Consider the following 72089-nt stretch of genomic DNA (forward strand, 5'->3'; position numbering starts at 1 on the left):
GAAACATTTTGCATAATAAACTTTGATAGTTTTTTCACATTTATTAAAATTTTTCTGAATAAAAACACATGATAAATGTTATGAAGTTTTTTTATGCGTTTTTATTCATCTATGGCTATATTTTCTTTTTAATGCACAAGAATTGATATAAAGTAATGATTATGAGTTATTTTAATGTATTTAGATTGATCTACAACTTGTGTTTATGTGTATTTTAATGTTTGAACTTGTGGACATGAACTTCTTGATTTGTGTATGTATGTATGTATGTCAATGAAAATACGAAAAAATATGAAAATTATAGAAACCGGTTTACTAAGCGGTCGAACCGGTTAAACCAGTTGAACCGGAAACCGGTAACCATACCGGTTCAACTAAAAAACCGGTTTTTAAAACATTGAGTAAGGGGAGGAAAATATTTAAAAAAAAACATAGAACCGATCATTTGGCCTACAAATATGGGTAAAGGAATTTTATCTATTTCGGGAATACATGAAATATAACTATTTGGCACTTTAACACTCCCCCCCCCCCCCCCCCCCCCCCCCCCCAAAATAAAATATAAACAAATAAAAAAAAATCTAATTTTGCCATTTTAGTAATTTTCTTCTTCCAACAAGAGCAACGATAACAAACACTTTGTAATCCCATTGAGATGAAATATGCGTGGTAGATGTCGACAGTCATGCCTTACAATGGATAGAACAACCGTGTCATATAGATGAACCCTTAATTTGGTATTTTAGTAATTATGTTCTTCAAGCTCCAACAACATTAACATGCTCTTGTTTTTTGGCTCATGTCGGAGATCATCTATGTAAAGATGTCGTTCTATACCTTGTGATACATGATTGTTGACATCTATCCCATCTCAATGGGATTACATGGATCTATTGTTGTTGTCGTTGTTGAGACTTAAAAGAAGATAATTATTAAAATATAAAATTAGGGGGGGGGGGATAATTATACCAAATAAATTATATTTTTGTATTTATAAATGAAATATCGGACCCGGCAAAAAAACAATTCTACAAGATAATCTAATTTATTAAAATTGGTGTATTGGTGGTGCCACTAAAGAGTTATTGTTATTTTGCAAAAGAATTTCCTAAAATATAAAGAATTTTGCAATTTTTTTTTAACGAAGTTATTCATATTTCATAAAATAATGGTTAGAAAAGTAATTTGTACATTGAATTAATTTTGTATATTAAATCAATTTTAAAATCACTTATTTTTACAAAAACGAAATCATTTTGTAGTAAGTATGTAAAAATATGATGATTGACCACACGTTAGACTTCAAGAGAAAATAAACAAGAATTTCCATGATTGCTTTTGCAGTGTATTTTAATTAACTGATTAATAGTTTTAACCTTTAGGCTTATATAATCATAATCATGTCTGTTACATAATTTTAATTAAATAATCTGATATAAATCATCAATAGCATCTGGAATGATTATTCTTCCAATCAAATTTTGTTGTTCATTAGCTTGTGATCATCTTTGTTGTAATCTGATATAAATTAGAGATGGAGTGATATCAATTCATTACGAAAGACAATAATTCACAGAATACAAAATACACACGCATCAACAATTTTATTAAACATTTATGACTCCATTACATTATTGTACAAGTTAGAAACCAGTAAAGGAATAATACCTTCGAATATAAACAAGGAAGAACATTATGATGAAGTGATGACCCCAGTTTTGATCATATAAATTGGATCACTGCTGAATATCTCCAACCAAATACCATCCATCATCTCCATTCTCATCTGCATCTCCTTCTCCCCAACACAATCCTACATCACAATAACTCATACAATCATCTTTATCTTCACCCCCAATTTGCTCCACTGTTACAATCGACGCAAGTCCAATCCCAATTTCGACGTTACAATTAGTATCCTCATGGTAATCATAGTCACAATCCTCAATTGCGCCATCATATTCATCGCCATCATCATAACTTGCGTCGCTAGATAAGTCAGCTAAAACGCCGGTAGCCGACGTACCAGTAGGATAACCAATTAATCCGGGATCAGATCCGATTGATCTCAACTTCATGGTGCCCTTGGCCTTGTCTTTCGACTTAGTAGCCGGATGGATATGACAACCGACGCATCGTGCCTTACCACATTTCCCGGTGAACTTGGACTGATTTGTTGGCTTCCTTGATACCTTGGTGAACATACCGGCGACGGAGGCGGAGTCTACCGTCTTTACGTATTTCCGTTGAGACAAGGTAGTCGGCAGGATCATGTAGCTCCGAACAACACCGTGTTGACGACCCTCTCTCTTCATCGGTACGGTCGTTAAGAGAGCTAGAAGTTGTTAGGTACAGAATTGCTTTGCGTGATTTTATAGAAGAATGAAACAGGAGATTAGATTGTTGAAGAAGGCAATTAACTTGGGGAAGAAGGTGGTTTGGCAGGTCAACTGTGCTTGCTCCACAAGATTAACTTGTACCTTGTGTTGCAAAATTTGTACATTTTTTTAATAAAAAAAGATTCCGAAAAATACGAAATTTTAATAAAAAAGCTACTTACACATATTTTTATTACTATAATTATTAGCCTGTGTGGAATACACATAAGTATCAAATCAAGTTATACCTATCGTAGTGGTTGCTATGGTATAATAAGTACAAAATATCAAATTATGTGATTTATATGTCCCAACAAAAGTTAGTAACATAAGAGTAAATTAACCGAATGGTCCTTATGGTTTAGGGTAATTTGCACGTTCGGTCTCTTACTTAATTTTTTAACTCGGAAGGTCCCTATTATTTGTTTTTGTTACGTTTTTGGTCTATATCTTACCTAAAAATATTATTTTGTCCATGATTTTTTAATTTATTTAAACAATACACCCCCAACCCCACCCCTCCATCTTACCTTACCCATCTCATCATTTTTTCCTAATTAAATAATAGTCTTTTTAAGTAAAATAGGGACCAAACACGTAACAAAAACAAACTGTAGGGACCAAGTGTGTAACAAAAACAAATAGTAGGGACCTTTCGAATTAAAAAAATAAATTAGGGACCAAACGTGCAAATTACCCCAAATCATAGAGACCATTCGTGTAATTTACTTCTAACATAACATTTGTGAAATGTGAAGCAAATGGCAACCCACTGTATAATCTAATTTTTTATTGTTATTTTACATTTTTATATGAACCATTATAGTATATCAAAATTCACTCGAGTGCATATTTTTGACGAATAATTTGCACAAAGAAAATGAAATGATAGCATCACAAGTATTTAACATGTTGTATAAATTCTCACAAATGATATCAAAATGCACCTTGTATAACACATTTTTACGAGATAGGTGTATACATTGTTTTACATGATTAATCAATATATATATATATATATATATATATATATATATATATATATATATATATATATATATATATATATATATATATATATATATATATATAGATCCGGTAAGAATTTTTTTTTCGTAAGAAGGTAAGAAATTTTTATTCGAATTATTTTTTTGGCGAAAGAAAACAAATGAATCATAAATGAATCAATAATAAGGTGATTCACCAAAAAAAATCCCACAAAAATATTTCGATGATTCATTTTTATGATATTTTTTTTTTATATTCACTAAAATTGTCATAAAAGTGAAAATTTTTCTTGATTTACCTAAAAATGAATCATGAATGTGTTTTTTTCGGAATTTTTTTTTGTGAATCATCTTACTTTTGAATCATCTAATGATTCATTTTATTTTTTGCTAAGAAAATATGCATATAAAAAAATTTCTTACTTTCCTACCAAAAATTTTCTTCTTATTTGATCTTGACTCTCTCTCTCTCTCTCTCTCTCTCTCTCTATATATATATATATATATATATATATATATATATATATATATATATATATATATATATATATATATATATATATATACAAACAGGTAGTTTATTATACTTTGATCAAGTTCCTTATTAAGTAGCATTTTCATGAGACCCTGAACTCATTTTGCTAAATGGTCTTTTCACGTTTTTGGAAGTCATGAATAGATTATTTAACATATGTTTTATATTGTCGTATTATACCTACTTATTCAAAATCATAGCCTTTTATTTTAATGGAATAGTTTTTTTCATGCTTTTAAAAATTATGATAGATCATTTAATATGTTCCGTCATTGTGCGAGGTAAGAACATTTCCAGAACGGATAATATCATTATAAGATAACAATCTATTGCTTTTGGTTTTAAATGATCCCTCATTTATTTTTTGTACGTTACAAGGGTGTAATTTTTCAAAATTGTGTCAATATTGTCACTTTGACAAAACTAAAAATTGGACATTCGGTCATATGGATGAAGTAGGCAATACACATGTGCAAAGATTTTCCTTTCCAGATCACTAAAAGTAGATGTGCAATCCTTCATTAAAACGTTGTATATTTCATTTATTTAGAGGGACAATCCCAATGTTACTGGTATTCGAGATACAATGCACAAGAACATCATCAAATGTATAAGGTTTTTGTGGACCGTCTAGAGTAGTAAGCACACGAAGCTTTGCTACATGATCTCCTTAAATACTTAATACAATCGGAAAACTAATAGGTAGTTTTAACTTTTAAACTGGAATGTTAATGATCCAAAATAATGAGAATGTGGATCATGTATATTTTAAAGTTGAAAACAACTTTTAAAGGATTTTTGTAAGGCGTCTATTATTGTATTCTGATTGTAGGAAGTTTATATCCATTGACGTTGACTTTGTTGGGATGGATTTGCCCGAGTGTCTAACTTTCCTGAGAAAGTGCATGCAAGAGGAATGTGAGAAACTAATGTGTTGTAACATCTGATTTCCTGGTATGTACTTTAATTGTTTAAGTTTTGGGAATTTCTCTAGGCGCAATGTGTTGTCATTGCTGACGAGGTGTGCTCGAGTTGCGATGTGACATTAATGAGTTGCACAACGTGCTCGGCCTGATAGGCTAAGCCCTAGAAGCCTCAAGATTTGGGCCTATTTAATGGCACAAACTCATAGGGTTCGTTATATCTCAACCTCCATCTTCAGAGAGCATTCTCTCATCAAACCCTAGTCTATTTAATGGCCATTGAACTCTTGAATGGGAAAATGAAACCTTTTAATTATTAAATATATATTCCATTGAACTATATTGAGTTCAATGCATTGTAGGAAAATTAATGTAGAGTTGTATAGCAAGTAAAATGATGATGTGTCAATCCATTAAACTCTAACAAGTTAAGTGCTTACAAGGAAGGTTGTTAAGCTAGTATGCTCGACACACATGGTTAAGGGTCATGGTACCTCTTCTGAAGTTTTCCTGACAAATTGTCATGTTGTGATGTGCAACACGTCAAGTCAAGGGTCATGGTGTGCCTGACCTTTAACCATTGACTTTGACTTAGAGTTTGACCGATGAATTTTGACCGGTTTGACTTTTGTGTCAAACTTGATAGGTTTGAGCTATATACTGAGGTTGGATATCTATTGGATTATAGGTGGTTCATGTTAGCTGTTTATTCCTCTGAGTTTGTGAGTCTGCAGTTGTTAGCATCAAATAAGTTTTATCACTGCACTATGTTTCATGGTATGATAAATTGTCTTTGTGACCTTTTGTATGAAAGACTATGGTGGGGCCATAACACTTATATGAAAGATTATGGTAGGTCCATAACATTTGTATGAAAGACTATAGTGTAGCCATAAGACTTGTATGTAACACTATGAAGGGGTCATAGCATTTGCATGAAAGACTATAATGAGATCATAACATGAAAGACTGAGTGTGACTGTAGCAATGGATGTGAGTGTAAAACAATGGTGAAATCATAACATACACATGGGTATGTGATATATTGAAGAATTCACTAAGCTTTGTGAATACTTGTTTAAGTTTAAATGTTTTCAGGTTGTTCTGGAAACAAAAGGAAGAACATGGTTTGATTGCATCAAAAGGAAGAGCATGGTTTGATTGCATCGCATCCATGGACATTTTCAAAACTTCCACCTATTTGATTTCAATATCTTATTATTACTCTGGTTTTCGATTATGAATCGTCAAACTTAAACAAATGGTTGTTTATTACACTTTTTAAGAATAAGATTTGCATGTTTATCTTTATTTGAAAATATAATTTTTGGTTTGAAATTTGGAACATCATATATGTGTCCGTACTCTCTAATAAACCTTTTCATTCAGGTTAAAATGATTTGGACCATGCAATCTTCTTGGAAAATACATACACTAAGGGAGCCAAGATTCCCATAAGGTACGATATGTAGTTTCCACTTCCCGAAAGATTGGTTTGACAAGAACAAATCTAACGTAGAGAGTGTAAGAAAAGAATTAAGGGATATATGAAGAAGGGGATGAAAATATGCTATCCATCACTTTCTTAGATTGTGTTTTTTTGAATAATCTAAAAAAAGCTCAATGGTAAATCAAACACAAAATATATGTTTCATGAAACTTGCGCATTATAGTTCTTGTATTTAACTTGTGTACTTCATTCGTTTCATGGAAATTGCACATTTTCATTTACAAGTTATCGAAACAAAAAGCCCGACAATATACGCTACTAAATCTTCTTAAGTTCTTATAAATAGTAAAATAGTAATAATCGAATTGAGCATCAAAGACAATGATATATAAAAATACAACTACACCGTAGATCAAACAGGTTTTGATGAATATTTGACTCCATTATTTTATAAATTAGAAACGAGTACACGAATCATACCTTTTAAGATAAACATGATATATGATATGATGATCCCATTTTTGATCAATTGGACTGAAAATTATCATTATATGATATGATTATCCCATTTTTGTCAAATGGACTGAAGAATTGAACTACTGTTGAATATCTTCAACCAGATATCAATCATCATCCCCATACTCTTCCACATCTCCTTCTCCCCAAGGCAATCCTAAGTCACAATAACTCATACAATGATCATCTGTAATCATAGTCACAGTCCTCAATTGCACCATCATATTCATCGTCATCACCATCATAACATGCATTGCTAGCTAAATAAGCTAATACGACGGTAGCTGAAGTACCAGAAGGATAACCAATTATTCCGTGATCAGATCCGATTGATCTCAACTTCATGGTGCCCTTGGTCTTGTCTTTTGACTTAGTAGCTGGATGGATATGACAACCGATGCATCGTGCCTTACCACATTTCCCGGTGAACTTGGACTGATTTGTTGGCTTCCTTGACACCTTCGTGAACAAACCGGCAACGGAGGCAGAATCTACCGTCTTTACGCGTCTCTGTTGAGATAAGGGAGTCGGGAAGATGATGTAGCTCCGAACAAAGCCGTGTTGACGACCCTCCCTCTTCATTGGTACGGTGGTTATGGCGTATGTGAGGTAGTGAGTTTTGGTCCAGAACTGCATTGCGTGGTTTTATAGAAGAATAAAAGAGAACGAGGAGGTTAGATTGGTGAAGAAGGCGATTAACTTGGGGAAGAAGGTGGTTTGGTTGGTCAACTGTCGTGTTCCACAAGATTTGACTAGTACTTTGTGTTGCAAATCTTGTACATTAATTTCTCTATTTTCTTTCGTAGTTGAAACAAAGCAATAGGAAAATAAAAGTTGGAACTTAGAAGTAGAAAAGATCGTATTATCTTTAGTAAAGATCGTCTTATCTTTACTTTTTAAGTTTTTATTTATGCAGAAAGATTTTAAATATATAAATTTACATAATCTTCAAAATCTAAAAGTTATTTTAAATTTTGAACTTGCTTTTGGATTATATACGTTTTTGTTTAAAACAAGGATAAAAATTTGTATTATCAAACAAAACATTACGTTAAATCTGAATTTTTTTTATACAATTAAAAGCTAAAAGTTCTCAAAAATTTTGAATTTTTTTATAAAATTAAAATGCTTGCACGCATCATTTATATTTACAAATTAACTTTTGTTTATTTGTATTGTAAATTGTAGCCACATATATTCAATCCAGTTCTACTTCATTAAATGACTTTATAATATGGGAGAACTGTATCAAAGTCCCTATATATTAACCTTATAATTAATTTAGTCTTTATATTTTTTTATTCAATTAAATCCTAAATACCGGTAATCGTATTCAATTTAACCTTTTAACACGGTCAACAAGTCACCCAAGTTTCAAAAATTACATTTTTGACTCAGATTTCAAAATTTATTACAAATTTGGTCTAAAATTTACACTTTTGGCCCAGATTTTAAATTTTGTTACAAATTTGGTCCAAACTTTACCTTTTTTGCCCAAATTTTAGAATTTTATTATGAATTCATCCTAACTTTAGTTTTTTTTACAACTTTTTTTTCTCAAAGAATTGTTTCTAATATGTCTTTTCTTTATAAAATCATACTTATAGAAAAAAAAAACGTATTTTCACTTAAAAATTTTATATTTTCTATATAAAAACTTTTTTTTATATGAATATCTAGTTATAAAACTAAATATTTAATAAGTATATAAATATATACAAATCCGTTTTTATAAAAAAATGTACACAAACACCTATTTTATCTATATATTTTTTTTATAAAATCGTGTTTGTTTACATTTTTTTTATAAAAACTTATTTTAATACTTTTTTATATAATACTTGTTCGTATATATTCTATCAAATGTATACAAACACGATTTTATAAAATATATACAAACACGTATTATATAAAAAATTTATTTAAACACGTTTTTATAAAAAAAAAACAAACACGATTTTGTAAAAAAAAATATAGATACCCACCTATATATATATATATATATATATATATATATATATATATATATATATATATATATATATATATATATATATATATATATAAAGGTGATACGTGTTTGTATACATTTTTTTTGTAAAATAAGTTTTTGTATACATTTTTTTATAAAAACGAATCTGTATATATTTATATACTTAATAAATATATATTTTTATAACTAGATATTTCATATACAAAAAAAAATTTTAAAAGTTTTTATGTAGAAAATATAAGATTTTTATGTGAAAATACGTTTTTTTTGTATTAATATGATTTTATAAAGAAAAAACATATTAGAAAATTTTTTTGAGAAAAAAGGTTGTAAAAAAAACTAAAGTTAGGATGAGTTCATAATAAAATTCTAAAATTTGGGCAAAAAGGGTAATGTTTGGACCGAATTTGTAACAAAATTTATAATTCAGGTCAAAAGTGTAAATTTTGGACCAAATTTGTAAAAAAATTTAAAATATGGGCCAAAAATGTAATTTTTGAAAGTTGGATGACCTGTTGACCGGGTCAAAGGGTTAAATTGAATACGATTACCGATATTTGAGACTTAATTGAATAAAAAATAAATATATGGACTAAATCAATTATAAGACCAATATGTAAGGACTTTATTGCAGTTTTCCCTTTACAGTATTATCCCAAATTCTAAAAAAAAAATATTAATCTCGTCAATGCCATCTGACCCGTATCAAACCACATGAGTTTAGTGTATGAATGTAAATCATGACATCGGTCGTTAGAATAAGAGAAACATGGTTAGAATGAAGTAATTAGATAATAAAAATAAAATCTCCCTCTCTAATAAACAAAACTAGTCTTCCATGCGTCCCTTCAAAACCACTCAATTCTGCCAAAGTTAAATACCAATTTTGCTCCTCTTTTGTTTCACCTTTATATTCAATAATCACGCTTTGTTTTTGTAACATCCCGAGTTCAGGAGTGCAAGTTCAGGGTTCAAAGTGAAAATGTATAAGGGCAACTCGGCGAGTCCATGGATGGACTCGGCGAGTAGAGTTGCGACTTTGGTCGCGTGTTAAGTGGCCAACTCGGCGAGTCGGCGGCTGGACTCATCAAGTTGGTGCTGGGCGAGGAAAACCCTAATCTTCGGGGTTTGCCCCCTATTTAAAGGATGTTATGCCTTCTCTTCATCCTCTATTTACCCTGAGAGTTCCAAAGAAAACCCTAATTGTGAGAAACTCCATTATTGAGAGGATTGAAGCTTGGAAGAGGGAATTTGTGAAGAGAAATTGGAGGAATTCGAGGATAGCACCAAGAGGGCTTGTGGATCTGAAGTCTACATCAGTTTAGGCTCATCTTTGGGGTAAGAATCCTCTGTCTTGAACCCTTTATCCCTTATTGTCATCCATGGTGGTTGTTTTGGGGTTTTTGGAGGATTTCATGAGTCATTTCGGGATTGGAAGATGGATCTGAGGATGCTACCTCAGATCTGGAGTAGTGGTGATCCAAAATTGCATAAAGTCCCTGTTGATAAGTGATTGGTGAAGCTATCTTGTCCCAAACCCAAACCCTAAAGTGTAAAATGCCTAGATCTCTTTGGATTCACGTAAAGTTCGCCACTTTACGTGATGGATGGGTTGTAGGAGGCTAGATCTACGTTTTGGATCAATTGCATGGCCTGGAAGGTTCTGTTTGGAATGAGATCTAGAGGCACTCGGCGAGTCACAAAGGTGTACTCTACGAGTTGCTTGAAGATGGACTGGAACTCGGTGAGTTAGAAGAACAACTCGACGAGTAGGTTGAAGATAGCCTTAGACTCGACGAGTCTGTTCTTGGACTCGGCGAGTCTGGTCGTGAGGTTTAAGTTTCTTCTGGTTAAGCTGTGAATCGGTGAGTCAAGGTATGACTCGGTGAGTCGAGTGAGGAAGGACTCAGAGTTGTTGGACTTGGCGAGTCTCGGGGTGACTTGGCGAGTTGAGTCGCGGATTGAGGAAAGTTCTGGGCATGGGGACTCGGCGAGTCATCGGGTTGACTCGGCGAGTAGAGTCGGTCAGGGGTTGACTTTGACTTTGACCAAGGGTTGACCAGTTGACGTCCAGGGGCATTTTGGTAATTGTTGGATATTGTTTTAAGTTCAGTATTTTGGTGGTTGGCTAGTGGTGGAGATCATATCAGTGATCGGGCAGCTTGGGTTATCTGTTCAGTCGGCAGTTTCGAGGTGAGTTATCCTCACTATATCAACCGGGTCTACGGCACCAAGGCCGGCCCTTTATCGGATTGAGATTCGGGTATTTGTTGTTATGTTATTACTTGATATGTTGTATCCTGGTAGCTAGGATGGTATATGTTAGAGACATGTTGAGGTCGGTATCCTGAGATGTAGGGTGATGCTATGCTAGTGACCGGTTAGGTCGGTATCATGGTTAGGATGATGATATGTTATGTGATCTGTTTGATCAGTTTGTTGACTGTGAATTGTTATATGATTGTATGTTTATGTGCACATGATTGTTTGGACTGGGGTTGGGTTGAGGCGGGTCCTGCTTTGTGCTGTAGGCCAAGATACCCAGGGCGGACCGGTTGTCCCGAAGGCCCAGCGAGCTGTCCGGATAGGCTGTAGGCCCCAAGAGGGCGAACCAGACGTGCCGAGGCTCAGAGAGTGGACCAGGCCGACTGAAGGCCCGGTGCGGGCGGACCAGTCATACTGTAGACTCAGAGAGTGGAACGGGTGGATTGAAGGCCCGGTGCGGGCGGACCAATCACTCTGCAGACTCGATGTATATGGCTAGACTCGGAGGGTGGACCAGGTGGACTGTTGGCCGATGCAGCGGACCAGTCACACAGTAGACCCGAAGTGCATGGCTGTTCTGTGAACGGATATGATATGGCATGTTATGCGTGTATGGTATATGTGGTTGGTATTTTGGGGATATCTCACTAAGCTTTCGGGTTTACAGTTGTGGTTTTATGTTTTTCAGGTTCTTCAGGTGACCGTGGCAAGGCGAAGGCGTGATCGTACCGCTCCTCGTGTTTATGATGTGACGTGATTTTGGGAATACTTTAATTTAATTGTATTGAAAACCTTTTTGTGATAATTTAATGAAATCGGGTTGTTTTTGAAAAGTTTAAATTGGTTGAAATTTTTCGGTCGTTACAGTTTTTTTTCACCTTCTATTCAATAAATCAATTCATTATATTCAAAGAATACAATTGTACATGTTTAAGTTACATACCCGATTAATAGCAGTTTATTATGGTATCCGATTTTCTTATATATGGTATGATATCAATTGTAATTAATTTGATTTTATTACTCATTTAAATTATATTCTATTCTATATAAACTTCATACATATTGAATAATCGTTCCTTTACGAAATACGGCCCTCCGCAGGAAAGAAGACCAACAACCTGTACGCCTGAAGATACTCCGACTTTTGCATAATCTGTTTGGTACACTCAACGTTCTTGAATGTTGTTGTTTTTAATCATGGATTAGTATAAAGACTTGTAATACAATATAATAGTTGTATGTAACTGTAAGAATTAGCTCTACAATTTGCAAATTGCAGAGCATATTTATACATCAGTCTCTTAGGGCTATAGGTCGTTGGCTATCCTTTTGGTTCCTTCCGAAAAGCATTGAATAAATCAATTAAATGGGTAACTATGTTGTCGTTTGCAATAGTACATAAGGGTCTTACTTGCCAAGTGCGATTATACAGTGTTTTGTTTTGAATTATACAATGGTTTCTTTTGAAATATAATTCATATATTCCAGTTTTTTTATTTTCTGTACAGGGACATAATCGTAATTTTCGTTCCCATTAAGTGTTGAATGAACTATCTGAAGTGTATATATATATATATATATATATATATATATATATATATATATATATAAATGACTATTGTACCCTTCTTCCAGAACTGATTCTGAGTAACAAATGATGGTTGCTAGAGATTATAAAAGAAAGCATACAAATGATGGTTGAAATACTGATTATGTTTCTTTCTTTTCATTCCCAACGTGAAACATTTCTCCCTGATACCCTTTTTCACCAGCTCCTTCATAAGTCACTTGAATATAAACAAACTCTTCATGAACATGAGGGATTTTTAATTTTATATGTTAGCTTAAACATTTTTGACTAATTTCAGATTCCAACAAAGACAATAAATAAATACTGAGAAATACCCTATTCATTTACTTATCAAGATCTTCAATATTTTATATTGTTTTCCTTGGAATATTTTGATTCATACATGTGAGTTATAAAATCGAGATATGTCCTTACTAAAATCTTATTTGAAACCTAAATTTCATTAATTTTATTTGTTTGAATATGCTTTATTTTGATAGTCCAGGGACACAATGATAATTTTTTGTACATGGATATAGAGTTTGTCTTTATATGTGTGTTTGTGTTTTATTTTCTTTGTTTGAAATTGGCAGCCCAAGTGGTTATTTGGTTCGAGGGTTGTGCGAGTTTGGAGTCCGGTAAGACTCCCCGTCATGTGAACCGCGTCTTCTTGGGGGCTTGATAACAGAATTTGGGGAGACAGGTTGGGGCTCCAGTCATGAATGGAGTTCAGCTCGAGTGTTCGGTGGAGTGCGTGCTTGACTCTGTATGCCTTTCGAATCAATAGGTCATGGGTAAGGTTTTAGGCTATGTTTGTGTTAGGATGAAAGTGTTGTAAGACTACGGGGGAGTCGTAGCATTCACTAATGGTTAGTCAGGACTTAAGTGTTGTAAGACTACGGGGGAGCCGTAACATTCACTAATGGTCAGTTGGTATGGAAGTGTTGTAAGACTACGGGGGAGCCGTAGCATTCACTAGCCGCCAGTTAGTGCTAGAGTGTTGTAAGTCTGCGGGTGTAGTTGTAGCATTCACTAGCAACCAGATAGTGTTAGAGTGTTGTAAGTCTACGGGTGTAGCCGTAGCATTCACTAGCAACCAGATAGTGATAGAGTGTTGTAAGTCAGCGAGTGTAGCCATAGCATTCACTAGGTTGGTAGATAGCAATAGTGCGTTGTTAGGACGCGAAAGGAACAGTCGTACCCACCAGTTCGGGGGCAGCAGTGAGGATATGGAAATCCACAGATTGGATTTCTCAATTTCCCAGATGGCTTAGATCTGGTTGAGCCAGTGATAAGCCTGTAGGAACGCCACTGTAGTTTTGAGATCGAGGAAGCAATGAATTGCTTAAGGTTGCTTGTTATATACGGCTACCATTAGTTAGGTGGCAATCACTTTTAGCCTTGGATTTGGTCACGTCAGGATTCGACGCATGTACCTGACCGGCTGGATCAGGAGGTTGTTAGAGCCTTAGTGACATGATAACTAGTGGCAACTAGTCCAGAGAAGGATTTTGTTCAGAAGTCGTGTGAAATGACTAAGTGGGAGTACTTTTAGCTCAGCGATCAGGTCGGGACCCGGAAATTCAGATGAATTGCGAATGAATAGAGACCAAGGAGGTCTTGATAGATTTTGGGAAGCAACTATGTAGCAGCATATTGCTTCAGGCAGTTCAATGTTCGAGTAGTTTCAACGTTTGGGCAGTGTTAGCATTTGTGCTTTAGGTTGCGAGTAAGGATGGAATAGCTAGATGATTTGAGGAGTGACAAGTCACTCACAACAGGAGTATCTGAGCCTTGGCCAGGTACAAGTGATCTGTAGAGATAATTAGGTCTGTGATCCTGTTTTATAGTGGGAACCTCGAGTTATCAGAAGTTAAGTCGTTAGTTGAGGGGTAAACAGACTAGATTCAACAATAATGATTCAGTATGAGTGGTCTATCAGGGATTAGACCATCTCAAGACAGCAGATTTCAAACGGAGTAAATGTGAGCTTGTTGCGAGGAATTCGTTCACCTGCGGATTTTAGGGCCTTACGTAGATTGGACACGGCTACCCTGGGAAGGCTAGGGTGTACCCAGGATGGTGACCATATTACTCGATTGGTATGGGGCGTAAGAAATGGTAAGGAATGATTTTGAGGACAAAAAGTAATTTAAGCGGGGAAGAGTTGGGACACCCCGTTTATTTATTTAATAAATAAATAAATTAATTAATGATTATATAATAGCCCTAAAATTAATAATTATATAGCACGGTGTTGGTTTTCGGAAGCCAAAGGTTGAAATTTTAGAATTCGGGAGTTAAAATGTATGTTCCGAATTGGCTGGGTAAATATTTATGAAGAGAGGGACCACTCGGTAAATTATTGGGACTTAAAATGGATAGATTATTGAAGCAAGGGTTAAAATGGTAAATTTCGGACTCAATTTATAAGAGTTTTGAAGGTTGGGGGTTAAAAGGGTAGCATATGGACTTTATTTGAGAATAAATTGTAAAGGAAGGGCTGAATGGTAACTGTGGGACTAAATGTAACGTCCATAGATCCGGGCTAGTCAATTTAGAGATAATAGGGGTCGAAAATGACTTTTCGACAAAAGATTATTTAGAATAAATAATCTTAACCAAGTTTTAGAATATGTCTCAAGGGTTCTGTACATATAAAGAACGCCGAAATCCGAGTTATAACGAAGAAGTTATGGCTCGTCAAAGTTTTACGGCAAAACTGGCACGGCACCGGGAGACGTAAATAGTGAATTTACGATAGAGGACTTTTTAGCCTTAGTTATCTAAACAAAATTTGTAGTATATGTTAAACCGAGAACATACAAAAAAAGAACGCCTAAATCTGACTTCGTATGAGGAAGTTATGATTTTTCTAAGATTTGGCATAGCAGTGCACGGCCCGAAACTCAAATTTTAGTTCGAGCGGTTTTTGGATTACGCAACCTTAATGAGAGTTGAGGATCTCATTAATAGGAACTCAATGGTAAAAAGACAGACGAAAACGGAGTCCATATGAAGGAGTTACGAATTTTTCGTGGTCATTTAATAATCTAATCTCCTCTTAATGTTAAATTTAAGACCGGTCGATAATTAGCCAATAGAGTCTAAATGAAAGTTGTAGATCTTGTTTTTACCTACGCGTGGAAAGAAAGAACGTCGAAAACAGAGCTCATATACAAAATTTACGGGGTTTAGAAGTCGGCAGGGTGCTGCTGCAAAAGGGGTGACGTGGCTGAATATGGACCAAGGCTTTCTCCCCAAGAAAAGCCATCAGGTGATGACACGTGGCAACGACTCGGCGAGTTAGTGAACTGACTCGGTGATTCCATCAAGAATTCAACCTATAAATAAAGGTGTCGGGTTCCATTCATTCTTACACCTTTCCTCTTCCACTTTCTCTCTCTACTTTCTCTTTCTAGCCTCCCCACCCCCCCCCCCTCTAAAGTCTAGGTAAATCCCCTAGCACCCAAAGGAAGTCCTGAGGCTCCCGAAGCCCCGAGAAAAGAGCCTTTCGGCTTGGGAACGTTGCTCCAGCGAAGCCCGGTTTTCGAGAAAACCCGCTGTAAGTGAGCTACGCCTACGCTATTTTTAATATAGCTTTTATTTAATCATAGTAACGTTATTAGAAACTTATAATAAGTACTTTGGCTATTATTATGGGTTATATAATTATTGTTTAACGCTTATATAATAATAATAATAATAGCTAGACTATATCTAGTCTCGGTGAATATTAGACTAAACTCTAGTGGTAATGATACTAGGTTTTGTCCGATGAAAACTGTGTTGAGAGTAACGAAGTGCTGTTCGAGTGCCGAGTCACCACCTTCTCATGTGAGTGCATAGTCCCTTTCATGAACATGATTTTGATACAAGTATTTAATAAAGTATTAATTATATGTTTATGTACGGGTTAATTGATGTTGCCTGAAATACGTGTTAAAGAACATACCTGATTATATATGATGATTTAGGATAAAGAGTAAACCTAAATTAATTATGAGGAATATTGGGTAGTATTTTCTTACGAGTACAAGTGATTTATACTTAGAGAATAGAACTTTAGTATATGTCATTGATCCGGGAGCATGGATTAGACACAATCATTGTCCCTAGTCCGAAAGTATGGATTAGACATAGTGAACTGTCATTAATCCGGGAGTACGGATTAAGACATAGTCAGTTGTCCTTAGTCCGGAAGTATGGATTAAGACATAGTCAGTCGTCCTCAATCCGATAGTATGGATAGGACATAGTTATTCGTCGTTAATCAGGGAGTATGGATTTACACATAGACACTTGTCCCTGATCTGAGAATATGGAATGGGTACAATTATTGATCCGAGAGCATGAATTAGATCCGAGAGTATGGGGTAAAATTTAAGGTCTGAGAGTATGGATAGTCTTGTTGTAAGGATTAATAGGGTAGGGTAAGAGTTTCTTATATATATATATATATATATATATATATATATATATATATATATATATATATATATATATATATATATATATATATATATGGTGAAATTGTATATTTTGTGAGTTCTAAATTATATATATGATATAACATTGTGGGATTGAAATCCCTATGTACTCACTAGGTTTCCCAACCTGACCCACTCAGTTTATTTATATCACAGGTGTTGATATGAAGTCAGATTACATTGAGAGATTAAGGAAATATAAATCACTAGTGATAATGAATGTAAGTTCTGTTTATGCTTATGTTTCGGTATTGACGATGACATCCCAAGTGTTTTAAAACGATTAAAAATACTTTTCTTCGGAAATGCTTTGATAACGTATTTATCATGTTTTACTGGGAACAAATTCCACAACATTTTTATTAAAAGAGGTACTCTGATTTTTATAAAGCATAAACAAAAATCGGTCTTTTCTGGCCATAAAAATGGGAATGTCACACTAAATTTGAAAGGAATTATGTGAGCAGGGGTGGGAAGAGTAAATTATGGCCTTAGTTTGAAAGAAAAGAGAAATGGAGGGTTAATCCTGGCATTTTGGGATAAATTGTATAGGGTTCAGGGTATAAAACCCGTCGCATGGTAAAACCTAACTCTAAAAGAAGTGGCAGCTGCAATTTATCCCCTACCTCTCCGTCTCCGACGTTGTTGCCACCCATATGCCTTCACCACCGGCATCGTCTGCTGCCTTTGAAGATGTTAAGCCGCCACCCGTGACCAATCTAGTTGCCAACATGGAGTCGCTCAGCCACCAAAGTCAACCACGAACCTGCTGCTGGCACAACCACGATCAATCGCCACCTTCACTTCTTCGTCGTCGATAGACGTTGTTGCTGCCCGCCATCCGTCGTCATGAGTGCAACTAGTTGCCGCCGCTATCGCCTGTTCAACCATCGAGGAGGCTGTTTCATTGCCTTTCCCTCCGATTGGCATGAGCCACCGTGAAGTGGCTGTGTTTGGGAGTGTTTCCTTTGTTCAGCTTGTGTTCGTGGGCACGTTCATGCTCTCTAATTGACCGGAAAAGCATGGAAACCACCATGGCAGCATGGTGGCCATTACCTTTCCGCCGCCGTGTAACCTTCCTTCTGCCGGATCTTGACACCACCAGCCACCTCTACGAGTTTGTGTATGGGTGTGTATCATAGTATACCAACTGTGCTCGATTTTCATAAGGTTGTGGTGGTTTGTTTGGTTGGAAAAGCCACCACCGCCACCACCGTGAGGTGGTAGCTACCACCACATGCCACCACTGGCCACCACAAGGGTGGTTACGTGTATGTGTTTATTTTAGTGTAGTGTGTGTGCATTTATTTTGGTATTTTCATTGTAAATTGTAAAAATGGAATAATGAAAAGAAATTAAAAACCACCACCGTAGGGTGGTGGCTGCCGCCACCGGCCACCGTGTCGGGTGGCGGTGTGCCTTGTTGGATAGTGACTAGTTTGGGATGTTTGGACAAGGGACTAAAACCCTAATGGGCCTTGTAAGCCCTAATGGTCCCAATGAAGCTTCATGGACCTAAAAGCCCAAGCATGTGACTAATGGGCTTAGCGAAACCCTAATGGCCTAGTGGAATCGTAATAGGCCTAATGAACCCTAATTGGTCAAAGAACCTTACTATTAGGCCTATTGGGCTAATGTGGGTTGGAAACCCTAATGCCATGAAACCCTAATTTGGGATTTATCGGGATCGCATCGGGATTAATTAATGAACTTAGAATATTAATTAATAATCATTTGCAATCAACCTAAGTCAACATTTGACTTAATGGATTAAGTCCTTAATGGGTTAAGTAGGAAAACTCAACCCTAATCATCATTTTATTTGAAACCCTAAATTCACTTGGGCCTTAAGTTGGGCCTTTCTATTGGGCTTTGATGATTAGGTTATTAATGGGCCATCCAAGATCAAGCAAATGGACTAGAATAATTAATGGGCTTTGTGTAACGACCCAATTTTCACGTCCAAAAATTTTATTTTTGATTAAGTGATTTGCAAAACAATTGTAACAAAATATCAACCGATCATATCATTTCATAAAACATGTCTCGTATCTAAAAACCGAATCGTAAAAACATAATAATGTCAGAGTACAAATTCCAGAATAACTCATAGTGCGGAAAACGATGTGTGTGTCTGATGTGCCACTACCGCGCCAACTCCTTCCCCTTTGTTGAAGAGGTATCTGAAACCAAAATTGTAACTGTAAGCACAAAGATTAGTGAGTTCCCCAATCGTACCACATACCATACAATCACATAGCATACATACTGCCGGACAATTCTAGGGTGCCCGACCTACCCGGTTCGACCATTCTGGGGCGCCGACCTACCCGTACGACCATTCTGGGGTGCCGACCTACCCGTGTCAAGCCATTCCGGGGTGCTGACCTACCCATCAGTCCTAACAACCAACCCTCGGGACTATTCCACCCCCTACTGCTACTATCACATATATCATAACATAAACATACTATCATACATATCTGGGGTGTCCGAACTACCCTTCGGTCCTAACAACCGAACTTGGGGACTATTCCCCTCCTACTACCGCTATCACGTATAACATATCATGCCAACATATAAACATATAATTACATACTGTTAGACATATCTAGGGTGCCTGACCTACCCTTCAGTCCTAACAACCGAACTCTACTACTATCACATATAACATATCATGCCAGCATATAACATATCAGGTAGTAGCAAACCTAGATGATATCACAAAGACAATCATCTAACATACAACTCCTATTGGTGGGCCGGCATTGTGGTCGTAGACCCACCGCTACTGTAAGGTAACTCACCTCGTTGTAGTTGCTGATCTGTGCGGGAATCCTCTGACTGCTGCCGCTGCTGCTCCGCAAATCCTCCGGCTATAATTCCCACAAAACACTTAGTCATAAACTGCTAATTGTTCTTAGGGTAAAATGAACATTTTACCCCTGACCAAGTCAAATTCAAAGTCAAAGTCAACTTCTAGTTGACCTGACTCGCCGAGTTGGTTCGCCAACTCGCCGAGTCCCTATCCTTCCATTTGTCCCTATACCCGTCTCTACTCGTCGAGTTAGGCGATGACTCGACGAGTTTTCCTTCTAATTGAACATCGACTGAATCTTTACCTGACTCGCCGAGTTGTATGAAGAACTTGTCGAGTTCATCTTCAACTGATACACATGTCCTGTCCTTGACTCGCCGAGTTGTATGAATAACTCGTTGAGCTCATCTTCATCCTTAAGTAGATTTCCATGGACTCGCCGAGTCTGTTCATGCACTCGCTGAGTCCCATGAATTTCCAGAACAATAGCTTGGTCCAGAACATTGGGTCACTCCCCGAGACTCCCTAAAACCTTTCCACACTCAACTGGGTCTTTATGACCCTCAACTGATATAGGACAGAAACCTTGGACTCGTCGAGTCCAAGGATGGACTCGTCGAGTCGGCCACATCTTCTCACTAAATCTTCGATTTTTGATGTACAACCCTTGATCAAAAGATAGATCTATGCTTTTACAATCGATCTAGCACGTAAAGTTTGTAACATCCCGGAATATCAAGAGTAAAGTTGAAGGGCTAAAAGTGTAATTGGGAAAGGGCAACTCGGCGAGTCCACGAGTGGACTCAGTGAGTAGGGTCGCGACTTTGGTCGCGTGTTAAGTGGCTAACTCGGCGAGTCGGCGGCTGGACTCAGCGAGTTGGTGCTGAGTGGAGAAAACCCTAATTTCGGAGGATGAGCCCTATATAAAAGACATTATACCCTCTCCCCAGCCTCCTTACCCTCCCTTGAAGTCCAGAAAACCCTAGAAACGCGATTGTGAAGGATTTGAGTGCATTTGAGCCTTGGAGAAGAGATTTTGGAGGAGATCTTGGAAAGTTAGGAGGCTTAGAGCAAGGGGCTTTGCTAAGATTCGGATTTCCTTGCTGTTGGGGCTTCATTTTGAGGTATTATCTCGTTCTTGGGCAGTATTCATCTAGATTCATCATTTTTGGGATGTGTGGGAGGTTTAGCTTGTGGTATTTTGAGTTTGAAGGATGGATCTGAGGTTGCTACCTCAGATCTGGAATGGAGAAGGTCTAGAGTGCATTAAAGTCCCTGTTCTTGAGTGTTTGGTGAAGCCATCTTTTTCCAAACCCTAGCCCTAGAGTGTAAAATGCCTAGATCTCTTTGGATTCACGTAAAGTTTGCCACTTTACGTGATGGATGGGTTGTAGGAGGGTAGATCTACATTTTGGATCAATTGCATGGCCTGGATGGCTTCTGTATGGGATGGGATCTAGAGGCACTCGGCGAGTTACAAAGGTGTACTCGGCGAGTTGCTTGAAGATGGACTGGAACTCGGCGAGTTGGAAGAACAACTCGGCGAGTAGGTTGAAGATAGCCTTAGACTCAGCGAGTCTGTTCTTGGACTCGGCAAGTCTGGTCGTGAGGTCTTAATCCTTCTTCAGGGTGAGCTGTGTATCAGTGAGTCAAGGGATGACTCAGTGAGTCGAGTGAGGAAGGACTCAGAGTCATGGGACTCGGCGAGTCTCGGGGTGACTCGGTGAGTCGAGTCGTGGATTGGGAAAGTTCTGAGCATGAGGACTCGGCGAGTCATTGGGTTGACTCGGCGAGTAGAGTTAGTCAGGAGGTTGACTTTGACCAAGGGTTGACCAGTTGACTTCCAGGGGCATTTAGGTAATTGTTGGCTTTTTTGAGTTCAGTGTTGGTGTTGGCTAGTGGTGGAGATCATATCAGTGGTCGGAGCATCTTTGTCTTACCTTTCAGTCGGCAGTTGCGAGGTGAGTTATCCTCACTATATCAACAGGGTCTAAGGCACTAAGGCCGGCCCTTTATCGGATTGAGATCCGGGTATTTGTTGTTATGTTATTGCTTTGATATGTTTGCATCCAGGTAGCTAAGATGGTATATGTTAGAGACCTGGTTAAGGTCGGTATCCTGTTATGTAGGGTGATGCTATGCTAGTGACCGGTTAGGTCGATGTCCTGGTTAGGATGATGATATGTTATGTGATTTGTTAGATCGGCTTGTTGACTGTGAATTGTTATATGATTGTATGTTTATGTGCACATGGTTGTTGGACTTGGGTTGGGTTGAGGCGGGTCCTGCTTTGTGTTGTATGCCAAGATACCCAGGGCGGACTGGTTGTCCCGAAGGCCCAGCGAGCGGTCCGGATAGGCTGTAGGCCCCAAGAGGGCAGACCAGACGTGCCGAGGCTCGGAGAGTGGACCAGGCCGACTGAAGGCCCGGTGCGGGCGGACCAGTCATATTGTAGACCCAGAGAGTGGACCAGGTGGATTGAAGTCCCGGTGTGGGCGGACCAATCACACTGCAAACTCGATGTATATGGCTAGACTCGGAGGGTGGACCAGGTGGACTGTTGGCCGGTGCGGCGGACCAGTCACACAGTAGACCCAAAGTGCATGACTGTTCTGTGATTGGATATGATATGGCATGTTATGCGTGTATGGTATATGTGGTTGGTATTCTGGGGTATCTCACTAAGCTTTCGGGCTTACAGTTGTGGTTTAATGTTTTTCAGGTTCTTCAGGAGACCGTGGCAAGGCAAAGGCGTGATCATACCGCTCCTCACGATTATGTTTTATGATGTGATTCTGGGAAGACTCTGATAATAATTGTATTGAAAACCTTTTTGTAATAACACTAAGAAAATGGGTTGTTTTTGAAAAGTTAAAATTTGTTGAATTTCTATGGTTGTTACAAAGTTACACCCTTTACGTGCTTGTATGGGACTTTGAGCTCAAAAGGTCCTAAAACAAGCTCTTACAATGCATGTGGCCTTCTATGAGTGCAAAAGCCACTCCTTTCTGTCTTGTAACCCCTCTACGAACCTAGATCTGAAACATCAACCCCTAACCATGCTTGCAATCATGGTTGGTGACCAAAATGGCTTAGAAAAGCCCTAAAACTCCACAAAATGGGATCTATCAAAAGAACAAACAAGGTATAGACTTTATACCTTTTGTAGACTGCAAATGATGTTCAAAATCGAATCCCTCTAGCCTCCTCTTGACCCTTCAAGCTTTTCCTTCCTTCCTTGGATCATAAAAGCACCAAAATCACTCCAAATGCCTTAGATTGCTTCAATAACGGCTAGGGTTTGCTATGGGGGTCTTATGGGAGCAAATGGGACAAAGGAGGCCGAGTTAAGGTGTTTAAATAGGGTGCAAACCCTCGGATTAGGGTTATTGTCCAGACAGGGCCTATTCGTCGAGTCCGGGACCCGACTCGTCGAGTCCACTGCTTAAACCCCGCGTCTCATCCCGCTTCTACTCGGCAAGTTGGTCCTTCAACTCGCCGAGTCCAAGGCCAAAATGCAAAATATTTAAAAGAATTAATAAAAGAATACGTACCAAGAACCAGGTGCTACCCTTTGTGGTAAGACCCATATGAGGAGTTGGGCTCAATTTAGAAAATTGGGCCATAGTTGGGCCTTTAGGATTATATGATATTGGGCCATTAGAGTTTCAAATGCTGGACCGGAATAAATGGTTGGGCCTTGAATAGGACCCTGTAAAAGCTTGGGCGCAATTTGGAAAATTGGTCCATATGTTGGGCTTTGATTCCTAGTTTGACTTTTGGACCTTGGGATGGAATAAAGCCAAGCTTGGGTTAATGTAGTAATTATCCAAAGTATGTATTTATGGTTATGTAGTGGAACCCAATTGATAATTGGGTGATGTTTTGATGTTGACAGTTCGGGAACCTATCAACCAGCACTGAAGTTTTATTTGTGGGACTTCAGCAGTTCCAGGTGAGTCTTCTCACCATACCCATGGGTCTAAGGCACCAAGGCATTATGTGATTATGTTATATGTGTTAGTTATTATGTGATTTGATATGATATTTGATTGTGTGTTTTGCATGAAGACCCCGGAGGGAACCCGTGGCATTGGGTGTAAGACCATGTGGAGTAGCCTATGGCAGTCCTAGGTAAAGACCACGTGGGGTAGCCCATGGCATTGGATGTAAGACCATGTGGGGTAGCCCATGGCAGTCCTAGGTAAAGACCATGTGAGGTAGCCCATGGCACTATTATAGGTTTTATGTATGCATGGCTTATATGATATGTGTGTGGCTTTTATAGCTAACAGGATATGTAATATGTGGATTGTGTGTGTGGTATGCTCAGGGAAACTCACTAAGATTTGTGCTTACGGTTTTCAGTGTTGGTTTCAGGTACTTCATTTGCAAAGGAAAGGAGCCGGCTCGATCATAGCACATCACACTATGTTTTCCGTACAAGAGGTCTTTGGGATTATACTCTGATATTATTTTATGATGACATGCTTGATTATTGACACACTGGTTTTGACATGAGATTATTATGAATGTTTTATATTGATGGTTTTATGTAATAACTTAATTAAAACGAAATTTTTTTGGTCTGAAATTTTGGGACGTTATATTTTTACCCCTCACTCATCTGACGAGGAAGGGGGTGGATTTCCAGTGGGGCCCTGAGCAGCAGACTGCATTCGAGACTCTGAGATAACGACTCTGTGAGGTGCCAATGTTGACACTCCCTGAGGGAGTTGAGGATTTTGTAGCGTTTTGTGATGCATCGATCATCGGGTTGGGAGCAATCCTTATGCAGAGGGGACGGGTTATAGCCTACGCATCACGACAGTTGAAGTCGCACGAGACGAGATATCCCACGTACGATCTTGAGTTAGGATCGGTAGTATTTGCTCTCAAGATCTGGAGACATTACCTCTATGGGGTCCGTTGTACCATATACACGGATCACAAGAGTCTGAGACACATAATGGATCATCTAAACCTGAACATGAGATAGCGCAGGTGGCTGGACGAAGTCAAGGATTATGATTGCGAGATCCTTTACCATCCTGGTAAAGTGAATGTGGTTGTCGACGCCCTAAGCTGCAAGTCGGATGGATCTTCTGTTCCAGCTGCATGTATGAGGATATCAGTGGATTCTCCACTTATGAGCTTGATTATGGAAGTTCAGGCTGAGGGTATTCGACAGGAGAATTGGAAGCTTGAGAGGATCAACGGCGAGAATACCCGATTTGTGCAGGATAGTCGCAGGTTGTTGAATCGTTGTGGTCGGGTCCGGGTTCCGATGTCTGGTGGGGTCAGACAGATTGTACTGGAGGAGGCTCATAAGTCTCGCTTCTTTATTAACCCGGGGGCCACCAAGATGTACCAGGATCTGTGACTGAGTTACTGGTGATCATGAATGAAGAGGGAAATCGCATGGTACGTTGAGAGATGTTTGACCTGCCAGATGATCAAGGCCGAGCATCAGAGGTTGCATGGCCAACTGCAGCCTCTGTAGATTCCCATTTGGAAATGGGAGCAAATCACGATGGATTTTATCACCAAGCTACCAAGGACGGAAAGGGGCTTCGATGCTATTGTTGGAATAGTGTCTAAGGCTGCAACTATATTAGGCAAGTATTTGACCCGGTTGTGCATGGTCCTTTTGGGTTGCCTTCACCATAGCAACTTGATAAGATGATTTATTACGAGAGAGTAAATATTATTAATATATTATGAGAATAATATAATGAATAATATATTTGTTATTTGATTAATATAAGTCATAGAATTAATTAGAATTAATTTGGTGACTTAAAGAGATTAATTAAATAAAGGGGTATAAACTGTCAATTGTTTGATAGTTAAACTTTAGACTGTAAATCCATATGGATATGGTATGGACGAATTCTAAGAGTTTTACGATAGCTAAAATCATCCATATAGATATCTAAGGAATGGATTTGGATAGCCTTAAGAGAAGATTATCCAATTAGGGTTTAGGTTGTAACCCTTAAGGAGTCTACAAGTATAAATAGACCCCATGGCATAAGGAAATCGGGACCTCTTCTAAAGCAAGAGAACCCTGGCCGATTTCCTCCCCTCTCCTCTCTCCTAAATCATCTTCCTTGCTATTGGTGTTTGTAAGCCATTAGAGGAGTGACATTTGTGACTCTAGAAGCTCCAAGACCTCAAGATCAACAAGGAACTCAAAGGTATGATTCTAGATCTGTTTCAATGTTGTTATTTAACCTAATTAGTCATTAGAAGTCTTGGATTCAAAGCATGTTTAATTAGAAAGCCTAGATCCAAGCATTAGGGTTTTGCATGCGCACATAGGAAAGTTCTTATGGCTAAAACCCATCAGTGGTATCAGAGCCTAGCTTGGTTTTCTTTAAATTGTTGCTTGATTAACTAAAACAAATCTGCAAAATTCGATTTTTTGGTTTCTGAGTCATGGACTCGGCGAGTTCCAAGGTGGACTCGGTGAGTAGGCCTGACTCGGCGAGTCCCCTTGTGCACTCGGCGAGTCCAGGCGTCAGGAATGGCCAGATTCGGGATTTTTTCATAATTATCTTATGGAAACTTACCTTAATCATAATAGATCAATCTAAATCCGATTTTTTGATATATATGACTATTATCTTGATCTAGTTAAAGGTATTTATCAACTAATAAAATATTTAATTTCCTTATATGATAATTAATTAATTATTTTAATTATTTTGGTAATTATCTTGAATAAAATCAAATATAGATAATTAGGATATTAATTGTGAATTGGAATTATTTGTTATTTGATCCTCCATGTTTTAAATGTTTAAAACTTGCCCTCAAGTTTTGAAATTTATATTTGTGATTAAAAGTTTTAATTTAGACAACTTAAATTTCAAACCCTAGATTTTAAAAGTTTTAAAATACAACCCTATACTAATATGATATTACTAGAATAATATATATATATGTATAACTAAATGCTAGTCTTACCGTTAGTAGACCTCATTCACGAAGCCGATCTATAAGGTGGGTATAAGGTTGCGGCCTATAAAATGGCGCTTAATGGGTGTACACTCACACCCACCGCTTGCTTGATTGGTGGAGGGTCGTTAGCCGAACGGGTAGGATAGGGCAACCTCATCCTCTCATTAAAAGTATAATAAGAAATATAAAGTAACTACACATATTTTAAAATTTCCCAATCTTAGTTACTTTAGGAAAAGTGAATTGATGCAATCCCATGAAATTACACTTTGCACCTTGCTAAGAAGTTAGTGGAGCGTGTGTGGTTTACCGGCACACTAATTGTTTCTAAGCGAAGGTGGCAAAGGGTGATTCATTGTTTATCATAGTTCGATGGAGCGTGTGTGGTTTACCGACACATCGAATAGGTGATCGTTACAATGAAGGCACCATGTGAATTTGCATGGTAATTCACACCCGCTTTGTGATCCTCGGTATCCCAGTCACAAACAAGAGGGGCATATCGAGATTTAAACATGCCATTGAATAGTTTCAATGAATCTCATCCGAACCTAGGAATTCTCAAAAACACTTAGGTCTAATAGTTTAGGTTTTTGTGATGGAGAATTAGTGAATCGTCATTCACTTACCTTCAATTTACTTGCATGTTAGATTACGGCATCCCTTTTTTAATATGTAAATGTTATTGTTGGATCCTAGCCCTAATTTTCTTATTGGGTGATAATTAGGGATTCTTATTCTAATCTATCTTTGTCCTTTCTAATTGTAGATGTCAAACGCAAACAACGCTGCTGCTAGTTCTTTCACGTTGATGAGCCTTTGCCAAAAGGTCACCTTCGATGGAACGAACTTTAGCGAATGGATAAGATACATTCGCACCATTGCTCGCTATGAGGATAAGGAGTATGTCCTCGATGAGAAGCTCGAGAAAACCAACCCCGAAGTTGCTACTCCCGCTGAAATCACCGCTTTTGAGACTCATGAGCGAGATGCAACGAAGGTACATTGCATCATGATCGCTACCATGAACTTCGAATTCCAAAAGTCCTACGAGGACATGTACCCGTATGAGATGCACCAAGACTTATTGGAGAAATACCACCAAAACGCGAGACAAGAGCGTTATGAGATTTTCACCAACATGATTTCCGCTAAGATGGGTCATGGAGAATCTCTTACCGTGCACCTGCAAAAAATGCAAAGGTATGTCGACCGCCTTCGCAAGTTAAATGTTGACTTCGGTGAAGAATTGGCGATCGATATGGTGCTTCACTCTTTGCCTCCGATGTACAACCAATTTAGGATGACCTACCACATGAACAAAGAAGAGGTCACCCTAAGCAAACTCCAAGGTCTCTTGAGGGTCGCTGAGAGCAACTTCAAGGACAAGTCTGTTGCACCTACTCCCAATCCGCATGTTGCTCCTGTCTTGGCTATTGGTCAAGGAAAGGGAAAGAAGAGGAAAGCTTCATCGAAGAACTATCGCAAGGTGAAAGCCCGAGATGGTGCCTCTTCTAGTGGGACCAAAGTTGATCCCGCTAAACCCTGCTCTAACCCAAAGGAGGCATAGTGCCACCACTGCCACAAGATAGGACATTGGAAGAGAAGCTGTCCGGATTACCTGCAAGCAATCAAAGAAGGAAAGATCAAGCTATCTTTCGCAGGTATATACACAATCAAATCTAACGATTCTAATCATGCTATTTCTTGGGTTCTTGATACCGGTTGTGGTTATCACATTTGTTCTAATGTGCAGGGACTAAGAAGAAGTAGGGATGTGGAGCAAGGAAGGATCAATCTAATCATGGGGAACAGAAGATCGTCGCCTGTGACCAAGATTGGAGTGTATTCTTTAGTGCTTAGGAATAGTTTGGTTTTAGATTTGAACAATTGTTGCTATTCGCCAGAAATGGCTAGAAACATCATTTCATTTCATGGTTTATATAGACAAGGATTTAGATTTTCTTTTAATAATGAGAATGGTTCTATTTTGGCTTATCTAAATGGTGTCTTTTACTTTGAAGCTATACCATGTAATGGAATATATGAAACCGTTATGATTGTTGATAACTTAGGAAATGATGTTTTAAATATTGATTCATCCACTAGTATGGATAAAGCATCCTTGTGGCATTGTCGTCTTGGACATGTCAACAAGAAACGCATAGCCCAACTCCAAAAGGATGGAGTGTTGGAGTCATTCGACCTTAGGGAAGATGACACATGCGAGTCTTGTTTTCTTGGAAAGATGAATAAGTCACCCTTCACGAGTACATGTGAAAGGGGCGAGGGTCTATTGGACCTAATACATACCGATGTATGTGGACCGTTTAGATCAACCACGAAGGATGGGAACCGCTTCTATGTGACTTTTACCGATGACTATAGTAGATATGGGTATATCTACTTAATCAAGCAAAAGTCAGACACCTTTGAAAAGTTCAAAGAGTTCAAGAATGAAGTGGAGAATCAATTGGGCAGGAAAATCAAGATGCTTCGATCCGATCGAGGAGGATAGTACCTAAGTCTTGAATTCCACGATTATCTCAAGGAGTGTGGAATAGTTTCACAATTGACGCCTCCTAGGACACCGCAGTTAAATGGTGTGGCAGAAAGGCGTAATCGAACCTTATTGGATATGGTTTGCTCTATGATGAGTTGTGCTTCACTACCTATCTCTTTTTGGGGGTATGCCTTAGAGACTGCCGCCCATATCCTTAACCGAGTCCCTACTAAGAAGGTTGCCAAAACACCTCACGAGATGTGGACAGGGAAAGCTCCCTCGTTGGCACATATCAAGGTTTGGGGTTGCGAGGCTTTCGTAAGACGAGATACTCACGACAAGCTTGAACCTCGAAGTGAGCGATGTATTTTCATCGGCTACCCGCAGACATCCTTTGGATATCTCTTCTATAGACCGAAGGACAATGTTGTCTTCGTTGCGAGGAGAGGAGTTTTCCGAGAGCGAGAACTCTTGAGCCAAGGAGACAGTGAGAGGCAAATCGAACTTGAAGAGATTCAAGAGTCGATAGATGAAGGAACCTCTACCGTTGGCATTCAACCCGAGGAGGGAACTCCGGTTGAACCGATTGACGAATCCTTACCTCTTAGACGTTCCGATAGAGTTAGAGTTCATCCCCAGTTTTATGGCTTTCATATTACTACCGAAGGGGACACGTATATTAGTGATGGTACACTAGTAAACCTTGATGAACCTAATAGCTATAAGGAAGCCATGGCAGGCCCGGAGTCTGCAAAGTGGAAAGAGGCAATGGATAGCGAGATCCAATCCATGTATGATAACCGAGTTTGGAATTTGGTTGATTACGTGCCCGGACGTAAGACCGTTGGGTGCAAATGGATCTTCAAGAAGAAGACCGACGTGGATGGGAACGTACACACATATAAAGCGCGATTGGTTGCGAAGGGCTTTACTCAAACTCCCGGAGTTGACTATGATGAGACCTTCTCACCAGTTGCGAAGATTAAATCTATTAGAGTGATGCTAGCAATTGTCGCATTTCATGATTACGAGATTTGGCAAATGGATGTCAAGACCGCTTTCCTTAACGGAAAGTTGGCTGAGGATGTTTACATGGCTCAGCCAGAGGGGTTTGTGGATCCGAAGCATCCGAATAGAGTGTGTAAGCTTGAGAAGTCCATTTATGGACTTAAGTAAGCGTCTCGCAGATGAAATCTTTGCTTCGATGAGAAAGTCAAAGAGTTTGGATTTGTACGAAGCGAAGACGAATCTTGTGTATATGTCAAAGCCAGTGGGAGTAGAGTAAGCTTCCTCGTTCTATATGTCGATGACATATTACTCATAGGAAACGACATCCCGACTCTGCAGGAGGTTAAGTCCTGGCTCGGGAAGTGCTTCGCTATGAAGGACCTCGGAGAGGCTTCTTACATTTTGGGAATAAGGGTAGTAAGAGAAAGAAGTAAGAGACTAATTGGACTTAGTCAGAATACTTACTTAGAGAAGGTACTAAAACGTTTTAGTATGGAAAACTCAAAGAAGGGAGAACTACCGATACAAAGTAATGCCAAATTGAGTAAGACTCAAAGTCCGAGTACCGAAGCTGAGATAGCAGAAATGAGCCGAGTACCATACGCTTCCGCAGTTGGCTCAATCATGTACGCTATGACTTGTACTCGCCCTGATGTAGCCTTCGCTTTGAGCATGGTTAGCAGATATCAAGGGAATCCTGGCAAAGCACATTGGATTGCGGTGAAAAACATCCTTAAGTACCTTCGGAGGACGAAGGAATGGTTCTTAGTCTTCGGAGGGAGTGATGACTTGAAGGTGCAAGGGTATAGTGACACCAGTTTTCAGACCGACAGGGACAACTACCATTCGCAGTCGGGCTGGGTCTTTACCCTAAATGGAGGAGCAGTGACATGGAAGAGTTCCAAGCAGGAAACCGTAGCTGATTCAACGTGCGAATCAGAGTACATTGCAGCGAGCGAAGCGTCGAAGGAGGCAATATGGCTAAAGAACTTCATCGGTGATCTTGGAGTTGTACCTGCCATAAAGGAGCCAATGGAGATTTTCTGTGATAACGAAGGCGCGGTTGCCTTGACCAAGGAACCGAGGGATCATGGTAGATCAAGACATATCGACAGAAAGTATCACTTCATTAGACATCGTGTAGAAGAAGGAAACTCGTAGTGAAGAGGATATCATCAGAAGATAACCCAGCAGATCCGCTTACGAAGGGACTGAGCAGGGTTAAGCACTTGCAGCATGCTAGGAGTATTGGGCTGAAGGATGATATTAGCATAGATTAGATAGTATTAGAAACGTGTAATAGATAAATGTAATTGACATTTGATGATTAAATAAAGGAGTTTTATTTATGAGTAATGTTACTATCTTATGTTAATTGTTTAGCTATTGTTTCATTTTGCATGTTTTGACTTCCAGAATAATTAAGATTATTAAGAATAATAGAAATTGTTCAAATGGTCCACAATCGTTCATATGTTGGGAGTAGATATGAATGAAGATTGTCATGAATTGGTGTGTAGAATGTCTAAATGGTGTTAGACATTGTAAAGGATTGCTACAACGTTCATGAGTGCTTATGAACTAGTTTTGAGCATTGGAACAAACCCACGCTTGCTGGAATCACCTTATGGAATACGAAATAAAAGGTGATCGCAAGACGATAATATCATATGGTATTAAAACCTAGATATATGATTTGTTATTTGTTAATTGATTGTACATTGATAATACGAAAACACATCAGTAACTCGGTGTTATAAAACGTATTGTTGTGTATAGTTGGTTAATGAATAAGTAAATGCATATAAGTCGAAGTTTATCTGTAACTTTTATCTAAGAAGGTAAAAGCGATATCTCGGCCGCTCGATGATTTGATTTGACTTATGTGCCGGGCCCGGTCAGAACTGAATTGATGTGTTCGATTAAGTTCTATGTCGAATAAATCAGAGATTGAGAAACCTAAATGCTTGACCAACCATTCCATAGGATTGTCAGCATGATATCTAACAGAGGACTGTACGTTCCCTTATCTAAAGGACAAGATTGATTAGATCAGAGTTGACAGCGTCTTTGAGAGCTACGATTGCAAACCGAATTATACTTGTGAATATAGTTACTAGACTTATCCAAGTGGGAGACTGTTGGAATAGTGTCTAAGGCTGCAACTATATTAGGCAAGTATTTGACCCGGTTGTGCATGGTCCTTTTGGGTTGCCTTCACCATAGCAACTTGATAAGATGATTTATTACGAGAGAGTAAATATTATTAATATATTATGAGAATAATATAATGAATAATATATTTTTTATTTGATTAATATAAGTCATAGAATTAATTAGAATTAATTTGGTGACTTAAAGAGATTAATTAAATAAAGGGGTATAAACTGTCAATTGTTTGATAGTTAAACTTTAGACTGTAAATCCATATGGATATGGTATGGACGAATTCTAAGAGTTTTAGGATAGCTAAAATCGTCCATATAGATATCTAAGGAATGGATTTGGATAGCCTTAAGAGAAGATTATCCAATTAGGGTTTAGGTTGTAACCCTTAAGGAGTCTACAAGTATAAATAGACCCCATGGCATAAGGAAATCGGGACCTCTTCTAAAGCAAGAGAACCCTGGCCGATTTCCTCCCCTCTCCTCTCTCCTAAATCATCTTCCTTGCTATTGGTGTTTGTAAGCCATTAGAGGAGTGACATTTGTGACTCTAGAAGCTCCAAGACCTCAAGATCAACAAGGAACTCAAAGGTATGATTCTAGATCTGTTTCAATGTTGTTATTTAACCTAATTAGTCATTAGAAGTCTTGGATTCAAAGCATGTTTAATTAGAAAGCCTAGATCCAAGCATTAGGGTTTTGCATGCGCACATAGGAAAGTTCTTATGGCTAAAACCCATCAGCTATTTGGGTCATTGTGAATCGATTGACCAAGAGTTCCCATTTTCTAGCGATACAGGAGAGCTCGTCGGTCGAGAAGATGACCGACATATATATATCCACAAGATCGTTGCTCGCTACGGGGTACCGGTCTCTATTATCTCAGACCGTGATGTTCGATTCACCTCCCGTTTCTGGCAGAAGTTCCACAAGGAACTGGGCACGCGACTGCATTTCAGTACAGCCTATAATCCGCAGACAAATGGCCAGAGTGAGCGGACCATACAGACTCTCGAGGATATGCTGAGAGCCTGCATCATTAACTTTGGTGGGAGTTAGGACTCCTACATACCCCTTGCAGAGTTCTCCTACAACAATAACTTTTATTCCAGTATTGGTGCTCCACCATTTGAGCTGTTGTATGGACAGAGATGTCACACCTCAATCTGTTGGGGTGAGGTTGGTCACAGGGTGATGGGTCGAACAGAGGTAGTTTTTTAGACTACCAAGAGGATTCAGCATATCAGAAAGCAGCTGCAGGCTGCTCAGAGTCGGCAGAAGAGTTACGCCGACCGACGCCGATTTTTTTTTTGAAACGGCAAACTAATTAATCTACTCCTAAATAACCACCTATGTCTCCGCCGAGACTTGAGTTGGAGTTTCAGGTTAGCGACATGGTACTACTGATGGTCTCACCCTGGAAAGGAGTGATTCACTTCAGAAAGAGGGGGAAGTTGACTCCCCGATACATTGGAACCTTTAGGGTTATTGCCAGGGTTGGTAATGTGGCATATAAACTGGACCTCCCAGAGGAGCTCAGTAAGATTCACAACACTTTTCACATCTCACAATTGCGGAAGTGCATACTAGATGAGGAGACGGTGGTGTCATTAAATGACATTCAGGTCGATGAGCGTCTGGATTACGTGGAGAGGCCAATGGCCATTCTGGAGAGGAAAGTAAAAGTTCTACGGAACAAGGAGATACCTTTGGTAAAGGTACAATGGGAGCACCGAAGGGGTTCTGAGTCAGTGTTGTAAAACTCGTCGAGTTAGCCGATTACTCCTCCGAGTACTCGCTACTCCCCCCCCCCCTTGCTGAGGCGAGTTACATAATCCCGAGTACTCCCCGATCGGCCTCTTACGAACTGAGTAGTGTTGTGAAATTCGGTCAACTCGGTGATTGATTAATATGTATAATATACTTAATGATTTATTATTTAACACACACACACATGTGATTATTACTACATATATATCTTAAATTTTTAGTAATTATTCACGAAGTGAGACCATTATGTGTTTTTCATTTTTTGTGTATTCATATGTATCCAATTTTGTTATATATTTCAATCAAAATATGATTTTATCTTACGATTTTGACATATATAATTTCCCTAAAATATTTCTACATAAATTTTCCAAATCCGAGTACTCCCCGAGTACTCCCAAATACTCGCTACTCGGTAGTCGGCCGAACAAGTACCGAGTAACGAGTTCTACAACCTTGGTCTGAGTGGACGTGGAAGCCGGAGGCCGAGATGCAGGAGCATTACCCAGACCTGTTTGTAGCAGCAGACTTCGAGGACGAAGTCTAGTTACCCCACAACCTATCTGTTCGCCCCCCCCCCCCCACACACACACACACGCACACTCTTTCTCAGACACAACACACACAAAACCCTAAAGATTAAAATATATTTTTTTAAACCGACAAATACAATACACTCCCTACACGACTCCTAAAAAAATTAAATATTAACCTACTAAATTCATACCATAAGCTAAACCTTACTGTTAATGTCATATGATCTCAATCTACATCCACCACTCCAAGATACTTTTTTTCCTCACACCCAATGTGAGTCAATTTGTTAACCACCCGATGTCATTAATCCAAAACTTATCAAAGAACTATAATCGTCGAGAACTCCTATATTCTTTCTTCTCTCTCTCCACCTCTCTCTTAATAGGCAACTATGAAATCAATCATGTTGGGTCAAAAATGGTTTATACTTTGCTTTTGTGGGCAATTATATTTTTCTGTAATATTTTTGGAGTTTACGGTCATGTTTACGGTTGAGTTTACGGTCGTAAACACCTTACAGCCGTAAACCCATTTACGACCCATGTCCACCAAGCCCATATTGTCCAAGTATAAATATAGGTGTTAGGGTGAGGAGTAGAGATTGATGAACAGAAGAGAGTACACGGTCTAGAGAGAAGAGTGTGTGTTAGTGTGTGTGAATCTCTTGTATCCGGATCATAATTCATATCAATACATACAAGATTCATATTATTTTTCTTCTCCTTCTCTTCTATTTGATCTGACATCATCCGTTTGATTGGGATTCCGCACCATCAAACGGATCTGATTGATACACAGGCAAATTAGGGACTTACAATCCACCTAAAAAGATGAAATCCACACAAACACATGTAGTTATAAATTCAAATTAAGACAAAAAATTTGTCCAAGATGATGAAATCCACACATATACACAAACACAATCAGATACATATATACCTAAATGTTGGGTTATACAATAAGAATAGAAGGAAAAGTTGGATGGTACAATATAATATTAGAAGAAGTGACGGGTGGTACATCAGAGCATTGTAAGAAGAGGATTTGGACATTGCATATGAAAGGTAAGGGAAGAAGTTGGTTCGATGATGGGTGTAGGTCAAAACTCAACGTCTTTCTCCGATGAACCTCTTTTGAGTTCTTCGACATAGAGAGAGGCAAAATGGTTGGATGTTTAGGGGTACCTGATGTATTTTACAAGAGAGAGAGAGAGAGAGAGAGAGAGAGAGTATCGGATGTTTGGAGGTCCATCATCTATTTCTTTATTAATTAAGGGTTAACACCGTTTTTTGAAAAACTATTTTCATTCTTTGGCACCAAAGAGCTTCTAATCTAACGGTATCCGGTGTTGCCCTACCTCCTTGAGGTTAAGGGTTCAAGTCTCATAATGGACATAGATGAAATAATTTAGAAGTGTTTAATATATTCGTCGTTAAAAAAAAGGTAACGGCCTTTATTATTATTTTTTTTATTTCCACTTATTATATCAGATATAATATGTCATTTTCAATTTCTTTTTACATGGTCCAAATTTTTTTTTTTAAATGGCACATTGGACCTTGGCTACAAAAAAGCACAAAACATGGACCATTTTTGTATTTTTAATTCTCTAAAAATTTCAACTATAACCACTATGATATGCTATTTTCAGTTTACCAAGTGTTAATACTCACATTGTTTTTCATTATTCTACATGACATCATGTATGAACTAACAACTTGTTTTTCGAAATGGTTTTTCTTCTGAAAATTTAGCAAGTTATACATATACCATGTAAGCAGTCATTTCATAAAATTAGATGGTATTTTAGAAATACATATAATATGATATAGGTTAATGAAAAACCATGTAAATAAGTGAGAAGCCATTTCATAATGTGATGTCTTGTAGGTTAATAAAAAATCATACCAACTTTAAAACATGATAAACCGAAAATAAAATGTCATATTGGCCGAAGTGAATTTCTTCTTTTTCGTATTAAAAAAATCATAATAACAAGCAAAATATAGTGGTTTTTACGTGGTAATAGTATTAGTTTTTATAAAATTTGAATATTGAATATCGTAATTCTATTAATATTAATAGTTATTAGTTCTTATAATATTTGATTTTATATATTACAGTTTTATTTTATTTGACACTAATATTATAAGTTAATCAGTATTACATTGGTTTTTTTAAGTTTAAATATATAACTAACAATTACATACCAAGTGGATAAAAAAAATTGAATGATTCAATTTTATTTATTTTTGCTTAACAACTTTCACCATCTATTTTGACTAAAAAAATGAAAACCGATTATAAACGATTTAATTTCGATTTTGATCGAACTCAAACCCAAACCCAAGCCTTGATGGGCAGATTAACGTTCCCTGTAACTGTAACGCCTGTCCCTGAAGCCGCGGGGAACTCCTCCCTCCCTCATGCTTCTTTCTCTCCATCTCTTCCTCCCTCATCAACTTAGATCACCATCTCATGGCGTCGTCTGTAAGTTCCTCTATTTCAATCTTAAATTCATTCCATTATTCCATGAATACAATCATCATATCTTAATCTACCCGGCTTTTCTCAAAATCAAAATTTGAATTAGGGGGTTTTTATTGTTTTCTAAATGTAGCAACCCCGGCCATTACCGAAATTCGGCGAATGGGATGAGAAGAATTCATCTGCGGATTCATACACGGTGATATTCGCAAAGGCAGGGGATGAGAAGAGAGCCAACTCAACCGGCACCGGTGCACAACAGAAGAATAACAAAGGTCCTCCTCCCTCTCAACCGCCGCCGCCTAAACATGAAATGGAGCCAACGGTAGACGACAATACGCGATTTCCTCTTTTTCCATTTCTGGTTTCCGTCGAAATTGTTGGCTAATTTCTTTGGATACTGTTTGTTGCAGCCGTCTAGATTTTGCTGTTTCTGAAGATTATTAAGGTGCCATTGTCAACAAAAATTTCAGGCGATGATGTGTGGTTCTTTATGGATTCATGAAAGCTTCAAAAGAATGATGGCTGGTTTGATTGATGGTGAGACCAAGGTTAGGGTTTGTCAATTCGCTTTTTCCATTCACCGTGAACCCGAGAACTACAAGACTATCTTGTTTATGATTAGTGAGTTTATAGGGCTTATTAGATTGTTCGATAAACGTTTGTATGGCATTAGAATATTTTCATAGGTCATGTATAGTTAATCAATTATAATTTCATTCATTTTACTTGGAAAAGATCACCATTAAAGCTTTGAAAATGCAGCGAATCAAGCAACACAAACGCTTTTTGCGTGAATTATGAGCTCTAAATCTACTGCTTATGAATTCTACTTTTTCATTCTTTGATACCTAACGACTAATGTACGTATGAATTTCTTGCAACTTGTGGATATGGCAAATTTGTTTGGTAACACAAACTAGTGAGGTTACTAGTAGTTTTAGGCTTTTCCGTTGAAAAAATGATGACCGGGTAAAATCATTAAAAACTTGTACACTTTGAGGCTGTTATGTTATTTTCCCTTTGTGATATTACGTTACATATGTCTGTTTGATCATTTTTGTCATCGTCTCATGTTTTAAATTGCATGGGTCTCACCACCTTATTATTTTTCTCTTTTCCTCGCATTATTTTTTTCCTTTCCTCATTTCCGTCAAAGATTTTATGTGGATTTAACATTTTATGGCCATTTTATCATAACAAACATTCACCACAAACTTAAATTTTTTGGGTTGACAATCACGTTACAGAACGTATTAATTGGAAAATAAACCTTGAGGATAGAAGATAAACTCTAAAGTATATTAAAGTGGATAAAGACCATGTCTAGCCAATCTAAGACTTCAACACACCCCGTGATATGGAGGCTTTATGAGATAAGAGTAGATGTATTGAGCGTGTTTAGCCAATATTGGTTGAACTGATACCATATGTCCATATTAATATTGGTTGAATATGTGGAGTCCTTGAGTTTCTCTCTAGAAAAACTCTTGAGGAAGATAGACTAGCATATATGGAAGTGGATGACAGCGTGTTTAACCAATATGAGACTCCATGATTTGGTATGGTCAACTTTAGGGAGCCTAAAAATGGTGGAGGGGATCATTGGTGATGATGTTCTTGTCAGTTGTCACAAAGGACAATAAGACTACCATTAATGTGGTGGTCTCATTTACGTGTTGAAGGGACTCAAATGAGCCTTGAATGAACACCATAGAATTTTTACTAAATTAATATATTAGAGGTTTTGGTATTGAGTTTTATAAATCTAGTGAAGTCAATTTGAGATATTTTGAAATCGTGCCTTGGATCTTTATATGTGTAAAGAAAATGTTGAAATGTCATTTAATGATATGTCATGAAGACTGGATCTCAAAACCCCTTAGAACATCATTAATGATGAGTTTAACGGGAGAGCTAAATAATTTAGCAAGTCTATTTTTTATTTAATGAATTAAATTCTACCATATTGAGATGTTACATTAATATTTAATGGATTTAGAGTTTAATAACCATTGAATTTCTCAAAGGAAGAAAGAAAAATTTTAATTCTTAAATATATACTATAAATTAGTTTTTATCATTTTTTTATTAAACTTTATGGAGTTCAATGCATATTTAAAAAAATAGATAGAGTTATATGAAATATAAAAAAAATACAGCAATCCATTCAACTCTATCAATATATTGTAGATGTCCTTACTTGTTATATCAGTCAACAATAAACCGCTAAACATTGGTGTTTTTTTTTCCTTACAATCACTTAATACATATAAAAAGAAGTTCGTCAAAATTAAATGTGACATAAGAAAAATAAATTAGTATTTTGTAATCTTAATCCAAATAAACTCAATCGGGTTTTGACATATGTCGACGAAAATGTCTAAGACATTATAAATAACATTATGATAATGACAAGTTGACAACAACTTAAAATGTATCAATTTGTTTATCACGCGATAAAGTTTAACTTGTAGCTGATTTTCACTTGAAAAAGGGACTACATCATTTCAACATCTCTAATTAATAGCAACAGTTAAACAATACTATTTTGTTTTGTTTTGTATTTTTTTATAACTAAATTATTTGATAGATAATAATTTGTTTGATTAATAGTGAGAGTTCAACCACATATAAATATGGACAAAGTGACATAACCTAGACCCTAATCATTAATATCCCATGCAGTTTGATTGGAAGGAGACGATTAAATTAGAAAAACAAAAACATAAAACATAAAACATAGATGAAGATAAAAAGCAGAAGAGGAAGTCGTAGAGATCAAGAACTGGACGCATTGGTAACGACCAGGGATAGAGCCAATATTTTATATTAAGGGGGCATACATCGTAATAAGATCGAAAACCTTTCTCCACGATCACAAACTATAGAATCAAAATTTACCTCTTAAATTTAACATATCATATTTTTAGGTTTAAATTAATAGTTCTTCAACATTACTCTTCTTTTAGGTTGTAGGCGTATATGTCTTTCCTATTATTATCATTAACAAGATGCTATGTGGATGAAAAAAGTTATCTTTTTATTTGAAAAAAAAAAACTAATGGCTCTTTAGTTGCTCCTGATTTATCATTTAATTATACAAGACCAAATTAAAAAAAGTTAAAACTATCTTCTTCTGTGTTATTGATAAATAAACTTTGGAATCTTGCATAAACCGAAAAGATAAAAATTGGAGTTGCTTTTAAATGGCCCCTGTCACCGACTTTTAACAATTTAAATGGTACCATAATTAAAAGAAATTGAAAGTGTGGGGTTTTAAACTTTCAATGTCTTTATCCTTTATACGACTCATTAGTTTTGGAGGAAATCGGCTTACAATTAGACTTAGGCGGGATGAACTAAGTTTATTTTACATTAAAGGAGATGAGATTAGGGGGGTTGAGACATCGACAACCCCGGTACCGTCTCCACCCATGGTGAAGACTGAATATGCAAGCATCGGGTGCATGGAAGAACTTATGTCCAATAAGGTCGACGCTAAAAGACGTTAGAGAAGTCAACAAATGCTACGGATATTGTTTATATGGTAAATGTTTTCTTTCGGAGGAGAAAAAGGAGAGGAGATTGGAGAAACGAAAAAATTGGACAGAGACAGCACCTCTGACGACTATTAGAGAAGGTCGCCGGAGGTAGAGGGCATCGATTGTGGGTTGTGGTCAGCAATAGGGTTTTAACTTAGAACTATGATATCATGATAGATAATAATTTGCTTGATTAATGGTGATGTTAAACCTCATATAAATAGGGATACAAAAGTGGTCTAACCTAAACCTTAAATATCTTTGGCATAAACCCAAGTCACTAACATTATTCTATTATTTAATAAAAAGACCAAATTTTACACTTTAAACAATTTGAGTCCAACCATAACACACAACTACAAAAGTACCATTAAAAATAATCCAAGTATGAGTTAGTGAATATCATACAAAGTATTCTCTAATGAATGCTTTAGAACAAGAGCATGTTTTTTCCTAATGTCCTGGATCTCTTATAGATAATCATAAAAAAATGGTAAATTGTATTATCTAAATGATTCATATCAACCCATCTTAAGATCTATGTGGTTGGTTAATTGTGACAAATTAACAATATTTTTGATATATCAGGATTTAAATAAAGAACATCATGTTGAAATTTCATACTCCAATCATTAGACTTGCATCACAATGTTGTATAAATATTATATTTAAGGGGTTGTGAACGCGATGTAATATCAATCTTATGTTGGTTGTTTAACTCTTAAACAATTACATGATAAGATATTTCTATTTGAGATATCAAATATCATCATATATTTTTTCCTATTTATCTTTCTATTTAGTAGATCAAAGACAAATATCAAAATCAAGTGAATAAATTAATAGAGAGAATTAGTGGTATCTATATATCATAATCTTATATGAATAGGAAGATAAATAACAAGAAAAAATTAGAATGATATTTTAATTTTCTATTATTAATTAACAAGTGTGTTTAAACTATCCATCAGTATTAAAACATTTTCAACCTCATCTCATTTTTTGCATCATTTTGTGTAAAAGAAATAAATTACACCAAAATGGTGTCAAAATTTTCAATTGACAATTTTGGACTTTTAAAATTTAGGTTTATATATTTTTAGTTAATTTTTATTGCTCGTTTACAATTTAAATTTAATGATAATTACAAAAATGATCATTTGAAATTTAGGAATATTGGGAAATAACCCAACTTTTTCGGCTTAACCAAAATGTCAACCATTTTAAATTAACTTTATGTCACGTTAAAAGTACATATTTTAATTTAAAAAAAAATGATTCAAATTTTGGATTTCAAAAGAAAAAAACATAACTTGAAATTTCAAAACATGTCTGAAATCCCGAAGAACTAATCTGAAATGTATAACAAATAGTACTTTTCTTTTATTGAAATCTAAAAAAAATCGAACTCTTAGCAATGCGAAGTATATTACGATACAAGTCAATAAATTAAATATATCAATTTCAACTGTAATAAATGAAGATTCATTTTGCCACATGTTAATCTCTCATGAATTTTGACACTTGTCATATTTTAATATTTTTTTAAATAAATAATATCCACACGTCAATTTTAGGATTTTCAAATTTTAAAATTAAAAAGTCACATAATATTTATATATTTATATATGTAAAGTATTAAATGTCATACATATGATAGTAAAGTGCAATTAATACGTTTCTTTATTTCTTATTTCAAAATTTTATTTTAAAAAATATTTATTGTTTACACTTTAATATTTAATCTCTTTTTTAAGCAAACCGTATAATATATAGATTTTACATCTAGTTATTTAATATATAAATGATTATAATAAAATTTTCGTATTTGAAAAGCTAATGACTTTTCTACAAAAAATTTAATGCAAATGAGAAAAAAATTCACATTAAATATTTTTGAATTCAAAAACATCCGTTTCTTAATTGATGGTCATTTTGTCATATACCAAAAAGTTAGGTCATTTATCAATATTCAATAATAATATTTGGCCATTTTTTTGTGAATATTTAATAATTATTACTTTGTAATAGCATGTTAAACATTTATTAATATTAGTTAGTCATAAATAAAAATTCAATTTTTTGTTTCGAATTTATTAAAAAAAATAGAATACATTTAAAAAAAAAGTTAATATACGATTTAATATTTGTAATAATATAATTTATAAAGTTATAAGGTTTATATAATATAGTTTATAAAGTTAAAACTAATTGATGAAATGATGTTTTTAGTCAATCTACACAAGTCACAGAAAATGAATATATTTTTGGGATATAAAAATAATGTATTGTTGTAGATGATCATTGTTTGTACCATTTTTTTTATGATGTTGAAAGATGATGTTATGGGTTAGAAAGATCTTACAAATTAAAAGATTATAAAGGATATTTATAGAAAATAATTTATCACTCTAATTTCAATCCCTTTACATTGATTGAATAAAAATATCAACATGGAAAAGATTGACGTTTGAATTTGTGGCACACTAAGCCACAAATACATAAAGAACATGTCACATAAGATCGAGTGTGGTTTTATAAAGACTTGTCGGTTGTGTTTGCTATGTCTTGTAGCACAGATATCATTTTGTGAGCATGTTCTAACGTATGTAGTTTGTTCGTACTTCTTTTCACAGCCCTAAAAAGTTTATAAGTCATATCCATCAAATTATTTATTTGCGCTTCTGTTTATCCATATACGGCACATGTAACAAGCTATAGGATGAATGAACATCGTGTCGATGACATTTAGCAAAGTGAACACTCTAATGCTTTAAGTTATTAACAATACCTAAAGATATATCTTACGTGATAAGTGTTTGTCCCACATTTGCTTTTTGTTCGACTCTCCTCCCAATCCCCCGCATGGTCATTCCGATGGGTCATCTTTGGTTCACTTTACATTTAATGCTAACAAAACGTCAAAACGTGATATGGACCGGAGCAATTACCCTTTAATTACAATCTATATATCGGGTCAAGGCAATATATTATATACATGTCGACAATAAACGACCAAATCGTTTAAATTAACATCGCAAAAGCAATTGTTCTAGAATATCAATACTTCAAGAAATTGGCAATTTTATCAACACTCCACATTTCAAGTTATTAGTAATTAATTATGAGGCACGTGTATTATATGAGTTTATTAAAATATATATATATATATATATATATATATATATATATATATATATATATATATATATTAAGGTCTAAATATTTAGGAATTTTAATTTATAAGGAAAATAAGAAAAATATTGAATTTCTCTTTTAAATTTAAAACAATAATTTAAATAAATAAAGAAATGAAATAATTGGGATTTAATTTAAGAATTTTGAAATTAGAAGAGAAATTGCATTAATGAAATTGATATATATTTATTACAATTATTACATTAAAAATACTATGTCGAAATTAATAAAATAGAAAAAATATATATATAATGACATGTGGAAAAAATTTAATTTAAAATAACCACAATAACATGTAGCAAAATAAGTGACAATATGACATGTGACAAAAATATTTTTATTTATCAGAGTAGATTTATATAATGTGTTTATGTGATTTTTTTCATCACTATAACAAAATTTTAATATATGTTTAAATTTAGTTATTTCTTTTTGAAAAAATAATAATATTCGGTTATTGATGTTTCTTTGACGATGCATGAAGATAAATTATGAAAAAAAAATGTGGGTTGTAATATTATATGGGAAAATGACACTGTAGCATAACAAAGTTTTGGTTTTGTCCATAATTGGTTACTAAAGTTAACTTTTTATGCAATAGGTCATTATAGTTAGTTTTTACATGTCAATTAAGACGTTATCCTCAATTTTAAAGGTTTAGTCGATTACGAGGCTGAATTGACAATGATGACCTGGAAGGTTTATCCCACATGTATGACATGCTACCAAACCCTTATTAATTGTAGCCCTTATTCGAGACACTACCTCAATCCTTGTTCCCTTATTCGATACCCAAAAACCCTAACACCTCTCAACCATTAGATGCATACGGTTTGTGGTTTAAACATTTTTTCAGGTACTTCCAGTTCCAGAGGGAATGACCCGACTTGACTGCACAACATCCTCCGATGGCTTTTTCTGCATTGGTTACTTTTGATATACTTTCATGTTTGAAAATACAATTGGTATTGATTGGATTTGCAACTAATGTTTGTATGACTCAATGTTTTAAAATGAAAATTTTTATTGATATTTTTGGGACGTTACAAGTTGATATCAGAGCTTTGGTTTGAGGGATCCGGGCACACTCTCGAGTGTGTCTGAACTCAAACTGAAGAATTCGTAATCTTTTTAAATAAAAATAAATTTTCTAAAAAGATTTTTATAAAGAAAGGGGTGTGATGCGTGCAATCAGCCAAGCTTAAGTAAGTGATTCCCATAATACCTATACATGATGATATGTAATATGTTATGGAATATTTGCATGCCCGGATAGGGCTAAGGATACCTTCAAGAATTGCATTATAGAATGGCCTAATTCGTGATACCTTGTAGCCTAGGAGGAATTAGATGCTATGTCAGATTTGGAATCTATGCTGGTGGAATTGATTACTAAGTATATTTTTCAAATTGTATACAATTAGGATCATAGAGCCCTAGAATGATTGATTTAGCCTTATTTCCTATTCCTCATATGGTTGTCGTATTATGGTAGAAACATTTATTCGACAGTATATATGATCATGTATTGTGTATAATTTGCATGCATAAGGCAACCGACAGTATTAGTGGAAGTTCCTAGCATCATAGTAGCAAGTGAGCTAGGGACGTCCTTTGATTGTTTTGTGGATTTTGGAGTGTTACTGCACGGATGTTTCTTGCTTTGTGCTTTGTTGGACTCTTATCGATGTGAGTTAACTATTAAATTAATATGTTAAGTTACATGCTACGAACGTTAAATAATCTTAGAGTGATTGATTTGGCCAAATTGTGCAGCTCTTGTCTGAGCCCAATTGTTATAGGGTTAGGTCTTTTAGTTGAAAGATTATTGAAGTTTTGTTGCATGTAATTGTATTCATGTAGTAGTTAGCTAACATTAGAAGGAGTTCTTCAGCAACTGATGGTAACGTGAGGCGGGGATCCTAAGAGAGCCTATAAAGTGCTTTAGTGGGAATGGTACGCTATTTAGCTAGTTTTGAGAATACCAAGGTAACTTAGTGTAACACCCAGATTTCCAAAAATAAAATTTTCATTTAATTAATCAATTTAATATTAAAAACACTTGTTTAAAATCTTATTCACATTCAGATTACAAAACGTAGTTTCATTTTCGTTATAAAAGAAGACCAGGATCCTCCAAAACTCAACTCTTTCTTCGGTGTGTACAATCGAACCGTTGCCATCCTGCGTTACTGTGAGAACCTGAAACAACGTAACATAAACAACGTAAGCACGAAGCTTAGTGAGTTCCCCAATATACCTTACGCACATACGCCATCCGGCCCGGACCGTTCGGTCCACATAACATTGCCTTCCGGCCCGGATCTTTCGATCCACATAATATCGCCTTCCGGCCCGGATCTTTCGATCCACATAATATCGCCTTCCGGCCCGGATCTTTCGATCCACATGACATCGCCTTCCGGCCTGGACCTCTCGGTCCACAAGATAATTGCCTTCCGGCCCATACACATATATAACACATAATACAAATACTCTAACACATAAAGCACATATATCACATATCATACCTGACCTTTCTGTCACATAATACCTTGCCTTCCGGCCCATATATAAGCATGTATAACACGCGTAGCAGCTAACTTTCCATTCATAGCATATAAACATAACACATAACATACTTGACCTTCTGTCACATAATACCTTGCCTTCCGGCCCATATATAAGCATGTATAACACGCGTAGCAGCTAACTTTCCATTCATAGCATATAAACATAACACATAACATACTTGACCTTCCGGTCACACAATCAAACCCTTCCGGGTGAGGTATAGTGAGAAGACTCACCTCGTTGTACGCAGACTATAACCTCTTCGAGCTACTCGCACACAATCCGCTAGTCCGCAGGTTCCCTATAATACCACAGCCTTAGTTAATGATCTATCAAACAAGGCAACTGACCCCCTCTGAGATATTTACAGGTCAACGGTCAATCTTGACTGGACTCGTCGAGTGCAAAGGGTAACTCGACGAGTATAAGCATCCTGACACCACTCGCCGAGTCTGAAGAACGACTCGACGAGTCCCAGTAGATCTTCAAGCTACTCGCCGAGTCTGAAGAACAACTCGGCGAGTCCTAGTGAATCTTCAAGCTACTCGCCGAGTCTGATCATTGGACTCGGCGATTCCACGCCATGCAGTCAATCAACTGCCTCCTGTAATTCGCATGATTCCGTAATATATAGCTATGGGTCTTCCTGGACCTTTACACATACCGTTACTGGGATTTAAACACCTGTAACAGCTCTATAATCTAACAAATCCTTAAATGGGTTTCCTAAACCCTAGATTCGTGTACAACACCAAAACTACAGAAATGATCCGAGGATTACCTGGAAAACGTGATCCCTGCGTCCCCAACCTTCAGAGCTCAACCCCTTGATCCTCCTTTGATCACCACCTTGGCTAACAACCTCTTTAAGCTTCCACTAGCCTTCACCCTTGCTCCAAATGCCCACAGCCGTTTAGGTTATCTTCAATCGGCCAAAAGACGAGACATGACGGCCCTCAAGACATTATATACGATCCAGAATCAAAACGGCTAGGGTTTCAGCTGAACAGCGTCGACTCGCCGAGTCCCTAATGGACTCGTCGAGTCCAGTCGCGAACCCGCGACCAACTCTGCGACCCTACTCGGCGAGTCTGGCTCCAACTCGCCGAGTCTCTCCTTTAAAACACCCCAAATTGCAATTTAACAATACTTGAGATTTTGGGCTGTTACAACTCTCCCCCACTAGAATTAGACTTCGCCCTCGAAGTCTCACCCTGAAAATAGTTCTGGATGCTGCTCCCGCATCACACGTTTCGGCTTCCCTAAACACTTCCGATATCTTCCAAGGTCGCTACTGAATCAATACCAGAGGTACCTCCTTGTTCCTCAGAACCTTGATCTTCCGATCTCCGACGGCCACTGGCCTCTCGACGTAACACAGGCTCGCATCCACCTAATCGTTTTCTAGTAGAACCACTGCTGACTCACCCGCTATACACCTCTTCAACTGCGACACATACCAGTGTCAAGGATCCGTCCCAATTCCGTTGACAGCTCCAAACGATAGACCACCCTTCCTACCTTCGCACCTTCACGAAAAGACCCAACATACCGGGGCCCCCCATTTACCCTTCTTCCTAAATCGAAGCACCCGTCAGAAATACGAAGTCGCTGACTTGAATCACATACTCGTAACGGCGTCTGCCTGCATAACTTTCCTGTTAACTCTAACGATCACTAACTCTCCTTAACCTGCTGAGTCTGCTCTGTCGACTGAAGCCCAAACTCTGTACTGTCCATCTCTCTCTGTAACCGAGAACCACCCAAGATGCAACTCTGCTCTTAAACCCCAACAATCACTCAAACAATGAGGGTTAGGAAGCCCTGAACCACCGGATCCCCGATCCAAAGCCCACTTTGTCCATCCCAGACCAACTGAGAGATCCATTTTCACTCCCAGAGTAACTCTCACAAATTCTCCTCTTGCCATCATATACACATGCTGAACTAGCCCCAACGCTCGCAGGTGGAAAGACCCGATACACTGATGATATCCTCGAACATCTCCCAAGATGAATCACTACGTCCACCCTACACTCCGATCAGATTCACACTGAGAATTTAAAATTTCCTCTCTCCATGCATCCCTTCTGAGCCTCAACAGACATCCCAATCGGATGGATTCCTACTCCACTGCCGCGAACACGACGCTCAAAACCGTACTCGAAATACTCTAACCATAACTCTGCTCTGCAGCTTTCACTTTCGTGAACTTGCACCCCTTCGGAGTTACACCTTCCTCTTTTCCTTTTTCCAAGGAACCCTCTTGACCATAATGCCACTCCACCCGGTGCCACGGTGCTCGCCCCAAGCGACACCACCCTTTCCGCGTAACCGCTATCCACATACTCTGGTTCCCATTGCAGGGCTCTCAACCTCATGCACTCTCTTCACTCATCAAAATCACTGCCTCAGCTAAGCAAGATCACTAACCCGGGGCCAGACCTTCCAATGCAATCACACTGCAACATACGCGACCTGCAAATCTCAGGCTAATCCAGCAATACCAACAGAGTCTCTAGTATGACTGGACCGACTCTCATAACACATACTAGCCACTCGAGGCTATATCTCTGTGGGTCCGTACACCCAACTCTGCGAACCTTCAGGTTCTAACTCTGGGAACCTTCCGGTTCCAGCTCTAGAAACATGCACAGCATAATCCCGCGGGATTAATGCAGTACAACCAGCACGTACCTCAAACGTACCAATACTCTGATCGCAAAATTCCGTTTACTTACTCAAGCTCGATCCCGACCTCCTCTCAGGCCTCCACAATCAAATGCCCTAGGTCTGTATCTTGCCCCGCATACCCAACACTCGCTTTCGTCGGCCTATACTTTGCGCTGACAAACACTGCTGAATCCCAACAGCTAAGCACCCTCACATACTCGTCGATCTCCCGGAGAATTTTACAATTCTCCCCCACTAAAGCACTGACTAACTGCCACCGATTGTCGTTAACGACCCTTCAGAACCATCCTGCACGAAGAGAACATTTACCCTCTGACTGCTTCCCACAAGCATAAGCAACCCTCAGCAAAACACCTCTCCTCCCTGATCAATCCGTTCAAAAGAATCCGATCTTTCAATTATCCACTCCACAACTGCAGATGCTACCCATCATTCAACCCAGTGCCGCATCCCCACTATCAACCCTCACGAACGATGACCAACGGAACTCCCAAGCAATATTCCATAACCAAACCCACAACCTGCCAAAGGTTGAATATCGCATCGAAAACCGCACAAAGCTACCGGCACTAAAACACCAGACTATAACCATACCAAACCATCAGGGAACAACGAATGCCAAAACGAAACCTGAAGCACCAATCCATAACCATGCCAATCCCGCGAAACAACGACTACCGCATCGAAATCCACACTACCAACACAAACAATACGCCACAATCAACGCAAGCTAATCAAGACATCAAGACAGCATCATACCCGCAGCTGCCCCCCGGCACTGCTCCGTCTCCCTCTGCTGCAAGCCGATAAGCACAACCCTGAGCCCTTGGGCTCTACTCCATCCTGTCCTCCTCCTGAACTCCTCAAGGTGGCCGGTGCTAGAGCCTGCACCGTTCCTGCAAAAGCTGTGGACATTTGACCCTCAAATGTCCAACCTGCCGACACTGATAACGAATCCCGAAATCCCGAATTGGCACTGACTGCCGACAACCCCGTGCACCATGCCCCTCCTTTCCGCACTCGCGGCATGCACCATTGGCCCACAAGCTCCGGTGCCATCTCTCTCACACTTCCCACAAGTGTGACCGCTCCGATCCCCCATTTCAACGTCTACGGTTCTGAACCGTTTCGGCGCCGACTGCGACTGCATCGGGGCCTGTCCCAGCTCACGCAACTGCAACTTAACCTCTAACTCACGCCACATGGCGGCCTCCTGCGATACCAACACGGTCTCGCGTCTCTGCGCAGACACGAACTGTCTGATACTCCCCCTCTTGAGCATACTCGGATTTCGGGACATCTGAGCCTGCTCCGAAGCGAACTCAGGGCAAAACATCGCCCTCTCAATAAACACCTCGGTGCTCTCAGTCACCGACTCCAAATCCTGCCTCAGCTTAAAGAACTTCCGAGCCACTTTCTCCTTTACATCCCGCGGAACATAGCGAGTACTGAACATCCCTCAGAATTGATCCCATGAAACCGCAGCCCTCCGCGCATCGGAAAACAACCTCGTGGTCACTCTCCACCAATCCTTCGCCCCGAGCCTCAACCGGTTCAGAGCACACCCCACCCTCTGATCAGCAGGGCGTAAGCTCGTGGAGGAACACCCCTCCATGTCTGATAACCATCTCATAGCAACAATCGAGTCCTGAACTCCATCGAATGTGGGAGGCTTCGCATAATAGAAGTCCCGATACTGAAAACCCCGACTAGTCCCTTTCTTTGCCGTTGCTACAGCCGCTGTAACCGCCGCGGTAGCCGTCTCTGCGAAAGCCGCATATCGCTCATCAAACTACTTCAATCATAGTGGTCCTGATCGACCCAAACAATTCTGGCGACTCAACCCGCAACAATGCAGCAACCTCATCACGCCGGATCTCGCGAATCCTCGCATCCCGCTCGCTCGTGCTCGTCCGATCGATAACTGGATAACAAGATAGCCACAAGCATCATCCACTACGAACCATGGTACTCATCCCATGACATCCTTCCTCAGCATGCTTCGGTGTATGGTACCTGAACCATAGCACCACTCCTCAATCTGCTCCAATGTGTAGCACTCGAGCCACAACATCTATCTCAAACTGTTCCGATGTATGGTGCCCTGACCATAACATCACTCTGTATCCGATCCGATGTATGGTATCCGAACCATAACATCACCCCTCAATCTGTTCCTTAGGACCTTTAGAATGCCCCCTGTATCAAGTATGGGTCCTCTGCTTTCAGTAGTACGGGCCCATACTACCTGCCACATCTACCCATACTTTCCACACGGACCATTCCAGAGTTCCTAAGTAGTTGATAAACCTGCTCTTTCACCAATCTCATCGCGCGTGCTCGCTTTCCAGCGAAATCCTCTACTCTACTAGCGCACTCATTTGGCTAGGTTTACTCCCTAGTCCCTTCCGCCGTCCTCCCACTTCTTTGCTATCAGCTGCTGAAGAGTTCCTAATGATGCCAGCCCTCTACCTCCTGAGTATCGTCATACTCACTTAGTAGCTGACTCCCATCATCGACAACTCCACAAAGCACAAAGCAAGCAGCATTCGAGCATTGAAGCATACATAGGACTCCCCATCTGTGGTAGCTCCACCTTCTCGGCTCATCCTCGGAAGTACCTCTGTACTCCGTAGCTTTACCCCTTGTGCATCCTAGCTAGATGCTCTCACTCATCACATATACACAGAAGCATAACACACATATAACAGCAAACCCTAGACTAAGGCATCACAAATCAGGCCACTCTAGTCCTAAGATGTGAAATACCTAGCCTGTCTCTAGCATGCAATAATATCTCATAAAGTGCATAATAGATATTTCATAATACAAAAGTAAGAGTATTTTGGGAAATCACCGTTTGGCTCTGGCTGATTGTACACACTGCTCTTTCTTGCTTTCTCTTTGAACTCTTATTCACTTTTAGAAAACCATTTATTTTAAAAAACTTTTTCTTACTTCCTCAGTTTGAGTCCAGATTTACCCGTAGGCGCGTCCGAATCCCTCAAACCAAGGCTCTGATACCAATTTGTAACACCCAGATTTCCAAAAATAACATTTTCATTTAATTAATCAATTTAATATTAAAAACACTTGTTTAAAATCTTATTCACATTCAGATTACAAAACGTAGTTTCATTTTCGTTATAAAAGAAGACCAGGATCCTCCAAAACTCAACTCTTTCTTCGGTGTGTACAATCGAACCGTTGCCATCCTGCGTTACTGTGAGAACCTGAAACAACGTAACATAAACAACGTAAGCACGAAGCTTAGTGAGTTCCCCAATATACCTTACGCACATACGCCATCCGGCCCGGACCGTTCGGTCCACATAACATTGCCTTCCGGCCCGGATCTTTCGATCCACATAATATCGCCTTCCGGCCCGGATCTTTCGATCCACATAATATCGCCTTCCGGCCCGGATCTTTCGATCCACATGACATCGCCTTCCGGCCCGGACCTCTCGGTCCACAAGATAATTGCCTTCCGGCCCATACACATATATAACACATAATACAAATACTCTAACACATAAAGCACATATATCACATATCATACCTGACCTTTCTGTCACATAATACCTTGCCTTCCGGCCCATATATAAGCATGTATAACACGCGTAGCAGCTAACTTTCCATTCATAGCATATAAACATAACACATAACATACTTGACCTTCTGTCACATAATACCTTGCCTTCCGGCCCATATATAAGCATGTATAACACGCGTAGCAGCTAACTTTCCATTCATAGCATATAAACATAACACATAACATACTTGACCTTCCGGTCACACAATCAAACCCTTCCGGGTGAGGTATAGTGAGAAGACTCACCTCGTTGTACGCAGACTATAACCTCTTCGAGCTACTCGCACACAATCCGCTAGTCCGCAGGTTCCTTATAATACCACAGCCTTAGTTAATGATCTATCAAACAAGGCAACTGACCCCCTCTGAGATATTTACAGGTCAACGGTCAATCTTGACTGGACTCGTCGAGTGCAAAGGGTAACTCAACGAGTATAAGCATCCTGACACCACTCGCCGAGTCTGAAGAACGACTCGACGAGTCCCAGTAGATCTTCAAGCTACTCGCCGAGTCTGAAGAACAACTCGGCGAGTCCTAGTGAATCTTCAAGCTACTCGCCGAGTCTGATCATTGGACTCGGCGAGTCCACGCCATGCAGTCAATCAACTGCCTCCTGTAATTCGCATGATTCCGTAATATATAGCTATGGGTCTTCCTGGACCTTTACACATACCGTTACTGGGATTTAAACACCTGTAACAGCTCTATAATCTAACAAATCCTTAAATGGGTTTCCTAAACCCTAGATTCGTGTACAACACCAAAACTACAGAAATGATCCGAGGATTACCTGGAAAACGTGATCCCTGCGTCCCCAACCTTCAGAGCTCAACCCCTTGATCCTCCTTTGATCACCACCTTGGCTAACAACCTCTTTAAGCTTCCACTAGCCTTCACCCTTGCTCCAAATGCCCACAGCCGTTTAGGTTATCTTCAATCGGCCAAAAGACGAGACATGACGGCCCTCAAGACATTATATACGATCCAGAATCAAAACGGCTAGGGTTTCAGCTGAACAGCGTCGACTCGCCGAGTCCCTAATGGACTCGTCGAGTCCAGTCGCGAACCCGCGACCAACTCTGCGACCCTACTCGGCGAGTCTGGCTCCAACTCGCTGAGTCTCTCCTTTAAAACACCCCAAATTGCAATTTAACAATACTTGAGATTTTGGACTGTTACACTTAGAGGATTCAGGATGATTCTTGAGGAAAGTATGGATAGGTGTGGAAGGTAGTATTGGGCTCGTACTGCTGAAAGAACAGGATCCATACTCGAATAAAGGAAAGTCACGAAGATAAGGATCCTGTGGAATAAGGATACTTTGGGTATGTTCTGATCATTTTTTGGTTGCTTTTCAGTATGGTGATGAGCACTCGTGGAGGAGGTTCTAGTTTTGGTTTAGGTTTAGGCTCTGGTGTTGAGCCAATTGATGGGAGGATTCATGAGTTCGTTTCATTTGTGATCACTCGTGGTATTTTGGATGTGACTCCTGTGACATTTGGTACCATCCAAGAGGGGATCATGGAGCTGCTGGATGAGCGACTTGGGGAATTTCTTATAGAGATTGCAGATGGTCAGACTGGAGTGTGAACTCTCTCTTTTTGGGAGTTCAAGGATTATGAAGCATCACAGAGTTCTTCGGGAAGAAGTACCCTATTGCTAGTAGGCAATGGATTCTTGACATTGAAAATGCTCAGCAGACGAGTCTTTTTCTTGAGGGATCAAAGGTGGGATTTGCATCTTACCTTCTGAGGGATTGGCCCCACGACTGGTGGGAGGAGGTTGATCACTCCTTAGGAGAAGAAGTCATGGCAGCCATGTCTTGGGATGATTTTTTGACGAGGTTCAGGGTAGAGTTTACACATGCTATTGAGGTACAATAGATGGAAAGGGAGTTTCAGTACCTTCTCCAGACGATAGAGACTGTGGTAGAGATCACCGCCAAGTTCAGGGAGAGGGCTTTGTTGGCCCTGCGGTACGGTGCGGATGATGAGATGAAGAAGATGAGGCACCATGATATTTTACGGGATGATATTTGGGAGTTTATGAGCATTTCAAGATGCAAGACTTTGGATGATATGATTTCTAGAGCCCGAGAACAGGAGATTGAGTTGTAGCTTCAGTTGAAGTGCAATTAGGAGTAGGTTCAGACTGCAATGGACCAGGAAAATAGGCCCAAGACTCAGGATTTACGATTGGGAGGCCATCAGGATCGGGGTTGTTGTGCCAAGTGTGGGAGGACTCACGAGGGGAACTGTCGTGAGAAAGGAAGGGGATGTTTCAGTTGTGGCCAGGTTGGTCATTTTAGTAGGGGTTTTCCTCGGGGTTCGTGTCTGATGTGTTTTCACTACAATCAGGTGGGTCACAAGAAGGCGGACTGTTCGAGATTGATGAGTAGAGGGGTGAGGGAACCTGCTCCAGTTACATTGAGAATTACTAATGGATGCGAGGGCAGGGACATAATATGTTGTCTGATAATATTTAGCAATCTGTGAGCATGTCAAGCTGCAAGACTTTGGACGATATGATTGCTAGAACCTGGGAACGGGAGATTGAGCTGCAACTTTGGTTGAAGCGTAGGCCGGAGCAGGTTCGGACCATAGTGGGCACTCTTGGTCAGACGGTCTACTATAATCCATATTGCATAAAATCCCTTAGCCATCCCAGGTAACTTGATGATGAAATCCATGGAGATCTATTCCCATTTCCACATGGGAACTTCCAAAGGCTGAAGCTTGTCGTGTTCCCTTTGGTGCTCGGCCTTGACCATCCGACAGGTCAAGCACCTCTCAACGTACCATAATATCTCCCTCTTCATGCACGACCACAAATAGCTAAGTCTTAAATCCTGATACATCTTGGTGGCTCCAGGGTGTATCAAAAATCTAGACTTATGTGCCTCTTCCAACACAGTCTGCCTGATCCCGCCAAAATCTAGCACCCAAACCCAACCACATCGGATCAACAATCCACAGCTATCGGTAGAAAACCTGTCAATCTCGCCCCTGATTCTCTCCTACTTCCAATTTTCCTTCTTGATTCCCTTGTCCCGAGCCTCTTTGATCAGATCTAAAAGCGACAAATCGATAGAGATCCTCATACACAAGCTCCCAATGGAAGAACTAGCCGAATTTTAGCTCAAAGCATCATCGGCCACATTCACATTCCCCCGGTGATAAAGAATCCCGCAGACATAATCCTTAATCATGTCTAGCCATTTATGTTGTCTCATATTTAGATTCGAATGATCTGTGATATACCTAAAACTCTTGTGATCCGTGTAGATGGTACATCAGACCCCATAAAGATAATGCCACCAAATCTTGAGGGAAGAAACCACTGCCCCAGCTCCAGATCTTGTGTTGGATACCGAACCTCATGCGGCTTCATCTCCCTAAAAGCATATACGATAACCCTCCCTCCCTGCATAAGTACTTCCCCCGAACCGGTGATAGAAGCATCACAATGAACGACAAAATCCTCCACACCCTCCAGGAAGGTCAACACCAGGGCCTCGCATAATTTTTGTCTCAATGTCTCAAACGTAGCCTGCTGCTCAGGCCCCCAATGAAAATTCATGCCCTTCCTCATCAGACGAGTGAAGGGTACAACAGCCTTGGAGAAATCTGGAATGAACCTCCGATAATACCCTGCTAATACCAAGAAACTCCTAATCTCATAAGGGGTCTTCGGAACCTCCCATTGCATAACTGCCTCAATCATAGTCGGGTCGACCAAAATCTCATTTTATTTAACGAGGTGTCCCCATAATTGCACATCCTGTACCTAAAACTCACACTTTGTGAACTTTGCGTAAAGCCTTTCCCGTCTCAACACTCATAACAACTCTCAAAGGTGCTCCTCATGTTGCTCCGTGGTCTTGGAATAGACCAGGATATCATCAATAAAAGCTATCACTGATCAATCGAACATCGACCTGCATACTATATTCATCAAATCCATAAATTCCGCTGGCACATTGGTGAGCCCAAACGGCATCACCACGAACTCGTAATGACCATAACGAGTTCGGAATACATTCTTCTACACATCTTCCTACCTAACCCTCATCTGATGATACACTAACCTTCAATCATTCTTGGAGAACCAAGATGCACCCTACATCTGATCGAAGAGATCATCAATTCGCGAAAGTGGGTAACGATTCTTCACCGTCAACTTCTTCAACTCCCGATAATCGATGCACATCCAGTAATCATTACTCCCCAAGGAGAATTTCTAGGTCTGATAAAATGCTTGCCTAACAACTCCTACATCTTTGGCGGTGCTAATCGGTATGGCGCCTTGGTAATTGGCGCTACACCAGGGATCAGATCTATTCTGAACTACACTTGCCTCGCGGGAGGAATGTCAGGTAACTCCTTCAGAAATACATTTGGGAACTCTCTGACTGCAGGAACATCTGAAACTGAAACTCTCTTCCATACCTGAGTGTCAATCGCATAAGCAAGGTAAGCCATACATCCATGCTGAAGATACTGTCGAACCCTGGCAGCAGAACAAAATGCTTATCCAACCCTGGTACCCTCTCCATAAATGATTAGTTCTCCCCCATTTGGGGTTTGAACTACAACTCTTTAACATCCAGTCTAGGTACGAATCAACTTTATTGTATTTATTTTAAAAGGGATGGCCACGACGTGGTGGTGCATCACCACGACGTGGGCATATTATGTGGGATTTTAATGACCTGTCATGAAGTGGTCTTAAGGCACCACGACGTGGCAAGTGTTTTTTTAGCGAAAACCCTAATTTTGGGTTTTGTACCATATATAAGGAACATTAAGGCTAGGGTTTCAACCTCCATCTTCCACCTAACCTCAGAAACCCTAACCCTAGCCTCCATTGATATTGTGAGCTTATTCTTCATGTTTTTTGGTGATTTTAGAAGGATAAGAAAACTCTTAGTGAGGTGGTTACTTGGCAATCATCATTTCTTCAGCTAAGCTTATCTCTTGGACCTTGGTGAGTGCCCAAGACTCAAACTTTTCTTGCCATGTTGCTAGATCTCTTGTTTTTGTCCCCATTTTCCATGATTTTGATGGACTTAAGTAATAGGATCTCATAAAGTTTGCAACTTTAAGATTCTCCAGGTCAAATTGAGCATTTAGGGTCTTGGACCTGAATTATACCCAAGTTTTGATGTCATGCATGCGATTTTAGTCATCAAACCCTATTTTTGACCTAAAATGGAAAAGTTATGTATTGGACAGACAAGTCCATAAAGCCACGTTTTTTAAGGTCTCTTTAGAGTATGAAACCTTTCTGGAAACCTTGGAGGTGCAACTCTAAGGATTGGTGCTTAGTGAGGATCTTGATGCATTAAGCTACCATTAGTGGTTGGGGTTGGGACTTTGGCTTATGGAAGGGTTTGAGGGATAAAGTTGGAAACTTTACCCATTAAGACCATAGGAAGGACCAAATCTGAGCCTTGGAGTTTTTGTAGTTAAAGGAAATGACTTAATGGTTTAAGTTGTCCAAACTCATCACCACGACGTGGTTAAGGTAGCCACGACGTGGTGCCTTGGTCAAGACCCGCTCGTTTTGTCGGTTTGCGGCTAAGACGTGGCCAAGGAGGCCACGACATGGCAACTAGTTGGGTTGACTGTTGACTTTGACATGGATTTTGACCTAAGTTAACCTAGGGGTATTTTTGGGCATTTTGATCCATATTTTGAGTTTTGGACATTATATTCATAAGGGTGATTGGTAGAGTTGATTTCAGAGTAGCGTGTTGTTTCAGTTTCTCATATGTCTGTGAGGTGAGTCTTCTCATTGTATCCATGGATTGAAGACACCAATGCTTGTGTTAGTTAGGATGATAGTTGTTATGTGACTCCCCAAGCTTAGACCTTTCTTGTCCTCAAGAAAGAATAAGAAAAATTTAGACTGGAGAGAACAAAATAACGAAGAACAGAAAAAATCAAAATCCAAACTTTGAAACTTAATGCAATAACCAAAACAAAGATGAAAGAGATCCAACCCAATTAACCACATTTTTTTAGCATAGTTGAGAATGTACCTGTCGTGCCTTGAGTCAACTTGGCATTAGTCCCATAATATTATATAACAATAAAAACAAGACTTTTGGCCACTCTCTAATGCAACTCAACTGAATCAAAAGTCACAACACTTGTTCACTCTTACTAGTATCGAGTCAGCACATGGAACAAATTATGGTCTTACTCTCGTGAAAATACTTGTGATGAAAAATATGCTCAACCATCTTTATTTTACAAAATATGACAATGACCGACCACGGATATTTGTTGATTAACAACAATCATTTTCTAAAAGATCTTTTCTAAAAATTCCCTAAAATTTACTAAGATTGGTTACATATTTCAAACCACTTACACCAGTCAAAGTAGTTAATAGTCAGTCCCAATGTCATAAGTTCAAGTCCAAGGGCGTGTTCGGCAAAATTAGCTGGTAGCTGGTGGCTTGTAGTGGGTAGCTTGTACCTTGTAGCGTTTTGTTAAACGCTACATGAAGTAGCATTTGGATTTGGAGAATTTTGTTTAATCTAAACGCTAGAAGCTTGTAGTGACGAACGGGGCTTTCTGTTCAAAATGGAGCGTTTTGTCAAACGCTAGAAGCTCTCAAACGCTCCGTGCCGAACACGCCCCAAGTCTAAGGGGATGTTTTGGCAACCAATCATTTTTCCTAACTTAAGTACAAATAGTGATGCATATTATTCAATTAAACTATAACTAATATAAATATAATTATATATACATAACATCTAATTATATTTTCCTACAAATAAAGCTCACGACTTTCTTTGAAATCCATGTAATGGCCGTCCAACCAACACATCCAGACCAGATGACCTTAGTGTGCTAGATTTAAAGAGATCCCTCGGGTTTACTTGTCCGAACCTCAAAGGCCATAGAGTAGCTTTTTTTGAATACCTATACATATCTATGTATATTTTTTTATTATTATTAAGTTCATGACTTTCTATGGAACTAGTGTAGCAAACTTTCAACTCAATCAGTCCCAAACAATTCAACTTTTAGGCGATTAGATGTAGAACACCCCTCGAAGTTACTCATTCGAGTCCCAAAGGTCACAGATTAACTTAATAATAAATATATTTTTTTATTCTTAATTTATTTTTATTTTAAAAAAAATACAAACAAAAGCTAAGACAAGACATACTACTCTTTTTAATTTATTTGCTAGGCTTATTTCTTTATATTTTCGTCCTTTATTTTTCTATTATGGGAGCATCTCACGGTCTATTACCGTGAGGGGCTTCTAAGACATTTTTCGGGGGACTGATGTCAACACGCAAAGACCTGTAAGTATAGTTGGAAACTCTGTCCCCAAGCAGGGTATTTAGAAGGGGATAGGCAAAAAGGACTTTTTAGAATGCTGGAAGACTCAGGCATTGAGATTTTATATTCTTTTTATGATTTCTTGAATTTGGAATTTTGGGTCCAATTGAGCACTTACTACTCATAAGACCGGTCACGTAGACCTGGCAATGGGGCGGGTTTGGAGCGAATCGACCTTGATCCAAACCCTTTTAACAAATTTTAAAATCCAATCCAAACTCACACCGTAACCCGTAGGGTTTTGAATAATCAAACTCGTACCCTTATCCACCGAATTAGCAGATATCCAATCCCGCCCGGTACCTGTAACTTTTTTGAATAATCAAACACATTTTACTTAAATCATAAAATCACATTTATTAAATGAAACTAAGTGTTGATTTAGAAAACACATTATGTACTCGAGGACTTTCTATTGGAATTAAAATCATTATTTTAGTTACTTCCGATTAGTTTTTGACCGTCGATTGCATTGATAGAGAATAACAATTACAAACTTTCTTCTGGTTGATAAATGACCTTATTGATTTATAAATGAAATTGGTGATTACATGATGAAATACAAATGAAATGAAATCACGACTCTTTGGACTTCCGATTGGAATTTAATGTAAAATTTTGGCAATATAAAATATAAATGTATAATTCTAAAATTTATATGGAACGGTTTATAAGCAGAGTGGATCGGTGATGATCCATACCCGACCATTTTAATAAAAGGGTTAGCGGGTACAGGTCGTTAACGGGTAAACGGATCAAAAACTATGCTCCAAACCCGTAAGTTGTTAAGAGTTTGGATCGGATCAGGGTCAAAACCCGCTCCATTGCCAGGCCTACGGTCACGTGTCCTAAAGATTGACTCATACGTGTTGTGCTTTAGTGTTGAAAAGCTTTTCATTTTCTATTTTACACGAGTAGCTTCAGGAGGCGTGTTCGTGTGTGATTAACTTGCTTTGAGATTTTTCAATAAAAAGAGTGATTCTAATCTCAAGGCATACGAGTCACTTACCAGCTCAACTGTTTTTAGCAGATTAGGCTGCCTTGAGCTGGATAAAACAAGCATAGAATAAAAATCTTTTTGGATTTTGTTTTTTTTTATGATTTTTTAATGAAATGCATGAAAATGAAAATGCATGGATATGTTTTTTTTTGCATAGGGATGATCCTAATGTACAACTCTACCCTCCCCAAACTTGAATATAAGCATCATCCCCGATGCTTGGAGAGGGCATAACAACCTACTGAGCAGGAAGAGGCGGGTGGTAGCCAATTGGGTAAGAGTCCAAAACAGTTACAAGTGCACACACGTTTAATTTCTAAGCAAAAATTAAAGATATGGAAAGAATTTACTGAATCGTTCTTAGAGCCTTGTAGTTGTGGTGAGAACCTCCTCTTCATCTTCCCCAAGCTATTTGTGAAATATTTTTAGAGCCCGAGATTCATTTTCTAGGCATAAAAAAGAAGTTTAAAACCATTTGGGACATTAAAATTTTGAAATTTACCAATCACAGAAGTTTTAAAAGAAAGGACAAAAATACCCCCGGGTTGCCTCCCGGTTAGCCGCCCTTTTTTAAAGTCGTTGGCTCGACATGACCCATGAATATGCATCAATATAAGTATATAGGGCTCTCTAACTCAGTAAAATTTTCGCCAATTCCTTTAATGGAACACTTATCTTGTACTTGACTTTCTTTTTGTGTGGGAACCATGCTGGACTTAGACCCTTAATGATAACAATCATCCAGTCGACCCCTTTCTTGTAATTGTCTAGTAAGGTGGTCAAATCTTCCTTCTTTGATAGGGTGGTCGAGTTGATGACCGATTGGGTGTCTTCCTTCTCGGGGGTACATATCCGGTCTAGCAGATTTATCGTTTCCGGCTCTTGTGGTTGGTCTATCATTGAAATGAGTTTCTCATAGGTAGTGGTTGGCTCAACCTCTTTTTTGTTAACCTCCAACAACTCCTCTACAACTTCAATGCCAGCATTCTTAATTTCTACTTCTTCCTCGACAACCTTCTCCACTCCTACTTCTTCCTCCTCTTCCTTTTCAACCAATTTCAATCTTGGGCAATCAAAGTTTTTCCCATCGTTCAAGGTGATGGCAGAAACGATATGCCTTGGGTCCTCTTTAGTCTGTGATGGTAATTTGCATTGAGTTTCCAATATACTCACAAATTGAGTAAGTTGTGCAATTTTTTGCTCTAAGCTTTTGAGTCTAGCTTTTGTTGTTTCCTGGATGATTTTGGTAGTAGTGGCAATGCTTTTCACAATGTCTTCCAAGAACATGCTCGAGGTTTCAATTTGTTGGGGAGGTGAAGGATATGGTTGTTGGAACTGTGGAGTTAGTTGGTATTGGTCATTTCCCCAAGCTTGGTATGGGTTTTGGCATTGGTTATTTCCCCAAGCTTGGATGCTTTCCCACCATTGATCAGTTGAGGTTGATCATAACTCCATTGGTTTGGCCGGTAGTAGCTTCCCTTTTCATGCACTTCCTCCCGTTCCCCTTGTAAATATGGACATATGTTGGTATGATGTCCATTTTGAGTGCGAAAATCACAAGGAATACGTGTGGGTTGTGCACTTTGGTCATTTCCAATCAACATAACTAACTGAGCTAGCTCAAAAAGTTTGTCTTCAATGTAAGGAGTATTCATTTATGAGCGAAACTTTTTGTTTTGTTTTTTTTTTCTGTTTTTTATAGAAATGTACCTGCTCACAAAAATCTTGGCATAAACAATTAGTAACACCGTGTCCCCAGCAACGACGCCAATTTGTTAAGCGTGTCAAATCCAACAAATAAAGGAGTAAAATATACTCCAAAAGAATCCCACTATATTGCACTAAAAGGTAGTACAAGGCAAGTAGGATCGATCCACAGAGACACAGGATAATCAGACTATACCTATTTGCGTAAGGTATTATAGTCACCAATAGTAAAGGGCGGGGGGGGGGGGGGTGTTATAATGCAATGATTAAAACAAACATTTAAAATCACAAGTAATTAGCTAAACAAGTAAATTTGTAACGCCCCATTTCGGGTAAGTAATTTAAATATGTTTTTTTTTTCAGTTTTCAAGAGGAACTCGACGAGTTAGTAGCCCGACTCGTTGAGTAGAGACAGGATTTTGAGCACGTTTAAGTAGGCAACTCGATGAGTCCATATTATTGGACTCGGCGAGTCCGCTAGTCTGGATGAAACCCTAATTTCAAGGGTTTGCACCTTATTTAAACAACTTTTTGGGCCTCAAGTCAGCCCCCATCACTTCCAGAACGCTCCTCTCAAAACCCTAGCATTCCTTTTGGCTTTTTGAGTGTATTTTGTGATTATTTGAAGATTTGGAGAGAAGAAGGAAGGTAGATCCAAAAGAGGAGAAAAAGATCCAAGATCTTGAGTCTATTTCAGAGCTTTGTGAGGTACAACTCGAACATTTACTGTTTCCATGTTTGCATCTCCATTAAAACCCCATTAAAGTCATTTTTGGGACATTTCTTGGCTTGTTAGTGAACAGAGAGCTTATAGGAGCGAAAGGAGATCAGATCTAGTCATGATCGAGCTCTAGAAGCTCAGATCCAATGTCTTTATTGTGTCAAATTCGTATGCATGCCTAGATTTGCACTTTTAGTCCATTTAGATCCCTTTAAACTCTTGGATATGCATGAATGCACGTAAAGTTAGAAACTTTACGTGTAAAAACCACCCAAGGAACCCAGATCTATGAGTTGAATGCGCTGGAATCGATCAAAATCGTCTGTTTGGTGTTTGCATGCAAGTGACTCGACGATTTGTTCATCGGACTCGACGAGTTGAGTCGCGAGTCCCCGATTTTTTTTACCCTTTTGATTTATTGCGAGTGGAACCAGTGAGTTAGAGGTGGACTCAGTGAGTCGGGAGTCGGACTCAGTAATGGAAAGACTCAGCGATTCAATGCCCTGACTCGGCGAGTCCAAGGCAATCTTCTTGTCTCAAGAACAGACTCGACGAGTTGTTGATACAACTTGGCGAGTCACAGACCAGAGTGTTCTTATGATGAAGGAGGATTCGACGAGTTGTTCTTACAACTCGGCGAGTCAGATGAATATAGACTGATTATTCACATCGAAGAGGAACTCGTCGAGTCTATGCCAAACTCGACGAGTAGTAGCAGACAGGGAATTAAAAATGTGAGCAGGGACTCGACGAGTTGGCGGACCAAATCGGCGAGTTAGGTCAACTGCATGTTGACTTTGACCAGGGTGTTGACTTTGGCCAGGGGTAGGATAGTCATTTTACCCGATTAGTTATCAGTATTGATTGAGTGTGTTTATGGGAATTGTAGCCGGGGAGATACCGAAGCAGCAGCAGAGAGTTCCCGAGTAGATTTCAGCAGTCAGCTTTCGAGGTGAGTTTTCCTTCCAGTAGGAACGGGTCTACGGCCACAATGCCGGCCCTTTTAGTTAGCATTTGTTCCAGACCTCGGTCCGATGCAGTAGTTAGATTGCTTGATATCTTTGTGATTCAAGCATGTGTTGTGTTATGTGTTCCGGACCCTGGTCCGATGCAGTATGCAATATATGTGTTCATGCTAGTTGATATGTTTATGCTATGATATGTTCAGTCAGTTCCGGACTTCGGCCCGATGCAGGGGACAAGGTCCCAGTCAGTTTCGGACTTTGGTATGATGCAGTCAGTTCCGGACTTCAGTCCGATACAGTTAGTTCCAGACTTCGGTCCGATGCAGTGGGCAAGGCCCAGTATGTGCTTTATATGTTATTGTATGGTATGTGGTAGTTTGGGGGAGCTCCCTAAGCTACATGCTTACAGTTTCAGTTTTGGTTTCAGGTACTTCTGCAGGCAAAGGGAAGAGCTCGGGATGATGGCATCGCACACACCACAGCTTCAGTGATCCTGGGAGTTTATCTCGGATATTGTTATGATTGATATAGTTTGTTTTGACACAGTACTATGACATTTGAGTTACTTATTCCATGGTTTTATTATATATGATATTCGAGGATTTGATTATTTAGTAATATTAAAACAAAAAATTTTGGGTCGTATTTTGGGTCGTTTCAGAATTAACTTCAGAATTAAGGACTCCAACTATATGTATGACAGCTTAGCAATGCGGTTCCAAGATAACATGATATTTTCTCAATTCCATCTAAGTTGGTACTTGAAAGTGTTAACAAGCTATAACACTTCCCATTCACCACATTAATTAAACAAAATAAGCTCTTTGATTAACCCTGACCTTACTAACGTAATCTAAACAAGCTCTTAGAATTAGATTAAAAGATTGCATTAAGCTTTATGTAAATGTTCCCAACAACACCCAATACTCGTCACAAGCTTGGGAGTGTAAAAGTGTGTGAAAAGATTTACACTAAATCCATTCAATGGAAATCAATTCAATGCTTGTTACTTAGTCCAATTCACAAAATAATTACGGATTTTGCAAAATGAATAACTATAATGACCTAACCCTAATGGCCAATAAGAATCACAATTAGAATCAAACATTCATATGAAGCAAAATCAATTTCACTAGATAGAAATCAAAAGCAAACATCAATTCATATGATTGAAATCACAACCAAGAAGTCAAAACATGAAGTTGGAGAAACTAGGGTTCTAGCCACACATGGCTAGAACAAGATCACAAGTTGAAAGATGGAAATAATGTGCAATTACAACTTACAAATAAGAGAAATAATGTTTCCAAATGATAAATGATAAAATCCTTGCAAAAGCCTTCAAAATCCCCTCACCAATAGTGCTCTGATATGATGTGTGTGTGTGTGTAAAAATGACCCTCATCCCGTAATATGAAAGATAGGAAAAAATGTCAAACGATAGTTTTTGGGTCGAACACAGCCCTTGTCTAAATAGCCTAAACTGACACGGGTCGTGTTCAACATGGTCAACACGACCCATTTTAAAATTGGCTAAACTGACACGGGTCGTGTTCAGCATGGTCAACAGCTTCTTTGTAACACCGAAAAATTTTAAATTTATTTTATTCATTTTTATTTCATAAAAATGCACATTATTCTATATAAACACTTTTGATTTAAAAATCATCAAAAATGTTTTCAGAACATTATGAAATTCCAGGATCTGTATTCATCACTCTTTTCTCTTGTGTGTGTACAATCGAGCCGTCGCCTTCCCGCGATTCTGAAGAACCTGAAACACATAACACATAACACAGTAAGCACGAAGCTTAATGAGTTCCCCAAAATACCACATAAAACACATACGCCACTCAAGGCTACAATATGACCCTCCGGTCGGTGTGTCTCAGCGGAACCCTCCAGTTCCGTGTCGTTGGACCCTCCGGTCCGGTCTGTATCGTTGGACCCTCGGGTCCACTCTATATCGTTGGACCCTCCGGTCCGGTCTATTAATTCCACATAGCATAAATCACAAAGACATGATGCATAGCATATCACATATAATATAATACTCAATGTAAGCACATAAGACCCTCCGGTCACACATAACTACCACTCAAGGTAACGTATAGTGAGAAGACTCACCTCGGGTAATTCTCGAAAAGTCTCGAACTCAAAATACCGATTTAGCCGCCGCCTAATCACATAAATAAATAACTCTAAATCAGCAGTGGCTCTCAAAGGCTAGACAAGTCTCGTACTATGCTTCCCAGAAGGGTAAAAGACCATTCTACCCCTCCCCTGGCCCAATAGTCTACTGGTTGACTAAACCCTAAAAGTCAACGGTCCAAATTTGACCAGACTCATCGAGTCAGGAAACGACTCGGCTAGTCCACACGCGTAATCAGATTCCTCACAAGGTCTCACTCGACTCACTGAGTCACCCACCCAACTCGTCGGGTCTCCACTGATCACGAAACTCGGGTAAACTCGATCCGACTCGTCGAGTCCTCCTATGGACTCGGCGGGTCTCCTCCATGAACAAACTCATCTAACCTTCCGAGGTCAGATCTGCTTCACCAACTTGTAGATCTATCCTTCTAGCACCCACAAATCACGTAAAGGTCCAAACTTTACGTCCATGCATCATGATTAGAGCCATAAATGAAGAAATAGCCATCTAAATGGAAACCTAGGCTCAAACTCTCTATGTGACTGCATAAAGCTGAACATAGGGGACTCTCTGGACCTCCCATGGTCCATATCTAAGGCTTATTCCACAATGGGACCTCGAACATTCCATAAACCTCTAATGAGAATGGTTAAGAAACCCTAGCTAGATTCATGAAATCAACATCAAACAAGAGAAATGGTCCGATTTGTTACCTCAAAGTGAAGCTCCAGGCTTCATAACCTCAGTACATCAACCCCCTCTGGACCCTCTTGCTAGAATCTCATCTTCTCTTTTGAAATGACACACCAAAATGCTCAAGATGGCTCTTCTTTACTCTCTAAGCTCTCAAGGATGATTTAGGGTTTCTCCAGGGTAAGGATAGCCGCAATTGAAGACCCTAAGGCTCTTTAAATAGGTCCCAAACCCGGACAATTAGGGTTTTCCTCCACAGTGCCGACTCGGCGAGTCCAATGCTCGACTCGTCGAGTCCATTCATTTAAACACGTCGCCTGATTGCGCCCCTACTCGACGAGTTAATCCACCAACTCGCCGAGTCCCTTCGATTAAATCAAAATATATAAGTAATCATTCCCAGGATTTTGGATGTTATAATTCTCCCCCACTTGAATTAGATTTCGTCCTCGAAATCGCTCCTTGACCCCACATAATTAGAATCCAATAACCCGTAAGATACCACCGTAGGATCTCATACCACACCAATATCACTAAAGAGGACACCTCCCGTACGAATTATCCTCATGCCACCTTCTACCATAATCATCAACTCTGACAACTCACTGTTCCTCTGATTCTTCCTAACGAAAACCATCGATCGGCTATCGATCATCCATACCACTCGCACCACGTGCTCCTCATCCCGCTCACATGAGCGAAAGGATCATGCTACACAGGGAACCCATCCCCTGCACTATCATCGAAATCTCGTCTGAACAAAGACTCTCAAAACCTTGCCTTCGAACTCAGGGAAATGTTTATGTTTAATCAGAATCATCTACTGACGTAAAGCAATCTCAAGCCTCAACTTCCTGCCAGATCTCCCTTTCCAACCCTGAGCACCAGTTTACCCACGACTTTCAGTATTGAACCTCCCAAGAAGATCCATGTATGACCCACCACTTCCTTCTCACAACAAGTGTTTCAACCCATGGTGACGCACAAGTCACCAATTCTCGCTATCCCCAACGAACACTAAAATCCACACTCGAATGTCAGCTCACTCCTGACACTTGACATCTAGGGCTCAAGAATTTTGTGCAACTCACTGCACTATCCCATCCAAACACTAAACCTCTGGTCTCAATTCCAGATGACAACTAACTTTTCAGAAAAGTACTCATTCTCTGAATTTGATACCTCATATCGCCTTCCCGGCGCACTACAAAAATCAAACTCATCTCAAGAGTTTGATCAATCCCCGGGTTGGACCACTCTCCCCAAGAACCACTCATTTTGAGACTGATGACTCGCAACCCACACTTAACTCACTCATCTACAACAACCACGATTCCATCCAATATAACCACTCCAGACAAATGAGATAACCACAATCTCGTCCCTGATTTAACCATCAGGCTCCCATATCTCATATATTTGGGCTACCCAAGCCAAACAACCTTTCCGCGTTATGCTATGATCATAGAATAGTTTATCCCAACGTTCTCTTACTGACTAGAGAGTACTACCACCCTCACAGTATCTCAACCCTTCCTTGATTAGAGCATGCTACGGCTCCCCGTGGCATAACTACAACCTCTCTCTGATCCGTGAGTACTACGGCTCCCCGTAGCATCACCCTAACCTCTCTGATCCATGAATACTACGGCTCCCTGTAGCATCACCACAACCTATCTCCGATCCGTGAGTACTACAGCTCCCTGTATCATCACCCCAACCTCTCTAATCTGTGAATACTACGGCTCCCCGTAGCATCACTACAACCTATCTCCGATCCGTGAGTACTACAGCTCCCCGTAGCATCACCCCAACCTTTCTGATCCATGAATACTACGGCTCCCCGTAGCATCACTACAACCTATCTCCGATCCGTGAGTACTACAGCTCCCCATAGCATCACCCCAGCCTCTGCTCTAAACCACTGAACTGCGGCTCCCCGCAGTCTTACCGCACCAACCCTTACCTCTTCATAATCTCATTTTCACGTAGACACCACACGTCGATCATGAACTCATGCCTAGCGGACCGGCCATGCGTAGGTGTACACACCTACTCAAGCTATGCACTGCTATTTCTGATAGCATCCGAACACACCTTTCCCTGCTGCAAACCACCTTCCTGAATAATCTCACCTGATGTCATTTGGCCATAGGGTTCTCACCGGAACCGTACTCACTTGATACCCACTATCTGCCTCCGACTCACAATTCCAAAATAATCCGAACTTAATGACAACATATTCCGATACTTCAGGACACCATCACAACATCCCACGATGCCTTATCTCAAACACTGATCTAACACTCACAGCATCATACACGGATACTGCCTCCCTTCATTAGAATCTCGAAATCGATCTTCATCTTGCAACACTTGCAACCTCAAAGTATTCCCTTTCCAAATTGAATACAGGACATCGCCATTAACCCGTAACTCGACTACAAGGACCCAGAAATTCACCCATTGTCGATCGCTACTCATACCATCTTACTTATACCGTCTCCAAAATTAACTAACAGACCAATTGTTGCTTTTCCTGGTGAGGAGATCACATTCTAAACATATACTTGTCAACCTATGCTGCTGCTCTCTGAACTCAAGGACTTAACTGTCCCGTCTTGTTTTACACACTAAAATTCTGACCCGAACAACCTCTCTGACCAACGGCCACCTGCCATAGAATCACTCATTCCTTCCTGATCATGCACGACAGGCATCATTTCACTTGCACCTCGCCCTATCCACCAATTTAGCCCTGAACCCATGAATCTGCCACATAATCACTATAACCAATCCTCTAACTGCCTCTGCACAATTCTCAAATCCCTTCAACAATTACCTGGTTCTCCCCCACTTAGGGTTCGAACCATCGCCAATTGGCACACTTTCAATCCATCCACAGACTGCTTCCATTAATAACATCGCATCTATTCTCTGATTGAGCTACACAACGCTTGATGATCTCCCCGATTAGAAACCTAGCAATACCAAATATTTCGAATCACAGACAAAGCCCTCATAACTTCTCCTCATGACTTCCTTTAATCATTTAGGACCTCATACTACCCCATAACTGGACATCCCAACTGCCCCGATTCACCCAAGACTCTCCGTTTCCACCATTGGCTCTATGGTACAAGAAATACTTCACCACGGACAAACCGCTCAAACACCCTGAAAAGATCACCAGCAGTACTACTCCACGGCCTCCAGTTTCTGGAACCAGAAACTCGATAGCTCATTCCCCTTCTCAAGAACGGAAACCACGTAACTCTCGCCATAGAAGGTGATGGCTCATCCATCAGCCGATGGCTTGACTCGAACCCCGCTTCTTCAACAACATCATCCCACTTATCCTTAAGCAATGCAGTTTCCACTGGCACCTCACAAATAAAACCTCTTAAAATGAATCCCATTTCTCTTTCAAGCATACTCCCTCGAACTCATTCAAATTGGCCCTCAAGTCACATACTCTCTCATACCTGATCTTGGTATAATCAACATAATGGCATAACCAGTAGGACTAGTAACACTAATCATCGCAACCATGGTACTCGAACCATGTTGCTATCTCGCTTCCTGCTATAAATCATGGTTATCGAACCATGTTATCTTTTCTCAATCCACTACAAATCATGGTACTCGAACCATGACATCACTTCCCAACCTGCTTCCAAGCATGGCACTCAAACCATACAATCCCCTCTCATCTGCCACTGATCATGGTACTCCAACCATACGATCTCTCTCTCATCTGCCACTGATCATGGTACTCAAACCATATGATCCCTCTCATCTACTACTTAGAATCCCAGGAACTTTCCATGTATCGAGTATGGGTCCTCTTTTTTCAGTAGTACGGGCCCATACTACCTGCCACATTTACCCATACTTTCCACATAAATCATCCCAGATCTCCTAAGTAGCTGTTCAACCTCCTCACTTACAAATTCCGCCCTGCTGGCCGCTCTTCCTGCGAATACTCTCCATTAACTGCCTACTCATCTAACAAAGATCACTTCCCAGGCTCTTCCTAGGTTCCCACACCTTCCTTCCATCAGCTGCTGAAGAACTCCTAGTGATGCCAGCCATCTACCTCCTGAATATCGTCATATTCACTTAGTAGCCGACTCCCATCACCGAGAATTCCACAAAGCATGAAGAAAGCAGCATTCGGGCATCGAATAGTCCCTTATCAACATGTATCACCACTCTAGGTTACAACTCCGCTTGCTACACTCGTAATCAAAGACGTCACCAAGCTCAAGCAACTTGTAACGCCCGTAGATCCGGGCTAGCCAATTTAGAGACGATAGACATCGAAAATGAATTTTTGATGAAAGATTATTTAGAATGAATAATCTTAACTAAGTTATAGTATATGTTACAAGGTTTCCGTGCATATAAAGAACACTGAAATTCGAGTTATAACGAAGAAGTTATGACCTGTCGAAGTTTCGCGACAAAACTGACACGACACAACGCGACGT

At 39.1% G+C, this 72089-nt stretch overlaps 2 protein-coding genes and 1 long non-coding RNA gene across 3 annotated transcripts; 1 reads left to right on the forward strand and 2 right to left on the reverse strand.

The window, feature by feature from the left end:
• Positions 1–1578: 1578 nt before the first annotated feature.
• On the reverse strand, positions 1579–2435 carry LOC145087782 (uncharacterized). The gene has a single exon (XM_079025845.1). The coding sequence runs from the start codon at positions 2313–2315 to the stop codon at positions 1737–1739; it is 579 nt and encodes a 192-aa protein (XP_078881971.1). The 5' UTR covers positions 2316–2435; the 3' UTR covers positions 1579–1736.
• A 4557-nt stretch (positions 2436–6992) lies between these two features.
• LOC145089864 (uncharacterized) lies at positions 6993–7445 on the reverse strand. The gene has a single exon (XM_079028255.1). The coding sequence runs from the start codon at positions 7443–7445 to the stop codon at positions 6993–6995; it is 453 nt and encodes a 150-aa protein (XP_078884381.1).
• A 29781-nt stretch (positions 7446–37226) lies between these two features.
• Positions 37227–38142, forward strand: LOC145090656 (uncharacterized). Its single transcript, XR_013701696.1, has 3 exons — positions 37227–37387; positions 37518–37709; positions 37798–38142. It is a non-coding gene; the product is annotated as an uncharacterized LOC145090656 (long non-coding RNA).
• The last annotated feature ends 33947 nt before the right edge of the window (positions 38143–72089 follow it).

The sequence above is a fragment of the Lactuca serriola genome, chromosome 2 (genome assembly GCF_051521515.1).
Source record: "Lactuca serriola cultivar US96UC23 chromosome 2, Lser_US96UC23_V15, whole genome shotgun sequence".
Lineage (NCBI taxonomy): Eukaryota > Viridiplantae > Streptophyta > Magnoliopsida > Asterales > Asteraceae > Lactuca > Lactuca serriola.

Coding starts and splice junctions, on each gene's coding strand:
- LOC145087782 (XM_079025845.1), bottom strand. CDS start 2,315: ATGAAGAGAGAGGGTCGTCAACACGGTGTTGTTCGGAGCTACATGATC.
- LOC145089864 (XM_079028255.1), bottom strand. CDS start 7,445: ATGCAGTTCTGGACCAAAACTCACTACCTCACATACGCCATAACCACC.